This window comes from Chelon labrosus (genome assembly GCF_963514085.1).
Source record: "Chelon labrosus genome assembly, chromosome: 2".
Lineage (NCBI taxonomy): Eukaryota > Metazoa > Chordata > Actinopteri > Mugiliformes > Mugilidae > Chelon > Chelon labrosus.
Genome location: NC_140338.1, coordinates 14,280,465 through 14,347,547, shown reverse-complemented (window position 1 = coordinate 14,347,547; position 67,083 = coordinate 14,280,465). Strand labels below are relative to the sequence as shown.

The 67,083-nt window shown below is 41.4% G+C and overlaps 2 protein-coding genes across 4 annotated transcripts in view; both read left to right on the top strand.

Moving 5' to 3' along the window:
- The first annotated feature begins 9,000 nt into the window (after window positions 1-9,000).
- Window positions 9,001-56,501, top strand: sorbs2a (sorbin and SH3 domain containing 2a). 3 transcript variants are annotated; one of them, XM_084568949.1, is made up of 27 exons: window positions 9,001-9,411; window positions 14,639-14,842; window positions 25,679-25,734; window positions 26,759-26,848; window positions 28,613-28,639; window positions 28,788-28,912; window positions 29,184-29,837; window positions 30,404-30,829; window positions 32,645-32,771; window positions 33,219-33,394; window positions 35,526-35,592; window positions 36,229-36,279; window positions 36,419-36,632; window positions 37,306-37,420; window positions 39,605-39,676; window positions 41,359-41,415; window positions 42,139-42,188; window positions 42,975-43,150; window positions 43,487-45,319; window positions 46,520-46,599; window positions 46,892-46,938; window positions 47,293-47,407; window positions 47,528-47,656; window positions 47,906-48,100; window positions 51,756-51,793; window positions 52,073-52,179; window positions 54,933-56,501. In XM_084568949.1, the coding sequence occupies exons 3-27, from the start codon at window positions 25,725-25,727 to the stop codon at window positions 54,992-54,994; spliced, it is 5,043 nt and encodes a 1,680-aa protein (XP_084425075.1). In that variant the 5' UTR covers window positions 9,001-9,411; window positions 14,639-14,842; window positions 25,679-25,724; the 3' UTR covers window positions 54,995-56,501. The 3 variants fall into 3 exon arrangements, with proteins under 3 accessions (XP_084425075.1, XP_084425077.1, XP_084425076.1); XM_084568951.1 differs by lacking the exons at window positions 29,184-29,837; window positions 39,605-39,676; window positions 41,359-41,415; window positions 43,487-45,319; XM_084568950.1 differs by lacking the exons at window positions 29,184-29,837; window positions 39,605-39,676; window positions 41,359-41,415; window positions 43,487-45,319 and having other exon boundaries at window positions 46,841-46,938.
- Window positions 56,502-58,244: 1,743 nt separating this feature from the next.
- LOC311505526 (PDZ and LIM domain protein 3-like) overlaps window positions 58,245-67,083 on the top strand; it is a 14,394-nt gene continuing 5,555 nt past the window's right edge. The window contains exons 1-5 of the mRNA XM_084569140.1: window positions 58,245-58,389; window positions 58,642-58,776; window positions 66,083-66,234; window positions 66,522-66,606; window positions 66,679-66,866. Coding sequence (XP_084425266.1) covers window positions 58,684-58,776; window positions 66,083-66,234; window positions 66,522-66,606; window positions 66,679-66,866 — 518 coding nt within the window. The 5' untranslated portion in view covers window positions 58,245-58,389; window positions 58,642-58,683. The remainder of the gene's footprint in view (window positions 58,390-58,641; window positions 58,777-66,082; window positions 66,235-66,521; window positions 66,607-66,678; window positions 66,867-67,083) is intronic.

Genomic DNA, 67,083 nt, shown 5'->3' with positions numbered 1-67,083 from the left:
AGTTCTGTCTGCTGCTCATCCATTTTAGGCTACGAGATGTAAACAGTGGCTCCTCTTCAGAGACAAACAGCTTTGCCCTCCTGTCCCTGTAGCTACTGTTTGGACGCCCTTCCACAGAGTGGCTGAATTTAGCCACTTTATCATTTAACTTTTTAACCCCCACTTGGAAACTGCGTGTTCGTGTCTGTACGGTTGTGTTCTGGTGCTGTCGTGTGTCCGGTCTGTATTAATCTCCTCCCGTTGGCTCCTAATGAATGTTCCCGCTTTCCCCCATTCTGGCTATGCAGATTTGATAGGATTAATAGAGCCATTACTTAATTACAGGACCCGGAAAGAAGCTGAAAATCTGTGAAGAGGATTTGCAGCGTTACTCATAAATCAAGGACAGAATTCTGAAGCAGATTTTTTTTTTCATGAACTCTTTACACCAACAGACTCATTAGCACATAGATGAAGGAAAGAGCTGACGAGGCTGTCGATTCGGCCGACCCCAGGTAGTTTCTCCAGTGCTGACATGGAGCATCACAATACATATTCTATGAGGACTTAGATAGACCTTATTGTTTACAAGGGAAATTGCTTGGTTACAGTAGCTCAGTTGCACATAAAAAACACTCTTGAGAACCACTAATAAAAAGAAAAATAGGTTAATATAATATAAATAAGTTTCAAATAATAAAAATATGTGCAAAATTCACATGTGCACAAATGTACAAGAAATACAGACATAAGTAAATATATATTATGTGCACGGGAAGGAAAAATAAGGTGCAATAATGTGGATGAACGAGCATTAACATGGAGTTATCTGTTACAGAAAGGTGAGTTGTTGTACAGCTGTACTGAGTAGGGTATGAATCACGTCCTGTAGCGTTCACTGTGGGAGTGGAGCTGGACACTGGTGTGTAGAATTGCAAAAACAAAAATGTGTGCTTGTGTGTCTTACAAATAACAGCTGTTAAACCGCTCGTAAAAAAAAAAAAATCAGCATTTGTAGCCGTACCTGCAGAGAAATACAGTCAAGTTGTTTTTTTTGAATGTGCTTTGCATTTTGGTTTCACCTTCCTGGTACTGAGTTTGTCACTGTGACGTCAGTGTAATTAATTTGACAGAATAGAGCCGCCAGATCATTTGCAAAACAGTGGAGTGTGCATTTCCTGTATCATGTCAAAAGGTCTGTTGTGACGAATGCAAACTAGCCTACTGGCCAGTGTCCGTTCTTTGCATAATAATACTACAGGACTTAAATCTATGTAAATCACCTTAAGATAGCGACAAATATTTATATTCTTTATCTAATTCCTCCCACTGTCCAAAGACATGCTCATTAGGTTATTCTAAATTGGCCGTAGGTGTGAATGTGAGTGTGAATGGTTGTCTGTCTCTCTGTGTTAGCCCTGTGATAGACTGGCGACCTGCCCAGGGTGTACCCCGCCTCTCGCCCGATGACAGCTGGGATAGGCTCCAGCAGACCCCGCGACCCTTAACAGGAATAAGCGGTTACAGAAGAGGAATGAATGAAAGAATGAATCTTAAAAATAATAGATACCATCTATATATTGCATAGTTAGATCCTCTGACAAAAATATCTTTAACTTTTGCGCCATCTGTATTTAAATGATAAAGCTCTCGTATGGATTAGCCACCTATCAGAGCTGGCTCTTCATCTTATTTGTCCCTAAATGTTCAGTTTGACGGTACAACTGGAAGTGGATTAGAGAATAATGTAAGGGTAAATTAATGATTGAAGGGACAGATGGGTGAAGTAGAGGTTTAAATGATTGCCCTCTTCTGAATGGCTGCTCAAACAAGCCCTTGCAAGTCTGAGCATGAAAATTTAAGTCAAAGTTGGAAAGGGCAAAAAGCCTTATATGCCTCAATGGTTTCCAGACAACTACCCAGACGGCCTGAAGCAGCAACTTCAGGGACTGTAAAACATCGGCATGTATCTGCCATAAGCAGTTCCTCAAATGACTAGTATCAAAAGAGAGTCAATGCCCGTATACACCAATGATAAATTCTCCATCTTTACAGCAGAAATAAACAGGTTTACAACCTGGTACAAGAACTGGTTAGGTTTCTGTATTTCTTCATTTGTTACAAGTCACTAGCTGCCCCCTGCCCCACAGCTACAGGTACCTCTTTGCCAATCTCGTATTAACTGTGAGTTGGATGGAGTCATGCGATGCCCAAGAGGTTGAGGGCCAGAGTGACCACACTGAGCTGCAAAATATCTCTTCAGGAATTCTGTGGGTGACATCACAGATCTAATATTTATGTGCAGGCAGTTGTTTCAAAACCAAAAAATGGTGACTGGATTCCCACGTTTATTCCTAAACTTGACTTAACAGTACAAATTTAGATCAGGCACCTGAGCATCTCAAGTAGGAGGCCTCAATACTTTGATGGACAGAGAATCACCACATCAGATTATCTGTACATCTGTATATGGTTCACTTAGGAAGGAACAAATACAAAATTTTCCAACTTTAGTTGCATTGTCTCTTCTGTGTTACAGTTTCTAAAATATTTTTGCATGTATATGCTTAAAAAAAAGAAAGAATCGTTTTTAACAGTTCATAGTAATGTTTTCTGCACACGCCATCTGAGACACCAGTACTTTGCGGTAGAGGTGTTGAAGTTTTTTCCCCAAATTATCTCACCTATTATTTGGTAGATTTCTCACCTTACCCTTCTATCCTCAGCTTTTGGTGTAAATCCATGGAAACGACCCTGTAGAAAAGGAAGACGTGTGATATGTGTTGTTAAAAAGGCCGAGAGGTACAAAGCGCGATTATAATAAGACGAATACACCAGACGAACGAGAGACCCCCGAGCACTTGGAACGCCTCTCCGAGCTGAGAATGTGTTTGTATTCTCATCTGCTTATGTGAGCAATGGGAATACAGTGACTAGCAGCGTACTGTGCTTTAGCACCTCTTAACCTCAGTCACATCACTTATCATTGTTCCCTTTGTGCAATTTCATCTCACATTCTCATAGATCCACTTTTTTCCTTTTTTCTTTCCTTCGACCAGCTCTTACTCCACATATTTCATGATGATTGTGTTTCTTTATGAGTTTGTTGAAACTCACTCTGTCTCCTGCTCGTTTTTATTTTTTTGGAGGGTATGGGGGCATACTGGCAGACATCACATCAGCAAGCAGCTATGCCACATTTCAGCAGCAACAACACCACTTATCAATCCACTCAGCAGTGGCAAAGGAGAGGCCTGATTGAGCCACGGTGAAGGTTATTGGGGTGTATGGATTGCAGAGTAATATTAGAAATGATGTGACCATCCGCAATCGTGTTTAGGAGGCACACATGGGCAACATGAAGGGTTGGCTGTGTCGCATAAGGAGCACAAGCTACTCCGCCTTCCTTTCATGCCCCGATAAGGAAAAGAGGAGAGCGGGGGGTCTGATTGTAAGAGTCAGATTAGGTATTCCCAAAGACAGGGCTAGCTAATACTTCATCATTTTGATCGCAATCCTAAAGAGGCTTTGATTATTGGATGTGAATACATAACTGAAAGTATAGTGGAAACAATGAAAAGTATGTGTTCATTTAAAGCAACAGATCTTCACCTTCACCTTCTGGGAGTGAAAGTAATCACACAAACACTGTCTACATTTATGTATGACATATAGTGAACTGTATTGTTATTGGTATAGAGCTGCACTACACCGTAGTTCACCAGTGTACACCAACGAGGCATAACATTATGACCACTTTCCTAATATTGTGTAGGTCTCCCTTGTGGCCTTTCTGTATGGAGTTTGCATGTTCTCTTCTGTGTGTTTGCGTGGGTTCTCGCCGTGTACACCGGCTTCCTCCCACCGTCCAAACACATGCTTGTTAGGTTAATTGGTGTGAATGGTTGTCTGTCTCTCTGTGTTAGCCCTGGCATAGACTGGCAACCAGCCTCCCACCCAATGACAGCTGGGATAGGCTCCAGAGGACAAGCGATTACAGACAAGCGGTTATAGAAAATGCATGAATGAATGTTAAACCTTGCTAAAAATTTAATTTTAAACTCAACATTTAAAGTTGAGTTTAATCTTTATTTAATATGTGATATAATGTGATAATATTTGTTTGTTTTAAGGAAATACAGGGCATTTGCAGCTTTTTAGCTTCACATGTCACGTGCTTCCCGTGCTTACAGGAGGGAATGTTATAGAGAGGTATCAGCACTTAGCATAAAACCATCCTTGAAGCCTGCTGCTGTAAGAGTTTTTTCATTCTGAATATTCAATAACTGCTGACTCCTTATTTTATGGCAGAATACCCAGCTTGTTGCTGCCTTTTTTGAGCTCGAAGCACATGTCTGTGCATGGAATATGGGAGCAGTATAATCATAACAATGAACTAAAATGGCCAAAAAGCCTTGGTAGTGCTGCAGAGTCGAGTGATAATTCTCCCTGGTGCCATCATTACAAATTCAGTAATTTCATCCTTTTGTTATGATAGAAAATATTGATTAAGTTTAAAAGACTGGGCAAGCAATACAGGCAGAATAAAGATCGGACCTGGCTGGAACAGTAAGTTTGTAGATTATGGGTATTATTATTATACCTATGTCAGCAAATTTATCTGTAGGCTCTATAGCAATATTGAAAAATACATGCGACGAATATGAGAAGAAGTTACACTTGCTCCCTTTTCTCTGCCTCCAGTCTCACTCCTCAAAACATCTTCAGCTCTACTGGATTATTACTGGCAACAGAAAACTAATAAAAGCAGGAAGTGGCTGTCTTGAACATGCATTCGGCCATCGGCTTCAAATGACAGAATAAGTGTCATCCGTGGGGGGGTGGGGGATTAACTCTTCTTTATAAAACCAACAGAAGAGTTTATGCCAGACCTTTTCTGTAGAATTGGATTTGTGTATATTTGTTAACATCTGCAATGTGCCTTGTCAAGCAGTAAAGATTTTGAGGTAACCCTGTTTAGACATAAGGACAAATGAAGATATAGAAGAAGCTATATGTTATAATTTAGGCTCTGACTCTTTTCTTGCTTCTCAGTTCCTCCGTGTCACTTGTTATTCTCCGTTGTCCTTCAACATCTCTCACCCGGCATTTTTCTCTGTTCTGTTGTGTCAGCGCTTCCTCAACATCTGTCATAACAATGCATTACCGGCTTTTCATACAAACCTATGGGTGACGCTGGCATTTTCGCTGGATGTTTACCCTTTCTGATTGATGTTGTACAGTAGCAGGGCAGAGGCCCCGGTGTTGGGTTCAAGGTAAATTGGAACTTAGCGTTTTTAGGCTGTAAATTGACCCTGGACCAACTAAAACAAACCTAAAAAAACGATAAATGTCTGACTTCCTACAGTTAATACGTTAATAAATTAGAAACAAAGGGCAATTAAACCACAAAAACACAAACTTACAACAATAGCAAGGGGGTAAAAGCTGACATATATAGATAAACTATCTTGAGGGACACGGCTAAACGGAGAGATGACGTAGGATTCAGCATCAGCACTCTCTCACCTTAGACATTTCACCTGCTCGGCTCTTAGACATCAAAGCCAGTCTGGAATTAAAGTGGAAGCAGCATGATGTCACTGCCGGACAATGTCCTCGTGTACCCGTATGCCATCGTCTCGTTCGGCACCACAGTGCTAAGTTAACATTGACCAGATGAGCGGACCTCAGTATCAGCTGTTCCAAATGTGGACCTCTTTGGAAAGCAACAGTGGAAAGATGTGACGGAGTGCCACTGCTCAGATAAAAGAGTTATTTTCTCACAGGATCCATGTGCCAGCCTGCTGTCCTTTATTGTGGGCTATTCTAAGAGAGGCTGTGAGGGTGCTTTGGGGGTATATGTCAGGGCTCGGGGGGTGATATGGTTGAATTGAGGTAGCCGCAACCGCTGGAACTACTCTTACGCAAGAGCATTTGGATGAGGGACAGGTATCGATCTTGGCGCTTTGTGTGAATCAGCTTCGGTATATCTTGTATCCAAGGCCAGCTTTTGGATTGCACTCACAATAACACCTGATTCTGCTAAATGAATTATACACAGAGGTGGCTACCTCCATTTTTAGGGACTTGGTAAAGATTTCTGTAACTATATGTAGTCACAGATTCCAGGAGTCCTTGCTAGCCTGGTCATTTTCCTGTCCCGCCTGTGCACACCGTATGTACATTGCTAAGCTCTGCACTGAGTATGTCCACACCTGTATCACTTATGAATCTCTGCATACCAGACGTAATGTATGTCATCATCTTCCCTGGCCTTGTCAGAATGCAAGGCTGATAGTGCGTCCGGATAACACGGCACCTATAAAAAGGCCCTCTTGACAACAGCAAGGCTCGGTAAGGACTGCCTATACTGCGCATAAGAGCTGATGATAAAAGAGCGAGCCCATGCATGCACACATGCACACTCACAGATGTGGCCTTGCTGACACCTCACAAAGGTCAGCTATCAATAACGGTCTAAATTTGAACACCTTTAATGTTGACAGAAGAAAGGGCTCTCTGTGCGTGTGTGAACAAAAGAAAAACACTGCAGCTTTGGCACCACTGAGTAGATATTTGCTGGTAATGTAACTTTATCATATATGATTATTATTATTATTAGAGAATGACAAGTTAGTCGCAGTATGACACTGGAGCATTAGACTGTGGCTGTTTAGTGCTGTTGTTGCCATTGTTATTGTTGCCAATAAAAGGTATTTATTTGTCAGATATTTACCCAAGAAACTAGAGCCATTTATTAGGTGAAAAGGCAATATTTTGGGTCAGTGTGCAGTTTTGCATCAGCCCATCCAACCATATCTAGCCACCTTGTAAAGGTTTTAAGAATTTATGAGAAATAGGCTGCTCACTTTCATATCAGAAGTCATGACACACGATAAGTGTGCAGATCTGTCTCTGATGATTGGATAGATAGATAGATAGATAGATAGATAGATAGATGTGTTCTGGCATGGCACAGGATAGCATTGACAACAAGGTACTAGAATGAGTCTGTAAATAATTGAATAGTTTAGTGTCTGTCTTTGAAAAGGGGAGACACACACAGACAGAGGGGGAGAAATCCACAGTTGAGCCATCAATAAAACAAAACAAAACAAAAAAAAAACAAGACACGGTTACAAATACAATGATGTTACAGGGCACTTCTTAAAGAGGCAAACCCCTTGCTCACTTTCTGGCATCTGCCCAGCAAAGGTGACAAGCTTTCACAGCAAAAATGTCAGTTTTAATTTAAAATATAGCGTGTAAAAATCACCTCATGTCAGTGTTGATATAAGTCCACACCACTAACACTTCCAGATCATTGCAGGATTTCGTTGGCACCTGAATTGTGTCACCTCTGTCAAAAGCTGAAGAAAAAAAATAAAAACAGCACGTGCGGTGTTAACATGGAAACGCTTCTGCTGTGAAGATGCACCACTGGTAAACTACAGAAACTCCTTTGTCCGAAACACCTGGCCACATTGTTGTTGTCGGATACTAGAGTTTGTAATTTGAAACAAACACCAAAATAACTCGCATTTTCAAGTAATACGGCTTGCAAACAAAAATGACAAAGCCTTGTTTAACCTACATCCCAAAACTCGCCACTTAAAGGGGAAGTACTGTTTTTTACAACCTAGACATTATTTCTGGCATAAAATATGGTCGTTTACTCACCCATATAACTTTTGTGTAATTCGTATATCAGCGTATCCATGTAGTGGGAGTGACTGGGGCACCGAAATGCAGCCTCTAAATAACGCATTATCTGCCACAAAACTCGTTCATTTCACCAATATTTCTACATATACATCTACATCTAGGTGTAGAGGATCTACATGTCTTCTTCTGACCTGGATGATGTTGTCTCTGAGCACCGCACGCACCCGGGGCGGTTGGCTTGTTTACCTGTAATTTGCTACTGCTATGGTTCGTCCACAACCTCAGAGTCGGAAAAATATTCAGCCATGTTGCAAAAAAACTAGCAGTAGCAAATTACAGGTAAACAAGTCGACCGTCGTGGGTGCACGCGGCCTCAGAGACGATATCATCCAGGTCAGAAGACATCATCCGGGGTCTGTAGGTCAACTCCGGACTCAACAGGGAAGAGAACTATGTACGATAACAAAATATTGATGAAATGAACGAGTTTAGCGGCAGATTATGTGATACTTAGAAGCTGTGTTTCGGTGCCCCACTCACTCCCACTACATGGATAATACGCTGATCTAATTATCTCCCGAAGGATTATGAATTACACAAAAGTTATATGGGTGAGTAAACGACCGTATTTTATGCCAGAAATAAGGTCCAGTTTGTAAAAAAAACAGTAGTAGTTTCCTTTTAAGCTGCATTCAGGGTTAGCTTACACCTCACTAGCAGGATATAATGTGGGTAATAAAAATGCATAAAGTTTCGCTTAGCTCAAATGAATGACGGTTTGCTTGCGGTTTCTCTTCCAGTTTGTTGTTAGGATGTGTAACCCCATCCCCCAAACATCCACTTCTAGGAGAAAGCCAAGCTATAACTTAATTGTCTTTATTAATAGCTTAGCATTTCCCCCTGAAATAGTTTGTTGACAGCATGATATACTGCCAGGGAAACACACAGATATAAAGTTTGGCACAGCTGTGGCTTATTCCTAGCATGAGTCTGTGAATCACTCCCTAACTTAGGCTTTGGGCCTCGGCCTGACTGTATTATTGTCATGTTTCAACCATTAGCCTTCAGAAACGTCCAGCTCCTCATATGTGAGGTCAGTCTATTTTACATTTCTGCCGCAGATACAAGGTAAAGAGCCACTTTGCTGCCGGTGAACCCCAGGCCTGCTGCCCTCTCTCCCAGCACTGATTGAACCGCGGGCGTTGCCATGGCTACACGCGACCCAATCAGAAGCTCGCGGCGGACTGTTGCTGAATGAAAATAACAGAGGCCATTTTGCGCACGAAGCCGCGGCATCATTCAGTGATAATAAAAAGCGGAAACCGGAGGCAGGTTCAGTCCATTTCTGGACGGTAGCCGCTGCCTCGGAGTCGGCAGAGTCGGGACCGACCGGCGCGCGTGTAGTTCGAGAAGGAGCATGCGGTAACTAACTGCGCCGCCTTCTTCTCCTTGGAGGTCTGTGTAGCGAGGGAAAAGGGGGACGGGACGGCTTGACCGCATTGCTAACCGAAGCCCAGTGACCCCCCGAGGGAGGGAGCTGCCTTAGTTGGTCGACCGACACCGGCCACATCCACAGCCGCGTCGAAAAACAGGTGTACGGTTTCATCACAGGGACACCCTGCTAGCTTCCCCAGCCGCTGTAGCTCAGCTTGTGTTTGTGTGTCACTCCTGGGGCTAGTTCCACTGAGGACTTTGATATGGAAGAGGTTCACTACCTGACTGTATGTTTCGGAATTTGTCGAGGGGGACAGCAGTCTATTTAGGGTAAGTACACACAGTAGCAGCAGCAGTTGTGTTGTTAAATATTGGGAGTAATATATCTCCCTGCGCGCGCAGCTTATAGCCGCTGCAGCTGGTCCGAGTCGCGACTGAGTTTTATTTGTAATAACCATTATAATTATTATTATTTCTATTTTAATCTTTATACGCCTTATAGTTTATGCTCGCCTAGATCCCAACAAATAAATCGGCTCGCCCTAGATGCGGTCTGGTCGCCTCTGTTTCCAATAAAGTGCATCCCAGTGGATTGCTGCTTCCAGTGCATTAGAGGAAGATGCGGTCTGGACTGGGAGGATGTTAAACGCTGAAACCACAAGCTTTAAAGCTGTGGACGCTAAAATACTGATTAACAATAGCAGTAAAACGGCATGAACACGAGAGAAATGTGTGTAGTCAAAAAAAATAAAAACAAAAAAACACAAAAAACCTGATTGTTGCACACATGAAGTGTGGCGTCCATGTTTAACCTACATCCCAGATGCTTAGGATAATCTCTATTGTTTGCTTGCACTTATACAGTGGTGCAGTACAGTATTTAACAGTATGTGTATTAATGAGAGAGCATTTATAGAAAGCATGCCCATCATACCAACACTATCATCACAATACTTTTGCTACCACTCATGTGTATGTTGTCTTATGAACGCTGATGCCTCACAGCAACACTGTAAAGTCATTACTGATGTGCAGATTTTCCTGATTGCTGCTGCTGCTGCTGCTGCTGCTGCTGCGGGGTTTTCATTCACCTGCCATTAGAGGTCTGAGTCAGTCAGCCTCTTGTAAGCAGTAAATGCAATAATGGAAATTCATTTAGGCTCTGATTTTGGCATATTATTAATTTGCTTCCTTCTTTCTAGCCCAGTTCTGACACAAAACAGAGAAATGGATATCACCTGCGTTCACTTCGGTGCCGTCTGCTAACTGGTACAGCAAGAATGATGTAATGAGGAAAAAATTAAAAGGCCAGCAGCTACGGCTGTTATCTATAAGGACTGATTTGAATGCTGGTTGGGAGCAGGGAGAGAGAGAGAGGTGGTGTCCTCTCTGTGTAACACTATCTCTCCGGGAACCTCACACCACTCCCAGCGAGGCCTACCTGTTGTGAGTGTGTGTGCTGTGGAGGCTTTGGGGGACGGTGTTTTTGATGTAGTATTTCATGCATTTTTATGGCCGCATACTTGTGTCTGGAGGAGAGGAAGCAACACAGCAGGACGCAATATGACGAGCAACAGTTGGCTGCTATCTGTCTCCCAGGGGGGCTGCTGCACCAATAAACAGCACCTAACAGGGGCTTAAATACACACTTAACGAGCGATCGTAGCATTTTGACTTGATTGATGGTTAAATGAGACCGAAAGTATGTCTCTGTTAGCGTTAACTCGGCTGCACCTGCCAGTTTAGAGTTACAGAGAGAGACGGTGTGTCGAGCATGTATGTTTGAGCGAAAGAGTGAGAAGAGGAAAGGGGATCAAGGCAGGCCATCAGGGAATACGAGAATGTGATACATTTTCTCCTGAAAGTACAGAATGTAACAGGGGAGTTACTCTCACACTTCACCTTCTTTCACTTTGTCACTCGCGCTCCAGCATCCATTATTATTTTCCTTTTGTCTGTTTATTTCTTTGTTTTGCTGCCCTTTCTTTGCTCTTCACTTCCTCTTTTATCTCCCCTCTCTGTCTGGCCTTCTTCAGAGACGGCCGTCACAGCTCAAGTGGTGTGTGAAAAGCTTACCTAATTCTCAGTCTCACTGATAAAAACCACTGGCTGCAGGACATGCTTTCTCCCTGAGCGTTCTCATTGTTTGCTGAGCCATTCTTTTTTTATTTTTTATTTTTTATTTTTTGAAGATATTCTCCGTTTCTGGGCCAGACTTGATGACTTTATTCCTTCATAAGATTATTCTGCAAAAAAGTCTAGTAATTATTGCAAAAAAAAAGATAAAGCCTGTTTCCAATTATTTAGTTAATGGACTGATAATATATATAACTGTATCTTGCAAAAAGGGCATATATACACCTACAAACACTTCATTAGGCATAATAATGAAAATTAATTCTCAACTATAATGAAAGCATTACAAACTACATCATCCAAAATGATCATACAGTTGAATTACCATCTTTCTTACACTGTTTCAGTGTGAACTGAACATTGTAAGTGTCATGAAGGGGGTTTTAGTGCAGTACTGTTATATTAGGTTGCAGTCACTCATTTACCCAAAAGTACCTTTAGGCACCCATGTACTTAAAGAAGTGGTCAGTGAGCGTATAGTGTCTTAGTAGTGTTATTGGTAATATAAGTAAAATTCAACACAAGAGGAAGCATCTCTTATTCCACTCACTAAGACTTGCTGAGTGGCGTACTAGTGCATATACATTTGGTGTACAGTTGCACCAAGTCCCCATATGTTGTTGATTATCTGTCCTTGCCAATGAGGATTTCCACGTCAATACCTTCTCTTTATTAACATTTAGTGTAGTTCATGTCAGGGATCTAAGAACAAACACAAATTTATACCTTTATAATGCTCCAAAGTAGTTGAGCTTTGTTTCTTTAAACTGATTGTATTTCCCGCTAAGACTGGAGACATTTTTGTCAGCACATACCTCCACAGTTAGGTCGAAATTCTCAAGTGCGCTTCAAATGATGATATTGTTAGTCAATTGTGTGCCGTCAGGTGCTTGCAAATTGCAAAATGGAGAAACTGGAATTTTATCTTGGCCTTGACAGTTTCTGTTCATAAAAACCAAAACATGCGCAGCCACACACTTTTTTTTGCTGCCACAGGATCAGCTTGTCTTACATCAAAATAATCAAATCTGAAATTACAGCTGTATGCTTTGTCCCGTAGGAGTTACCAGTCAAAATGGTAGTATTTCCGTCTCTATTCTTAGTTTACTGTAACTCAAATTAAGAGACAGCAACCTGTTTGAGTTGCTGCCTCATACTGTATTCCACTACATTCAGTCTTCTCCCAAAGCAACAAAACGCTGGCACCGTCTCTGTTGAAGAATGCTCTGTGTTTGTGGATATACCTTTCCTTTTTTTGATATTCTCCACAGTTAAAGTGTTTTCCAGTAACTGACACTCTCTAAATGCGCTGCTCGTCTGCTTTTTATATCCTGCCACTTGCTTAACTGGGAACGGCGGGGCCTTGCAGAAGCTGATAATGAATTAGGTGTTGAAACCGTACGGGTGAGACCATGTCGACGCGGCTACTGTAGCCCAGAGTGGCTCGTAGGTCAAAGTGTCGGTGTGTTTGAGCGTGAGTTTGAGTCAGTTGGTATTAAAATAGTTGGCCCTGGTACTTTGATGAGATCGTTCCTAAGCTGCTGCCGTGTTTTGTTGGTTTTAATTGGTTATTCGAGTCAGAATGGAATTTAAATGGTTAATGGATGTGATCCGAAATGTTAAATCTCATCCATTTTGGGATGTTTGTTCAGATGTTCAAGTGTAACAGGATGAAAGCTGTAGTTGATAACGTCTGTAATGGGACAGGACTTTATTGGTCCCCTGATACTGATTTTGGCCACAAGGTTACATCATTAGCACCTGTCAGTTGTCAGCTTTTCACCATACCTCGGTGATCCTTGGCACGTGACCAGACGTTGCTGGGGACCAGCTGCCGTTTGATGATCTATGCTGACAAGCTGATCACTGCAGTGGGAACCTCTAGGTTCTGAAGCGGAGGTGTTTGGGGGACATAGCGGAAGGAGTCTTACTTACCGTGGAACCATTTGTGCCAGTGTAAAAAGGGATTTTGACATCACCACATCATCACTGGCACGATGACAGCGGACCTAGATAGTGTTGATCCAGGACAACGCTGAGCCCATCCACGGTTGATTTAAAGGTTGGCAACAGGTTGGCACTTGGCTGAGCTAGTGCACTGTCGTACCTTTGTGGCTCTATATTAAACAACTTGTTGCTATCTTAATTAAACTCACTATTTTTGAGACTTATGGCCTGATTTATGATGTAGACTGCACCAGTGATTGCTTTTAGTAATGTGCATGTTGTCCAAAAAAAGACAGAGAACTGAAGTTGAATAAACTAGAAAATAAACTGAATGAACTAGAAATTAATCTGAGCCAAACATCAGTAGCAATCAGAGTGGATCACTTAACGGAGCTGCATTACCATGAGTTAATGAATTTCCTTTGTAGTTACTGCCGAACTCTTCCTGAACCCTGCAAAACAGTAATTTGTTGGTGCTGATTTCCGTGCCTGTTCTGTTTGTTTTTAAAATATGGGTTAGAACCGAGGAGGTGGATGTTGTCCAAATAGCATATTGCACGGTAGCTGCCTGCCTGGTTTTAGGTATCCAGGCTCTAAATATGAGAGGCTAATAGCAGTAGTTACATCATCATTCTGGGAATAGCAGGGAGTCTGGGGTCTAGAGGTGCTTGTGACTGACCTCTCTCCTGTGTATATTCAGCCTGTGTGTGGTCATTTCCAAATATACATTTCCATATGGATTACGCATCGGGAAGATTATTAACGACACAAGCGAGTGGACACATAATTTGTGTTTATTTTTGCGGCCTGATGTGACGCTGACAACGCATGGTTTATTGACATGGATATAAAAAGAAGTCTTGCGTGCAAGTGTGTTCATTTGCACATCTCTGAGCGAGCCTTCTTGACAGGCAGTCGGACCATCAGCAGCAAAGAGGGGAAAAAAGTCTCATGTGAGAACAGTTTGACACTCCTGTCAGTTTCTGCTCGGAGAAGGCCAATTTACATGGCGGCACGTTGATGACACTGGCCACTATGTGACTTTGAAGCGTGGGAGGAGAGATAGGCCTCTGAAGGCAACTTGTCATGTCCACTGCTATCCTAAATATTCAAAGGTGTACCAACCTGATGTAACCGTTGGATCAGACTGTGCTGGTATTTGCACAGTGCGTGAATGTGCGCCTACGTATAGTATGATTTTGCAGGAATGTATGCGCACATATTGTGGTATGCACACACGCATGCAAACATGTGTGCGCGTGGTAAAATAGAGATAGTCGGCCCTGTCACTTGGCCCCCACCCATCTACACTGGGGGGTAACTTTCCAGTCTCATAGACGAGCATGCCTGCGTCTGAAAATAGCCGTATCTGATCACTGCTTCACCCAAACAGGGAACTCTCTTTCCCTGTCACTCCCTCTCTTTGGCTCCCTCTCTAACTTTCTCCCCGTTCTGTTGTCTCTGTGCTTCCCAGGCATTAGACGGACTGAGAGCGGGGGAATAAAGGTTGAACAGTGGGAGAGACCTATCTTGAGCAGAGGGAGGAAGAAGAAGAAGAAGAAGAAGAAGAGGAAGGAAAAAGTCAGACAAGAAGAGAAGGAGGAACAGGAAATTGGGCCCTCGGCTCACCTACACCTTGCTCTGCTTAGCAAGTTTCCAGTCTTTTGGTTTTATGACGGTAAGAGTTACCTTTTCTTTGCTAGGTGCACCTGCATGCTCTTGTTCGGGGGTCAGGGGGGTCACATTTAAGATTCAGTATCACAAAAGGCACTCAGACTGCGGTGTTGAATTACACTACTGCTCATGTGCATTCCTTCACCAAAACACAAGCGAATATATTTATTAAATTCTGTTTTTTAAGACTATAGATTAACCAGTAGTAATTTTAAATTCTTCTTACCCCACGCTAGACGCTCCAGTTAACATTTCAGTATATTTTCTAAAGGGATTTCTTTTGAAGCATTTCTTTAAAATCACTCTTGAAAACAAATAGTCCTGTGTTGTCTACTCAGTTGTCGTGTGTCTATATTTACATGTTATGGACACAATGCTGTAAAGAGAATGCAAATTAAAAGAGATCCGAATAGATTTTACAAACCAAACACCAGAAGGGAATTGTGTTTATCTGTTCTGCCAACAGCCACAATTATAGACCATGTGTACAATTTTTGTCTTTTGTGACAGAGGACAGGGGAAATGGTGTCAAATAAAAACAGCGGTTTCTACCGCGGCCACCTCAGAAATAGCACCAGAAAATAACTTAGATTGCAGTTTTGAGGGTTGAAGAGAGCTATGTATGACCTTAACAGAGTTATGTATATATTTATTTCATTTTTTTTTTCCCAAATGTGAAGAACCCCAGAATTTCCCTGTCCCGTTTCCCTTAACCTCTTACCTTCTTATAATTTTGCCCCAGAATCTTATTTTCCTCTTCTGTCCCTTTTACGTACTTCCATCTCTTGTTACATCCCTTTTCATGGTTTCTTATTTCCTATTCAACAAAAGCCATGCACCAATCCCTCCATTAGGCCAGTCTCAGAGGTGTTTTGGAATGTCACCTTGACCCCTTGGGTACACAGTAAGGGGTGGTTCCCAGCCTCGGTTTCGTAGCATGGGCCGTTTGGTTCACCTTCTTCTGGATCTCACGGACTGAGAGACATATTCTATGCAGTCAGTTCTATGCAGTTGTCATTTTTTCTAATTATTTATGCCTGTAAATGATTCAGTCCAATCCCTTTAAAAGTTTATTTATTTGTTTGCACAACTTAACAGTGATCTCGTTATTGCTAAGAAATAAGAGAGATGTGTTAATGGCTTGGCTTTGTCTTTGTCACCTGTACAGATCTGAACATACATTTATTTATTTTTATATCCAATAATAACAGAATGTTTTCCTGTCTGCTCTACATATCGGAGAACTGGGTTAACTGGGTGTTAATGTGAAACGTTGTTCCACTTTTCAGCAGCTAAAACCCAAATTCCTCACTCAGTTTTGACCTTCTCTTCCTCATTCTGTACTGATACTAGGTATTTGTTTAAAAGCTGATACACGACAGGACAAAGACATTCAGAAGTTGCCTTTGCAGAGTAACAGCTAACACGTTGCTCTTGAATTTCAGCGTCATGTGAGCCTGTATGAAATAATATCATTAAAGAGGAGTCTTTTTTCTCCATTTTGTGTAAAAACTGTTATGGATGCCTTTTTGTTTAAACAGATATTTCAGAATATGTTGACTCTTACTTCCTGCCTCGAGCAGAAATGCCTGTTAGCACTAATATCCACATAGCTGCCCCGGACCAGTGATGTCCCTCATGAAATGGAGGCTGTTGTGTTATTGTAGGTGCCAAATCAATAGAAAGCCCTGACACAAAACAAAAAGTCATATTGAAATGATTGACTTGTTGGTCCTCATTGTCAAACTGATGGAAAATGGACAAATCGTCCCTTACATTTTTCCTGTGTTGAATTTTAGGAATAAAAATAGTTGAAATGATAATATTTCTTTATGCCTGACACCCAGAGGACAGGAGGATTCCTCAGATAGATCTATCCACTGTTCTGGACCACCTTAAAGGTTACAGAGCCCTGTCTAATGGCAGTAAATATAGCACTCCTGCTAATCAAGCTCTTCTTATCTTCGTGCTCGACACTTAACACTGGTACCTGGGGAATCCAGACTATGTATAGGGGGAATGTAATCTTAGCCACAGCTGATAGCCACTCCGCTTTAGTGTACCTCTTGTCTCAAATGATAAACTATTTTTTACACTGTTGTATAATTTTCTCCATTTTTAAAAATGTTAAATACAAGAACTTTATTATTATTATTGTGAAGGCATACTCATCACTAACATTATTGATAAAAACATTTGTTCACAATGAATTTAGCAAGGAGTTTTCAGGATTAATTTAAAGTAATAACGGCTTTATCATCCTCTCTTGTCCTCCTAAAAAACTCTTAATTGTTTAGATAAACATGCTGCATGCAGTCATATATGCAGGTATCATGTACTAGTACTGATTTGGTTCAGTCTTGTTGAGTTAATCACCTTTCATCTCTGAGGAACACTCTTATGTGTATATTTGGGATTTGGAAATCAGCCAGTGTTTCCACATTCTTTGCTGTCTTTTATGAATATGGCTTGTCTCTGCTATGATCTTAGATCCTTCCTGCATTAGATGGACGTTGTGACATTAACCCTCCATAAATTCCTCCATAAAGGGGTGATTTGCTCACAAAGCTCATTATCCCTCAAGCATTTTAGGAAGACCTTATTTATTGCTTTTACGTAGCCCACGCTTACTATGTTGTGAACGCAGAATGCAGCGGTTAAGCTCGTCTTCGGCTGACAGCATTATAGTTAAACTTCAAGTGTTTGAGATTCCGAGTTGACCACAGTTGTTCTCCCTTCACTCAGTTATTTGAAAAAAACTGGAGCCATAACCGGAGCCTGGCCGCAACGCTACATCAACAGATCTAGTGAGGACAAGCTCAGGCTTCATCTTTGAAATTGCTTTGACATTCAGCTCCATGTAGCATTTCCCTTCCATTTGCTGGTCCTATTATCTTGTAATTGTGCCTGTGAGTATATTAGCCTGTGGTTTGTCTTAGTTTTTTGTGGTATTGTAATCACTAGCCTTTTTACAGAGCTCTATATGCTGTGCACTAATCTTCAAGAAGGAGATACGAAGCAGTGGCAGCTCTAAAGGTGGTGTTTACTGGTGATGGTGTCTCCCTAGATGGCTTTTGCCTGACGGTTTACATAATGCTAATATCTATTAGTCTGTGTTTTCAGTGGTTTGTCAATGCGTCTCTTTTTCTGTCACTCCATGTTTTTCATTTGCCTTTTTATGCGATTCTCGTCCATGCTTTCATTTTCTATATTTTCATCTCTCTCTCCCTCGCTGCGAATATGAAAGCAGATTCAGTGAGTGAATAGTAAGTTCTATTTAGTAATGGTAAGATAACAAACCCTCGAGTTGTCACATCCTATTCATTATTCTCCTGCCGTATCCCAGACTCGCAGTACCGGGGTTTGCGTTACATAATTGCATTAGTGCTCTCTCAGGCCAATGCCTCTGATCGTTAGCGGGGTTGTGATGCAATCTGCCCGAACACACGGCCCTCTGTTGTTTGCAGTATGGGCAGTGAGTGGGCATGCAGGGTCAGTGTGTTGACCTCCGCTATCCATTCATACAGCCAGAGGGGGGTCTGCTAATGAGTGGCAAGGTTGAACAAACAAGGCTGATAACAGAGACTTTGTTGGAAGTGGCTGTTGTTCAGCTAGTGGGAGTAATGGGCGGGCGGAACAGTTACATGGCACTGATAAAACATTCCTTGTAAAATGACCTGCATCTAACAACAAGTAGCTTTGTACTGGTGAGAGGTTTAAAACTTTGTTTTGCAAGTCTGATGTGACTGAAGCTGTAAGTTCTGCACCAAATGAGGAAAACTAATATTTCTGTGTTTTTAGTGATTAATTAAAGCAATTATTTTAATGGTTCGGCTGAATGTTTTACATTTTTTCGGTCGGACAGGTCGGAGTTTGAGGCCTAAACTATTCAGTGGTTCCAGTTATGTAATTTCTACATTCAAATTCAGGTCAGACGTTTCTACAACTAAACAATAGCAACTCAAACGTTAGAAGGCTATCTTTTACTTTATAAACTTTATTAAAACATGTCCAAAATATATTTATCATACATATTCTTATTGTGCATTTAATGTAATAAGAACCATATTAACAGGGAACTTTCTGATGTTACATTAAAGGTCTTCAACATTGAAGCTAAGATTAATCCTTATTTTGATACATTAATGTGCAACAGTTCTTGAATCACACTGACATGGATTCTAACTTTTTTTGGAAAGTTATTTAGTTCCTGATTTTTCCAGCGGATGATTTGGTTTGATAAAGGTTTAAAACAAAATGCAAAAAAAATGGACTTGGAAGTACAAACTCATTGCAAATAATTCCATGCTTCTATGCTGTAGTTTTTTTTTCGTTGGCTATAATATAACTCTGAATTATATACTGTTGAAATGTTCGTCTATTCAGCTGATTTCTCACATGAATACCTCTTTCCTGTAAAGTATAGAGTCCATTGAAAGGACAATGCCTCATTCCTCATAGCTAGACTTTTTTAATTCCCTAGTCGCTATGTTTTATTTTTTTTCTCACCACATCCCTGTACTCCCCACATTTTTACCACAAATATGTACCGCTAAAAAAACTTGGCTCCATATCAGTAATCAAGGAATGAAGCAATTCTGAAGTCTGCCTTTTTTGGAGATGTCACTATCCCTTTCAGGCTAGCCATGTTTTGGCTGAGATTTATGTTTGATCTCCAGAGACGTTCTGCTTGCTTGTAAAAGACGGATTTGTTCTCTCTGATTCCTGCAGTTAGATTTTACAGATTCCTCTGCTTTGCGCTTTAGTTTCATCCCCATCAAATTTCCGAGGCCTGGCTTGTAACTAATGTTCACTGTGGAGCATGACATTAGGTAGTGTTTCATATTGATTCACACTCAATTTTGCTACTTGTGTCTTTTAATACTTCTGCCAAAATCATCATTTTATCATCATCATTATTATTATTATTATTATAACGGCCAAAGAGCTTTTCTATATAGGATGAGCTGAGTAGAGCATGTCCGTCTGGCGACTTTTAGGTCTTTTAGGCCTTTAAATAGATTTGCTAAGGAGCTTAATCTGTTGACATCCTGTGAGTTATGTCTCAGTCAGAGTGACCACTCAAGGGTCAAGACCCTTGAGACTATAGTCAGTTTATCTCCTATGACTGGTCACTTTCTCCTGCTCATTTTACACATGCACGTACACCACTGAAGACTTTTAAAAAATGATATTTCGATATATATATTTACAAGTAAATGTAAAACACATATTAAATGTAGATTGGATTATTCGTAATAAGGTTATTTTTAATAGGTGTACCTGATACGGCTATAATATGTCTTTGGATCTGGCCCTTATTTTGTAACTGGGACGTACTATGTATGGAGGGATATTTGCAAATGTAGAAGTGCCTTCCTACACATGATTTAGAAATCCTTGCTCACTCTGAGAAACATTTAAGATCATTTTAAATATCAAACATCCAGATAATGCAGTTATATATGCGTATGCATACTACTAGATTTAAATTTGATATTGTATATATTTTGATTATGGTTTTCATAGACTTCCCTTCCAAATAAACCGGCCACATAAAATCAGAGTTGCAGTGTTTCACCCGTTATAAAATTACATGTAACTCGAACTAAGGGATCAATGTAAAATACGCACAGTAAATGGCTTATTTTCAGTGGTTACTCTCAGCGTCTGCTGAAATATATCGGTCATGGGAAAAGGTTTGGACATGGGATGTAAACTCAAAAAGATGGTGACTAATTTGTTTCTAAACACTTGTTTTGTCTATGCCAACACAGTCTGCCGGCGACTAATGGCATTCTGGCTAGCACTCTGTTATGGTTTCCTTACACTTGAAAGTCAGATGCTGGGTTGTGTTTTTCTTCGTAGTGTTTCTTTTTTTTCACAACATCCTTACTAAATGAACCCTGTTTGTTAATATAGAAAAAGATAGCAGTTCATTCCATCCTCAGTCTCTGGTGGTCCAGCTTTGTTGTGCTGTCTCTACACTAATTTTATGAGACAATTAAAACAGCACGCAGACACAAACTGCACATGGAAATTCCCATTTGCTTACTGCGAGTTATCTATGGTCTTCAGAAGTTCATTTCTGTCAACAAGAGGTTTGTCAAAGCCAGCAGCTTTAAAACTGTTCCGGTTTTCAAAAGGACCACGTCATCAAGGGAAGACGAATTCAGGGAATAGTTTCTGATAAGGAATTTAAATCAGTGCTGGTGTTTAATACAGACAAGCAGAACAAGCCTCCTACGATAGCCAGTACAGTGTATTACAAAAACTAAAATCTTATTGATTAGTTATTTTTCTCAGTGTTGACTCTGGAAAATGAGGCGGCTAAATTTGCTGCTTTTTACTTGTTGTTTGGAGCTGGGTCGGGAGCTGGTGTCAGATTCTCTCAGAGGCACACATTGCTCATGTTCCACTGCTACAGGTTTTTTGTGCAGCTATGTTAAGTTTAAATTATTTTTTTGCACATTTTACACAGCGCAGTGTCTGTTCCATGTTGGACATTGAAAATCCAAACCATTTTCGTATCATTCTCATACGTGACTTTGGCGCTGTTTCTTCGTTTCGTTCTGTGTTTCTGCGCTAATTGCTTGCGAACCGGCAAAACTTTTTAAGGAAATGTCGCTATGTCACTACAGAGAACTGGCTGGGTGATAGAGGGAGGAAAAAATGTTTTTGGGGTTCAGGCATTTTTCATATCATACAAAAATATATTTAGTCCATCCCTACTACAGTGTCTTTATGTATTCATTGTTCAAACGCTATAAGTCCACTAATACAAACCAAGTGTCTCCTATTGGGTCATTCAAAAGTCTAATGAAACATGATGTGCTTTCTGTTAGACACTTCTGTGGCTCATAGCCTGTATTTGGAGTCCCACAGCTATTATACTCAGTAATTATATACACACCAGTCTCCAGAGTGGCCTACCAATGCCTAAATTACAGTTGGTGGATAAACCACAGCAAAGTAACAAAATAAAATGACTCGAAAGAAACTTTACATACCAAAGTCTTTGGTCAACGAAACTTGATCAAGAATCAAAAACAACTTGTTGGGAAAAGGCGTCTGTAAACATTCATCACATGCAGGGGTGTGCATGTTAAAAGGGTTGCGCTACTACTCATCTATCACCGGCTTCAGAGAGCGTTTGCATTTAAAAGCTTAAAAAGGTCTATCCGGACAAGTAGGCTGAGCTATTCAGAGGTGTGGAGCCTGGAGCTTTTTCTCCCAGTGCCCAGCCATAACATTACACCATGGCCACAGCTGCTGTGTCGCCGCTGATCTGTCCTCAAGAAACATGATGCTGTTTATAATCTGACCATCGTTTGGCTGCCGACAGCATGCGACGCCAGACCCATGATTTACCCCTGTGCGTGTGTGTGCGTGCGTGTGTGTTTCTCCGATACAGATTTATGAGTAGTGTATGAGGGTGAGGATTAGGTCTTGAGGGACAGAACGTATCCTCCGATGGCTGGCTTCATGCATTCCCACCAAGAGCAGTATTTCTTCCTCACCCACGTTATATTTGTTTGGGGACCCTCCTATGGCAGCAAAAAAAGAAGTGCAATGTAAACACTGTTTCCCATAGAAAATATTTTATGCCAACTTTATGGGAAACAGTATAAATGAATGAGGACATATTAATTAGTATAGCCATGAATATCTATTGAAAATCCTTGCAGGTTGAATTCGCATGTATATGTATTTTATCTAAGAGATAATGACATAGATGACCAGAGGCAGTCATTGAGACTTTAGTGCTGTCCCTATCATAACTTTGACAAAATAACTTTCACATTTCTGCAACATGATATCCGGCTAAATTAAGCTTAGACCCTCAGTTAAATTTACCTAAGTTGTTTATTTGAACAGATACAAATAAAACAGGTTTGTGTTTTATTATGAAATACTACATGAAATAAATTAATGCAGGCGGCACTGAATATTATTGTTTTCATAAGTCTATAATTTAAATCTTTTTTCCTCCTAAGAGAAAAGCTGTCAGTTATTTTTAGATAGATTTATGATTGTAAACTTACATACACAGTAATAAATTACATTAGTAGCAAGTGGGACATATTGCAGATCTAAAAAATTAACTCGGGTATGTCTAGTGGACAGTCTACTCTACTGTATGTAAGGGCCACGTTGTTTCTAAATGACCTCAACACAGTCTGGAGTTCTTGCGCTGTAACTTATCTGCTGACATATTGTCAGATACATGTATCTGCAGTAAACTAATGGTCAGTTTATTGGTATCGGTCTAGTTTTAAAGCTGCTGAGAAACCTTGCACTGTAGCTTTAATCGGAGCGAAGTGTTGCTGTTTGTGTGGACACGGAGAACTGCCTTACGTATATTTTTTTAAGACTTTTAAGACTTAATTACTTTCAGTTCTAAAGAATTTCAGAAATGTCTGTTCTCCTGTCCACATGCTTACCATCTTCTCATCTGAATCAAGCCTGTAAAGTTGTCAGCGTGGTCCAACATGTGTTCGTGTTATGCCGTCCATCTATTTCCACTCATCACTAGAGCCAGCTACTAAGGCAGTTTACACATTCATGTCAGAATATAGTCGCATGCCTTTTCAAAAATAAGCACCAGTAAATTACACCCACAATTATCAGGACTTTACTTGTCAATATGCGATGGGACCCAAAGCCCTCACACTGGTGCCACAGATGTTTGGTAACATTTGTTATCAGTTTGTTAAAAACAGTTAAACAAGGATTAAGTTTAGACCCAAACAGCTAACCCGGATTTATACTTTCATCATTACACAACCTTTTATGTTTAGAGAAGACTGAAGACGATCTCTGGTATGTAAACAATGTTTATATACATGTTCTAAATATAGAAACAGATTTTAAAAAAACAACATTGAGATTGATTTAGTTGTACAACCTCTACCTGGATGTTCTGTGTGCCCAGTTATACAAAAAAAAAACAACTCTCGGGCCTGGATTATTATGATTATAAAATCACTGATAAGGACATTTTTTATTACAGTCCCTGAACCTGTGCAACAAACATGATCCCCGCTGCAGTTACTGTAATTTGTGTCTTGCAGTGGCTGTTATAAGAACTAAATTCGATGATGACACACTTGCACATAGAGTGTTTCACTGCTCCGTGCTTTGCCTTTGGCTTTTGATGTGTGCCCCATACATGTCAATCATGAATCCTGCTGCAACAGTTCCAAGAAAAGGGCTCCTTATCATCCGGCAGGCATTATGTATGGGTCCAGTCAAGTAAACATGGCCTTCTGGTCATACATACATATATCACATTCAGCTAGAAGAAGTTAAGTTCCAAAATTTGGATTTCATGAGCTTCAACATCTTCTTAAACATGTGAGTCAAAATGTTGAGTAGTGGTTTGAGTTTGTACTTTTATGTCAAGGGCTGTATGCTAACTGAAGTGAAAGATAATAGAATAGTTAAATACATAAAATAAATAATGTAGTCCCGTTCAAAACATGCCTGATCACAAGGGGACCGTGGTCCAGCTTTCTCTAGAACCACCCATCCAGACAACCAGAAAAAGATTGAATGAGCTACAGCCAACAATTATCAGGACACAGTAATTCATCAAACGGTGGACATACGGTAATTGAAATATGTGTGAAATATGAAATAAGGATGAAGACGAACTGTTGCGATAATCAAACAGAAAACCACTTTTAGATCAGTTTAGATCAGCTGTGTTTAGAACTAGAGAGCATTGTAAAGAGTTAACACACTGCATCCCATTTCTTTATTCCTCTATTGTGTTTTTTTCTATTTGTTAATAGCTGCCATTCTGAGTCAGTGTAATGAAATTTCATTCTAATGTGCACTGCTGGTGAATAGCTTGTATGACAAAAAAAAAAAATCAAAGCCATTGGGACAATAGCTCACCACAGGTCTATTCCACCTGATCCTGATAATTATACTGAATACCTTTCACTTCACTTCACACTAATAAGTTAATGAATCAGAGGTCTGAACCAGGCTAATCTTGTTTTGCTCAAAAATTCTGAAGTGCAGGGAGTGCTTTTGATCGTCTGTCAGATGTTTTCCTCTTGCCATGGCCAGGAAGTCATTACACCTCAGTCCATAAATCTTCAAATGGATGGACAAATAAATTATGGTACAGGAGTCCTCATGCACTGAATTCGACCCTAGAGATCTAATGTTAAAATAATGCAGATTAAGCATTCAAATTATTGCACTTTTCATGGCATTATTATTTCTTTTACTATCATCTATAGATTTTCTTTTTTATTGATATTTGTGAGTGTAGGCTGATGATATGTCTTGTTTATACCGTCTCATCTTGCACACAGCCATCTGTAACTGATAGAGTGAAACCTAACAAACCCAAATTAGCCAGCACAGTAATCACTAATCACCATCATGTGCTTGTGGTTATTGCGGTGTGGTTTCTGCACAAAGCATGCACCACCACACTGTTTTACAGTGTGGTGTGACTGGACAGAAGAAAGATCCCCAGTGTTTTTGCTGGAGTTTTGTGAGTTTTTCTGCTAGAGCGGTTCTCATTCTGGACAAAGTAATGACTTAAAGAGCATCCCTCAGCTTTTGGAAAATGTGTCTCATCTTTCTTTTTCTCCTGCGGAAAATGTTGTACATGGATGTGTTGTGTTTGTGAGATCTTCTGGTTTAACATATAAATCTGGCAAGAAATTATCGCGTGATTATTTTGTTTAGAAGTGCATTATTATAACGTCACTCTCTGACTCTGTCATCACTCTTCTGAAAAGATTGTAGCTTTTGCAGTTCTCTAAAGCTGCAAAACTGTGATTCTTATTTAAACTTCTCTGTTTTTGTTTTGCAGGAAAGTGTATCCCCCTGCAGTAGATCTGTAAGAAGTGCTCTTCAGTATGAATACAGGTATTCAAACACACATGCAAACTACATATGACATTTTCCTTTTGTTCGTTTATGAAAACTGTTGTTGATGTTTAGCTATTCAATATAAGAGGTCTATATGTTTCCACATTTTAGCGTACATAGCTGTTTTACAAGCTACTTTTCCTCGACTAAAGGCCTGTAACTCTAATCCTGACCCTGTTCCACCACTTTGATGTCTGTCCATTGTGGACCTGGGGCATTGTGACTAAAAGCGTCACGTATAGTAAAACCTATTCCTTTTAACTACAGTTATGTATTTGCCTGTCAGTACATTTACAAAGTTATTTTGTAGACTTGGCAGCCACTATGACAGCTGAACCAGTGATGAGTAATCCATCAATGAGTTATTTCCACCTCCACTGTTCTGTGTGTCTGCCAGTGGTAGCTTGAGTGGTTTTGGCCGTTTGCCTTTATTTACAATGGAAAAGACAGCATAAAAATAGCTATTATAAAATAGTACAGAAGTGCTAAAAAATGCAGCTTTTCTCAGGTCTTATGAGCTTTTCTTAGCAGGTTTGTTGTTGAGAACAATGGGACAAATGTGGGAGGAAGCATTTGAAAGAAAATCGAAATGTGTCTGCATTATACTAACCTTTAACTCAACTATTAACACTAATCATTTCAGTTATCACATAAGTCGCATGTGGTCATGTTTGATTGAATTTTTGTAACCTGATTGCAAAGACCTCAATTTAAGTAACAGATGTCAGACTTAATTTCATGCCATAAATATGCCAAATCTTCAGATGAATTTTTTATTTTTTATTTTGCCATTTTGCTCTACATATTTTTTTTACAAATCCTGTGCTTGTTTTCTTTGCGGCGGCTCATGATAAGCTGCAGTAAAAATTACTTATCATGCATGTGCTTGGCCTCTACTCGTTTGCATTATTTTCCTGGCTGGACGCAGTTGCGTGTGTGTTCAAGTGTTATGCCATCGTGAAAATGCATGTGCATGTGTGCTTGTGCTTCTATGATCACCTGCCTGGCTGTGATTTCTCAGATAGCGGAGGATGTGCTCGCAAAAGTGTGGCCTTGTCACTCATACTCTCTCCCATGAAGAGGGTCCAGAGCTCACCAAATCTAGCCACAGGTACTAACACTCGCAGACACGCACATTAACACATGCTGCAATGAGAACAGTTTACCAAAGAAAGTACAGGCTACTCCTGGTATTGACTGGGTTAAAGTATTGGACAAAGCATGAGGTAAGTCTTTAAAAAAGCGGCTTGCTATTGAAAATCCTGTTTGGGCTTCATCGACCTGATATGGCTTGAGCATATTTGAAATACTTTCAAAAAAGCTGTGGCTGCCTTCGTATGCTTAAGCAATGTTTAGACTGTGGACGCTATTTTTTCCAATCATTCACTGCAGAATTTTTCATTTGTTTAGTCTCTTCTTTCTGAGCTTGTTTTGCTTCCTAAAAGTAGCGATGTACCTTCTGGTTGTTGAAGAATATTCCTTTCCTTTTTGAGAACTACTGCAATGTCCTGATTTCCCAGTACTCCATGCCAGCTTGCTCTCTGTATACATATTTTAGCCTTCCTCTTGGAAAAGTTTTTGTATTACTTTATTTTATTTTTTTTTACCATGTCAACATTGACAAGTTAGACATTACTTAGACATTACACAGCTACCGTAAGCTGTTGGAGACATGTGGAAATATTCTGCTTAATTCTCATTCTGATTTATTGGTCTAATATATGCAGTCGAAGTCACAGTAGATGTACTCAACAAGATTTTTGAATTGAAAATAAGTTTTTCTATTCTTGATGTGCTCTTACTTGCAGATCACGTCAACTCTTGAGACATTGTTATGTTACCTGGCATGCACTGCGTGTGTACAGTCTGTCAGAATAGTTTCAGTTAACTGGAGACTACGAGGACTTTTCCATATGCTTCAGCTTGTATTTCTTGCAGTGGTTCATGGCTGATGTATGCTTAAGATCACCCATTGTGTTGTAGAAGCCATCCTCTTTTCAGTTTCAGTTTGTTGACAGTCTGCATGCAATTTGCATCCAGATTTAATTTTCATATCCACATTTCATATCCACATTACCTCCTAATAATTGTTATATTGCAAATATCTTTGCCCAAGGATACAGTGTTTAGAGTACTCGTAAATCGCAAAATATTTGCACAGCAGTAGATATTAAGTACTGTATTAATATTAAATTAGGGCACATCTTTCAATCCTTAATAATTATTTGGTCTGTGCTCTGTCATTTACATTTGAGCCTTTACCTATATTTGTCCACCTGTTTACTCCATCAAAGATAATGTTTTGTTGCCCTCTTGTATGTGTATTTAACTGCGGCTCGTCCAGCAGACCCACTAGCATTAAAATGACTCTCCACTTGCATCTTGAGTGACCATGTGTGATCAGATCTCAGTTCTTTGCTCTATATGCAGTTAACAAATGGGCTACATCATTTAGGGTGCAGAAGAATGTTGTGCAAACAGCTGCTGTCTCTGCCACAATGTTTAGCACCATGTCAACATTTATGGTGCTGTTGGTTTTTCTCTGAATGACTGATTTAAAACATGCTTGTGCAGGAGGACGTCAGTTGAGTAGGCATCCTGTCGATGTGGCCAGAATATGGCAGCCCATGCCACCTCCAAAATCAAATGCTTCCTCAATGCATCTTGGGTGTGTTCATACCTGTGATTAACACTCAGGGAATATGTTAACCCCTTATCTCACCAAACAGGGACTTTGTCTCACCAAACATTCTCACAAGCATTTTGTTTGAGGACACATGTAATCTTTTGTAGTGGTACTGAAATTTGTTCAGGGATGAATGAGCACACATTCAGTCACGGTACTCATTATTGTTTTGTCTTCTCTGATCCTCAGGGAGTGATTCTCACTCATCAGACTTGGGTAAGTCTCTGTTCAATTTGGCGACTTTTGATGGAGAATCTTAATATTCCACATGACTAAAGTAGCAGCGAAACATCCCATAGAAGAGTATACAACTTCATCAAAATACGCTGCAGCTCCTAATGAAAATGACCACATGTGTCTCCAGATTCTTGGCGGTCACGTAGTGCAACAGACGGCCTTAAAAATGGAGATGCCAGCAGCTCATCTCTTGCTGCCAAAGGCTTCCGCAGTGTCAGACCCAACCTGCAGGACAAAAAGTCACCCACACAGGTAAATATCAGACAGAAAGAGGCTGACACTTAGAATTTATATTGCTATTTTAACTTTAATTAAAAGAAGCATCTTGTTGTTTTGGCTTGTAAAAGCTTCTGTGGGACAAGATTGTTATTAATGGCACCACAAACATAATTAGGGTGAAGGATGTGGTGTTTTTTTGAACGAAACTTCATGATATCAAGCTGTGTGCTGATGATTTTTCTTGTTTTTGTTGTTGTTGTTGTTTGAACTGACATTGGCTGTCGCTTTCTACATGGCTAATCAGGATATTAATACCGTGCCATTGCCACCCCCCAGGAGAGAAAGTTTTCAGTTCTCACCCGCTGGCACTAATCCACCAGATTACAGCTCCCTCATTTCCCTGGCTAATGATTTGAGCCCTGGAACGCTAACATTCACTAAAAATGAGAAGGCAGTTTTGAAAGAGTCCTACACTATTAGAAGCACGTCTTCTTACTCCTTCTCTGAGACCAGTGCAAAACCAGTCCAACAGGTAAATCAGTCCACTGCCTCCAATGATATAAGCAATCTAAGTGCATCTGCCAGTGCTAATATGCAGGCGCGTAAGGTGTCGTCCCTTAAACTAACCCCTGTCACAATCCCTGACCCCCCTGCTCACCTCCACACTTATGCTGACCCCCAACCTAAGACCCAGGCCAAAGGTTCACATTCACCCACTTCTCCTCCTCCACAAAGGCCTCCAATCCCTTCTCACCTCCCAACACAGACAGCTTCGCTTTCTGTCCGTTTGGGTACAGAGAATCAGGAAAATTCAGCGTCCCTGACATCAAATCCCAGAGAGGAGCTCAAGGTCCCAGATCAAGACCCAAATCAAACCACGACTCCAGATTCATCCCAGGTGGAGATGGCAAAGCCTCCTCCTGCAATTCCACCAAGACCGTCGCCTGCACAACTGTTGGTACATAACTGACCACATACCGTAACAACAGAGAAAAATACATCATATGGTTACACACCAGCTGCATCACATAATTTGGCGTCCATAACAGAAGAAGTAGCAGAAGTAAAGTAGCCAGGATGTTCCAAATTCAGAGAGCAAAAGTGATAAAACGTTTTCCAGGTGCGATGAGTCTGACAGTCTGAAACTGGCCTAGGTGATTGACGTGTGTTGCCTTTTAGTTTGTTTGTCTAAAACCAAACCAACTGTGATCATACACGTGTATGAATTTATATTGTACGTGTGATAACCAAGTGTTTTAATGTATTGTAAACCTCAGTTTGTCTGTATAATTTGCTGCCTTTGACAGGGTTTGCACTAACAGAGCCTCTTCAATTCACAGAAATAATCGTGTTTCAGAAGATGATGCTGCAGCCTCATGACCTCTCCTGCAGCATTTCACCTTCTGTTGCGCTCACATGTTACTTCCACACATCCCTTTTGACAACATGGCTAATAAGTGATATCACTAAGCACTCTCCTCCTTTCCTCCTTTTCATATCAACTCCCTCTTACTCCAACACCAGGGGCCTCCGTCCCCTGACCCCTTGGCACGGCACCCCCCCTATCGCAGCCACAGCTCCGAATCACTCGACTACCTGTCAGGCCTAATGCCCAAGGCCCTGTCGCCCACCCCGTATGTTCCTAGTGGAGCTGGCAACACAGCGGGTGCAGTCAGTGGAACGAGCCTAACCGCGGTCAGCAGTGTGAGCCTCGGTGGCTATGTGTCACCCTCAGCTTCCCCTGTGACGGTGTCGGCTCTCAGCCACTACTCATCATCCACGGCGGGTCTGCTGGACGAGCTGCAGATCTGTGGCCTGGACTCCCCTGGCGCTTCACCCACACCGTCGCCCACCCTCAGCCATGTCTCCACCTACACATCCACTGCTGGCCCTGATGATGTGCTAACAACCTCTATGGCCTCCACTGCCGCAGCAGCCACTGTCACTAACGTAATTATCCAAATAAGTCACCTCTGTAACACACATCATTTCCAAGAACAAATGGTTCCCGCCCTCCCCCCCACTCATTTGGATGGCTGAACCAAACGGTTCACAAAGTGTGTGATTACTACCAATTTTTACCTTTCACTAACCATCAACTACCTGTCAGATACCAACATTAAATCCACTTTGTTCCCTTATTATGTTAATTTGTCTTTACTCATTAGGACTCTGTCTTTGTGTTCTCGTCTGCGTTTCTCTTTGTTTTGTCCTTTTTCTTGCAGTTCTGTGCAATTACACTGTCTCTTAAGGCCAGTTCATATCAAAAATTCATGATGTTTCATTATTATTTTTCCAGGCAAGTTGCAACTGGATGAAATAGACCATTGGAAGTCATTAGATACAAGTTATTAGCATCTTAAATGAATAAATTCTGGCAGGAGGGGGTGCATGTTTTTTTTTTTGTTTTTTTTATTTAACAATGTGACCTTTCTATGTCAGTCCTATTGTTACCAATCAGCTCTTTTTATTACTCTGGAAATAGTAATGAATCTTGACGAATAATGTTCTACACTCTCTCTTTGTTATGGCGTACATTTGCATGTGTCTGTTATGTTCCCAGTTATACAAGACTGAGATTGAAAGGGGATTGTCAATTTGTTAGGGCTGCATTATTCCATCTGACATTTGCCAAGCAATTAACTTTGCATCTGTCGCGCCTCTGCAGGTTGCGTCGTATCGCCACTATTAACTCCAAGCCTCGTGACTTGCATCTTCACGCAGATTGAGTGAGAATACGCCTGTGAAGGTTCTCAGTCATCCAGGTCATGGTATATCCAAAAATGTTAAAGGAAGGCAGCTGGACTTGTAGAGTTTCTTGAAGACGTTTCTCCACTGATCCCGTAGCTTCTTAGTTTTTTCTTTTTAAAAGACTTGTGGAGAATTTTGGTTTAATTAAGTGAGAAATACCCAAAGGGCTTGGTACTAGAATTCATACCAGATACCAGACGTCTGAAACCCCAACAGAATTTGATCTATGACATATCAGTAAGTCACAGACTATAATACTATGGCCATTAGTTTAGAGTTTGGTAGCTGTGACATTGCAATCATAGTTACAGCAGCAACATTAATCCACTCCATGTAACAGAATTTTTTTTAAAGACAAGTTAGTCTGTATGTGTAGTCACATAGAACGTGTGTTGCTTAAATATTAAGCCTCATGTTTGCTTTGACATTTTTTCCTAGTTTGGTCTCTCCATGAATCTTTGGTGTGAACATGCAAGCCTTAAAGAATAAAATCATTGTATTTTAATTTTGTCAAATGAAATCACTTCTCCCCCGTGCCATGTGGAATGGGAGAGCGTTTTTCAGAAGAGCCTCCCATTGTAAATAAATCATGACCACTGTCTTGTTTATGTCGACTAATTTAAAAAAAAAAAAAAGGATGTTTGTGAATGTGAAAGAGCTGTCTGTGTTTTAATCTTTTCTGTCTGTTTGGAGGTGAAGTGATTCAGTGCCCCCTTTCCCCCTAAGACTAACTGGGCTTATGTTGTACAGTCAAGTCAGATTCAGCACTGAGACCCAATACATGTTTACATGTCCATCCATTTCCATGTCAGACGTGGCTTTAAATGCTTACAGCAATACAAAGAATAATGTTGGATTCATCAAATGTTGTTGCAATTTTTTTTTTTTTATGTTCAAATTTGTGACCTGATGTTTTAGATGTACAAGATTGTTCACTACTCTTTTACTGTTTGCTGTTATTTGTGATCAGTAGTGTCTCACCGCCCCTGTCTCTGGCTTTTGGGTCACTCCTAGGGCCAGGTCCTCTCTCACGCCATGAATGGAAGCACTAGCCATCCACAAAGGCCCATGTCTCCCCCGTCCTATCCTCCACCCCCTGCCTCGCTCCACACTGGGCTCCAGAGACAGAGCAGGAGTTCAGGTGAGTCACACTTCTTTTGTTTGAGCCAAGGATGCCTGGACTTTAGCTGCTTCACCGTAGCAGCTCTATGGTGATTGTCACTGCCCAGTAAAAGCATTCAGATGTGTGATTAGGACAAGATAAAACATCAGACATTGTATGTTTCAACTGGAACATGATCTAAATGTTAGAACAACAAATTATTATCAGGTCATGTATCACATTGATATATTGTACTCTGATGTTGATGTGTCATTGCGAATTAATGTCACAGCGTTGGTATTACATTTATTTTGTCAAACCTTATTTCATCATTCTGCTCGTACCAGTTGCAGACTTAAGGGATATTTAGAGTATAGATGTGTTTAAAGCTAGCATGTTACAGTAAGTAAAGTGTGAAGACAAATCTTTTATATCACACTTACTTCTGACTAAACTGCTATCCTGTCTTTTTCTTCCTGTATCTAGAGGGCAGTGAGTCAATCACTAGAGAGTCTGTGGTGTCGGGCCACACCAGCATCAGCAGCACTGTGCCCATCGCCCGCTTCTCAGAAGAAGAAAAGAAAGTGTCCGTCATTAAAGCCCCCCATTATGAAGGCATCGGCCCCGTGGACGAGTCGGGCATCCCTATAGCCATCCGCACGGTGAGGCCAATCACACATATGATAGCTAAATGCATTGCTTTGCAACAGACTTCTACAGTTTGTTGCTAACGTGTGTAGGAATGTCTTTTGACCTTTTTCTGTTGGGTCGGTATGTGATCAGGTTCACAAGAGAGGGATTATTTTGAGCTGTCAGCAGCTTTTGACCTCTTATTAGAGGCTGTTTCTCTCTGTCATCTCTTCTGCTCTTCTTATGTGTGCTAGTTATGAAGATGAACTCAGACAAGGTCTTTGCTTCAGTGCTGCAAGGTCCCCCCTGACACTTGTCAAAAGTGTATGTGTGTCTGTGTTATCTCCGTTAAAGCTTTCCATGTATTAACACTTCACTGTGTTATCTGTTTCTTAAAGGCAGACATGCTAAAGTAGAGACTGAGCGAAAGGATTACAGAGGAATAAAAGCACAGAAAAAACAGAAAGAACAGAAAGAAGAAAAACAGATGCTCCTTGTTGTGAGCAGACAAACATTTTTGTGGCCACTCTATTTGGTATCCTTGGAGAGTGAAGCAGTAATTGGCCTGTCTTTTGGCTGTGCCAATGCTACATGCACAGTCACACACACTCCTGCACTGTGGAGCCAAACTGCCTCTTCTCTGACCAGAGATCCGGGCACAGTGTTTAGTGCTACTGAATAAAAAGACAATTAAGTCTCTCTGCCATTTGATAGCTCCTTTTTTGAAGTGGTTGTTAGATCTATACTGTTTACACAAAGACACACATACCAGGGTTTCCAGGCACCGCAGCAGGAGTCCCCACTTTGGTTTTGTAGCAGCACGGCTTCTACCCTTCTGTAGCGCAAAAGCAAAGTGCTGACACGGATTTCTGAAAGCATCACACTGATCACACACCCATTCATTCATACAAACAGAAAATGAAATAGTAGCTTATAAAGTTAAGTTTATAGACCTATGATTTTTTTAAACGTTGAGGCATCTTGTGTTTTTTTCACTTGTTGTTTTTAGTAAGTTGTTAAAATGGAATAGACTGATAAAATAACACAAGAAATGCATACTACGGCTGCTGTTGTATACAGAAATGCGTTCCGTTGGCCAACCTTACTGTAATTACCAACCAATGTCAAAAATACTGCACACTAGTAAACTAAGTATACTACAATTATCAAAGCAATGCACTTTGATGATTGTAGTATACTTTCATTTTAATAATAATAATAATAAAATGCTCTGATTGACTGCAATCTGTGCATGTCTTTGTCCATTTGTTGCAGTGTAATTGAAGAAAATGCCACTTCAAACGTTTATAGTCCTACCAGTTTCCCAGTGAAACAGAATACTTATACAAGTTCTGTACGGGAGATGGATTGAAATGAAATGCTTCTGATTTGAATAGGGAGGACAAAGGTTGGTGTGATCTGGAAATTATGGAGCAATATGCACTGTTGGCTGCCAACCTAAACTATCTCAAATTGTAATATCTCCACCGCATCTATCTATCTACCTATCTATATATCGTTCTATCTATCTGTTAAAACTCCACTCACCCATCAGAGTAGCTTCTTCAGTTCTGAAGAAAAAAACTCTACAAGTCCAGTTGCCTTTTTTAAACGCTTTTTGGATATAACTTGACCTGGATGACTGAGAACCTACATAGACATATCTACCTACCCACTTACCTAACTACAGTTGCTCTTCTAGATGACTATCTAGATTTTTCTTGCAGTCAAGATTAATCTGTAAAATATTTTAATATTTTGCAGAAAACTGAAGGATTTTAGGTTGTTGACTCATATTTAGAATATAATCAGATAATCAACTAAAACATACATTTATTTTACCAAGCTATATGTGTGAAGTTGATGCAGTCCAATTTAATAATAAATAGATTAAATATTGTGCTAAGACCTATTAAGATCAAGTTTAGTAGTGTGACAAAAAAACATTACTGACAAGAGTATTTAAAAATAAATAAATAACCAAACACAGTAAAGTGTCTCTCAAAATATAATATATTCAAGTCTCAGTGTAAAAGGATGAAACCTCTTTGAGCCTCGGCTCAATAATATCCTATAAAACTGTGGGAATCCTTTAGACTATCTAACCAGCTTATGTTACATTTCACGGCACATAAACCTTTATGGTTATTTCTCTCTCTACAGACGGTGGATAGACCCAAGGATTGGTACAAAACTATGTTCAAACAGATTCACAAGGTTCACAAAGCAGGTAAGGCTACACTGAAGCACACTGAAAGACTGAAATGTCCCATTAAATGCCGTAGCTTGATTATCGGACATGTGGATTTGTGGAATTTTGAATCCTTGTGTGCATGCCTGTCCTAGTTGAACATAAAAGACCCAAACAACCTCCAGAGCCAGAACTCATTAGAGGCGAGCAAGCGAGTATGGAGGGGAGGGGAGGAGTAATGGAGAGAAACCTCTAATAGACACTGAGCTGTCCTGGGAAATCTGCTCTCTAATTTTGCGGGACTGACAGAATCACACAACAACTACAAAGCTTGTTTGTTCTAAACTGCTGATGCTTCTTCTACAACAGCACACACATGCAAACTATTTGATGATCGTGTGTGCCTTAAAAAAAAAAACCCCAAAAAAAACATTTAAAGGCTTGAGATGGTCTTGATGCATTGCAGAGACTTCCCATGGTATTTTTTACGAACCGATACCTGATCCCGGTATCTGTATTGGTGCACCCCTACTTGGGTAGTTTAGATTCAATATATTCTATTCAAACTTATTTTGTAATTGTTTTTTAGCTTTGAGTTTTTCTCTGTTAGACAGTATGAGCACGAGTACGTCTGCACATGTGTCTCAGTCAGTCTTTGTACCTTTTTTTCTGCAGATGATGACTATTCTGACTCATACAATGCAACATACGCTTTCATAAACAATGGTGAGCCTTGCTCGTTGTGTAAAAGAAATTACCTTTCATTCAACAAGTCATCTCTTTCCAACCTGTATGTCCCCTCCTTTCTGGCTTACCGGCCTCATTACTTCTCCCACCACTGTCTCCTCCATCCTGTCCTTAACAGATGAATACAGCCCGTCATCCAACACCACTATGGCCCACCCGGCTCCTCGGACACACACGTACAGGCCCCTGTCCAAGAGTCCTTCAGACAACGGAGGGCTTCTGGGCCCCCGGGAGCCTTCGCCATCCCCTGTACCACCACCACCTCCACCCATGCCATCCCTCCTCCAACTGAGGGCCAGAGACAGCGACCGGGAGAAAGATTCGCCAGACACGTAAGAGCAACTTCTTCATCTGTTACAGCTCAGAATTAATGAGATACTTCCTTCTAATCAATACAAGCAATACAGAATTAAACAGTTTGTTTGGATTTATTTTCTGTTTACCTTGAATGATTAAATGAAAAATAAACGTGCTACTTCATTAGTTACACTAGTAAAAAGAAATGTATTCCAGTATCGCAGTCCTGCACTAAATCTTTGCTTCATGAAGGTTATGGTATTCAGCATTTGTTTAAAATAACTGAGAGAGCTGCTGATTCAACTGTGTTTTCATTTTTGAGGCTGTGGTTTGTAGTGCTATTGGACTGTATTGTTTTGTACCGACACATGTTTCTGTTATTTTGACAACCCCATTTTTATAAGTGGGCTAGAATAAATAGCGGAAATAGTTTGTGTTTAATTCAATCCAGTTTAACCGCACCACAATCTACATCCTCCAAAATGATCGTACAGTTGAATTACCGCCGTTCTGAGTCTCTTTCAACATAAACAGTTCAGCTGTCATTAAGGGGGATTAGGTCCAGGACTTTTATATTCGAGTGCATTACTTTCCATTCATTTTTATCTAATCTAATCTCATCATCTCATCTAATGAACCGGCAAGTGAGTGTATATTTAACTAGAAAAGCTGTTTTCTGAGAAACAATGTATGTTTTTATTGCACCAGGAATGAATGGGGTCCTCCTGACAGGAAAGTGGACACACGGAAGTACCGTGCAGAGCCCAAGAGTATTTTTGAATATGAGCCTGGAAAGTCCTCTATTTTGGAGCATGAAAGACCAGTGAGTATTTTTAAAATATGACCTTTTTTCTAGTGCTTTTATAGCTGGCTTCACTCTGTAATCTTATCACAATATATATTATAGACAGTAATGGTTGTTACTGTTCAGTAAAAGATGAAGTCTTTTGCTACCCTGTTTCAATTTGGAGCTGATTAGACCAATAATTTCCACAAAAACATAAAATATATTCAATAACACTACAGAAACTCTATCAAATGTACCTTTCCTATTTGCTAGTATGGCAGACTTCGCTTTGACTATTATTGACTTTACATCTCCTTCTGTCGGAGACGGTGTGGGCGTTACAGTGCTTTCAGTTCTGCATCCTCTTGAGACTGTACTGGCTTTTAAATCTTGTCTGGGGTGAACGACAACACAGACAGCAGAGAAAATTACTGTGAAGGGTAGCTGGGCAAAAAAAACATTAACATGAGGGGTATCTTAGATACAGAGAGAATAATGAAGAATGTGTTACAACTGAGGAGCCTTTGCAAAAGAATAAGAAGGAAAGCGTTTGTGTGGGTTTCACTGATGTTTAATGTGATGACTGCAGAGAGTGCTCCCAGGGCAATAATGCATGAGTCAGATTCCTGTCAGACCAAGGCAATAAAATGAGAAAGGTGTAGAGAGTACCCACGCTGGCTGATCTGCTGTTTGTTCAGTTCCCTTTTCTCTTCAGTCTCCAAGGTAAGAAATGACGCTCTAAAACATCTTGTTCCGTGTTGAAGTGTCCATTTGGGCAATTATAAGAGAACAAAATGGGGTTTGTAGCACTCTTGTTCTATAGGGTATTTTGATCTTTAATTTTTTTTTAGTCTTTTTCAGTGTGACTGTAACATGTTCGACTGGCAGTCTCTGCCCTCTGCCTCATTTTCTTACAGGGGTGACTCATCTGTTGGAAAAGCTTTCTCTTTTTAGCAAGATGGACTTAACACTACAACACCTACTGAACATCACCTGGAAGTGTTTCATTTGGGGATAGGGTTAGAAAGAGCAGGCGATGGCAACACAGAAGAATAGTCAATGATTAACTTGCTGCACAGTGGTTTCCAGTGTGTTAGATAACTGCTTCATGCAACATCCCAGTTTATTGCAAGATGGTTCAATATGAAAACACTCTTCTATGTAATACAAACAAAGGGCTGGGTGTTGTGTCATCAACAGAAATAACACTTTGTTCCCTGAGGGCAATCTCTCCGGTCTTTACATGGAGAAAATTATTGCAGGATACACGGACGCTTCAATATTTAACATGTGATAAGACAATGCTGTGTGGCAGCTGACAACTCTCAGTGTAAAAGATACACACATCAGTGCTAAATTCAAAATGGAAGCATTTGTAAATCCACCTTTTTAAAGAAGCAATTTATAACATGGTTTAAAAACCATTTTGTAATGTAGTACATTACTACTGTGTCTAATAAATAATCCTGACATATTGAAGTCACTTTAAAAAGTTTCCAGAAGGCCCGCCGCTAGCTAGTTAGCATGCTAACTTGGTGGCTATCTCAGCAGAACAGTAGGTATAAGTTATAGACAAAATGTCATTAGATATTTTTTCACGTTCTGTTGATAATTTTAAAAAATTTTAACTTTTTTTTTTAATTTTCGTCAATCATGCAAATTGCTCCTGTTTAATATGCTACAGTTAAATATAGACAGTTAATTATATTTATAAAGAATAAAAATAAATACATAAAGACATAAATAGGATTTAAAATAAATTTTAATTAAACACATACAGTCACATATTTCTGACAGAAATATGGACTTCTGTGTCATTTAAATGGTTAATTGTGCTGTCCTCTCAATGTTTTGCCTGTTGTTATTTATAAAAGCACATAGCAGCACAAACGCATAGTCGCTATGTTTACTTCATAGCTATCAGGAATTGCAAATATTTGACACTTGAAGTATGGTAATTGTGTGGCACATGACGATACTATACTGACACTGGGGTACTGTAAAACCAAAGCTAAAATAGGTTCTACGTCACCACTTTTGTTCCCACGAGCCAGTCTAAATCTTCATCCTGGTTCATCCTTTGCCCATCTCTCTGTGCCACCTTTGCCCATTCCTAACCATGAGGTCCATGTTTCTCTTTGTGTGTGACTCCTTTCCACATTTCCCTTTCCTCTATCTTTTCTTCTACTTCTTCTCTCTGTCACTGTCATGCTTTTCCAGACCTATGATGACATAGATTTAGAGAACGAGCCTTGGTATAAGTTCTTTTCCGAGCTGGAGTTTGGGCGGCCGGTAAGTCAGGGCCTAGCTACTCCCTCAACCACAACTTTGCCATAGACATACACCCACTTTCTCCACCCCACCCATGGCTTTTTTAAATGTCTCCACCATTAGACTGGGTGGGGCTAGTTGTTTGGGCATGTGGTACTTGTTTGGTGCTGTGACCCCCCCCTCCCCACACACACCCGTGTGACCGGCTGTGGTACGTCTCTGTGTTGCTGGGGGTACTTCTTTTTTTTTTTGGGCTGGTGACTAGTAGGCACTAAAATGTTCACACACAAACCTGGACACTGGTTATTTCTGCATCCAAAAATAAGCAGGAAAATTGGTTAAAAGGCAGCGTGTTCCACATTTTTTAGATAGATAGGCTGGTAAAACTGCACAGAATTTAAACATCAGCCTTTTGTAATAGATTAGTTTCATGTTCAGACATCTACATTATCTTTATCTTCTCTAAATAACAATCATTATCAGAACCAACCAGTCTGTGCAGTGTCCTGGACATCTTCTGTACATGCTAACATGTATCAGTGAATCTGCCATTCATTTAGCCTGTTTATTCATTTGATCATTTATTCTTGCCTGCTAGTGTTTCTGTTTTTCCTGCTTCTTATACAAGAATGCTCTGCGTGCCTATAAGCTAAATGTTTTAGTGCCCTCTGCTGGATGTAGGTGGTAATAATGTCCTAGTGGTTTATGGCAGGGATTGCCTCTAGCCACACATACGGGATCAAATTACCCCAGCCTGACTGATTTACAAAGTGTGATGAGGACGTGCCTCCGTCCATGCCAGTGCATGACATCAGGTGTTGACATGCCGGGCTTATTTGAAATATTCAGGTGCAAATTTCACATATAGAGCTCGTCATGACTTTTTGTCTTCCCATAGCCATGTTCAGCATTGTATTGAGATTTCTACCTGCAATATTTTAAATATCTCACATCACTCGATAAGCCCTTTTGCGTGTACATGGTTTTCCTTTCATGCAGCCAACTGATCCAGCCGGGATAGAATCTCACTTTATATTCAGTGTTTGACTGTTTATTGAGGTGACAACTCATAATGTTTTAAATTGACTTGGGAAAAAAAACCCTGCACCATCACAACATTTGATTGTGCAATTTATCACACTCTCAGATAAACACAACACTGCAGCTTGTGCTTCACTTGGCTTTCTGCTTACAGCTTGTTCTTACACTCTGCATGTGAGTGTGTGGTAATATGTGTGCATTTGTGTGTGTGTGTGTGTGTGTGTAAGTTCGTGTGGTATAAAAGCTGATGTTGTAGATGATATATATATATATATATTGTAGCACTGACAACCTGTAGTTGTTATTCTGAGATTAGTGTTTAAATAAGTAATCAACAGGATGTGGTTATGAGCAAATGTGTTTCATTTGTAGGTGTGTTTGTCGGTAAGTGTGTGTGTTAATGTGTATTGAGTGAATACACATGTGTTCACTGTACATGCAAAGCACATGTGCAGTAGTTGTTAACTGGTCCATCTCTGGTATCTCAGATTCTCTAACGGGTTTCACTCTCTCCACATGTTTCTCGGTTTTTGGTTTCTCCCCCCCATGACGTCACCACTGCTTCTCCTCCTTCACCTCATCTTCACCTTCCTCCTATTCCTCCTATTCCTCCTCCGCTTTCTCCTCCCCCTCCTGCTCACTGCTGCTGCTTGGGGCTCAAGCCTCCTAAAAAACGGCTGGATTATAATCCAGACATCTCGGCTCGCCAGCGCATTGAGGTAATCTCACCGTCATGAGTGTTCCAGTAGTGTTGTTAATTTCACAATTGCTAACCAATCACAGGATTTAAAGTCTAGATTGTTAAGGAATATATTTATTTGCTTAAAACGAATGTATTGTAGCACCAATGCTGTGTTGTCTGGTGTTAACATGCCAACAATTTACTGAAAGATGAGCGTGAATTTGCAATTTGAAGTCTGTTTATCTTATAGCTGTTCATCTGTTTGAGATTGTATGAAAATCTTCTGGTTTTACCGTAAAGATCACATTTAAAATGATTGTTTACATATATTATACAACATTATTGTGTTATTTCAGTTGATGTTTAGCAGTGCCTCACCTTTTCCGTTAATTCCGTAATATAGTACTGAGCATTCTTTACCACTAAGATCCGTTCCAGCCGGTCCATGCCAGGTTTTGCGGGCCAACATTTGCCCCCTTAGCTGATCTCACACCATCATTCGATACATCACCTTTGCCATCATCCTCCAGAACAGTCCCAGAGAGACCTGAAATCGATCTTCAGTGTGTGTGCACCAGTACGCTTCTTCTTGGTCAGGTGTGCCATGTGGAACCAGCATCTGTCGTACCTTACACTGGGGGAGTGTTTTGAGTGTGGCACAGCAACGTCCGCATGCAGGCTGTGCATTGTAAGCTGCTCTGCCTCAAGTCTTTGTTCTTGCGGGTCTCACTTTTCTCTTTTGTTGTCTGTCCTGTTTCAGACGTCCCTCCAGCTCGCTCCTCCTGACAAGGCTCCAGAGAGACCTGCAAGGTAACTGCTGTTTCTTTTATTTTCCTCTGCATCACCCCCATCCCCCTCCCCCATCCTCTCAACTGCGGCCGTCCTTGTTGTGATTCAGCAGGGTATCAAAACTCTGCTCTTTCTTGCCTTGTCTCACGAGCCGATATCCTGCGTCTCCTCTTAATGATGATTTAAAAGGATTAGTGTTAGCCTTTATTTGCTTTTGTCGCTGATGGCAGGACACTTTGCATCTCCTCCTCACTAACTGAGCCAGAATAAATTAACCCAGCAAACCTATTGATTCTGCCATTCACCTCCTGTCCTTCCCTCAACCCCCCTCTTCCTGCCCTCATCCCACTCCCTTTCACCAGTGGCCTGCTTATTCAGTCGCATTTTCTTCTGTGAACAGAAAGGACAGAATAGTATGTGATGAATAGGCCATGTAATTCATGGAAGTGACATTAACTGGGCTTGCTCTGAATTGAAAGCCCATTCGGGTTTTTAAGTCATTTTGAATCGGAAAAGTAACACTAACTCTGCAGTCTCATCTTCACCAACACAAGAATAATCCATAATTTTGTTCACTTGCTCTATTTACTAGAACAAATAGGTTTTTGGTTAGCAAAATTTGTATTATTCGTTTATCCCTGTTAAGCATAGTTTAGAAAGAAGGGCGATTCTTTTCTTGCTTGTATTTTACATTCATCTGTAATGGGGTTGTAAGGATTATGTTGATAAGATTGCAATTTGACTTCTGCATTCACCAGTGTATAGTGCTCTGAAAGTAGTTGTCATTGTTGTCTTGATGTGTTGTAGTGCTGCCAGCGACTACAGAAAGAGACGGAAGTCTGAGCCATCAAGTACCCAAGTTAATTCTCAGTCTCAGAACAGAGCAGCAACTTCCCCTAAACCAGTGGATGCCTATAAACCCAGCAGCAGCCTGAAGAAACCCGTCATCCGTTCCTCACCATCCTCACCGTCTAGAGCCAAAGGTACACATATATATACGTTGAAGTATCTGCTTTTTACGTGATATTTTTTTGTATCTCCTTGTCATTTCCCTTCTTTTACCCGGACATACATTTGTACTTTACTTATCACATCTCCAGAAAATCAGCAAAGAATGTGATGTCTGTCAGGTGTGATTGTGACGTCATTGATTGCTGGAAGTGTGAAGAAAAAACATCAACTCTTTTTTTCCACCCCTTTTCTCTCTTCATTATTCTCCCTCTCCCCAGCTCTTCCACCCTTTTGCTGGGTATTATTGCTTAACCTGCTTTCCTCCTTCTTCTCTTTCACCACGCTGCTCTGTATTGGACATCTGAAAGGTGGGGACGCATGCAACATGAATTCAAACAGTTTGACCTCCCCAGGTCCTTATCAGCCGTCTGTCCCTTCTGACCCTGTCCATTGCCATGAGGATGACAGCCAAGAAGGCAGCTCCTCCTCCAAGCAATCCGTCTGCTGTAAGAACAGTTGGCAGGCAAAACACCAGGATACTGAGACATGGAGCAGTGTGGAGGAGGTGCCACCCTCCACTGGCAAGCTCAAGTCACGTAGCTGTGATGACTTACTTAATGATGGGCATTCTGGCTCAGGGGGGCACAACGCTACTCGCTCAGAAAGTGCTGGGTCACTGGTGTGCGATGGAAATCCCTCTACAGCATCAAACTCAAGCCGTTCTTTGCCTCGGCTCCACCGGCGACGAGCACACGATTCACCAGGCTTTCTTCAGCTCTATCGCAAGATGCACCAGATTGATCGAGCTCACCTCATCCCATCCGAAGTCATTCGCTCAGTCCGTGCTCGCATCCTGGAACTAGAGCGCCAACCTCATTTGCATCGCCATCGCCTCTCTCCTTGGACACCCTCTTGGGGTGTGGAAGTGCCACACGATATGGTGCTAAACCGCATTTCTGAATATGAGCGTCTTATTCAGAAGTCCAAATCCATGCCCAACTTGGGAGACAGTGAGGTGCCTTCCGGCACCACCACACCAGGCGGCTCGTCATCTCGAGCTAGCAGTGGCGGTGGTGGTGGCACACCCAGTTTTCCAAAACGTCGGTTTTCTATAGAATCTTTACTAGAAGAAGACAACAACGGCAACAGTGGAACAGCACCTCACAGCATGGACCACTTGCACCGACCTCGTAGCCCTCCTGAAGGGCAGCCTCGTGTTGGGCCAGAGCCTGGCCGTGGCCGGAGATTTCCTGCACCTTCTGTTCCCCAAGCCCCTCAAGCCAACCCTGACTACTCTGACAGTGAACATGACGCCGTTGCATCTGACCTCAGTGATTTCATCCAGGTGGAGGGCTCCTCATTTTGCAGCGAGAGTGACTTTGACCACTGCTCACTTACCTCCTCTGAGAGCCTGTACGGCTCTTCTAACCTCCATCACCACCACCTCCGTCATCACCACCACCATCATCACCATCATCCTGCTCACCAAAGTCTAGGCCAGAGCCAGGGCTACCAACACCGCCACCTCATCAGCACCTGCAAAGGCCGCTGCCCGGCCTCATATACCCGTTTCACAACCATGCTTCGCCATGAGAGAGAGCGAGCACAGCAGGAGCACCAGAGATCTTCACAGCAGAGCCGCAGCAACCGTTCCCAGATCCAGAGCTCACAGTCCCAGCAAGCGATGTCCAAACTGGCCTTCCTGGTCAGCCCAGTGCCTTTCCGCAGGAAAAAGGGCTCACCACCTACCTCTAGAAGAAGCAATGGTGGCGAAGGTCGAGGGAGCAGGCCCAAGTCTAAACAGGCCATTTATGAAGCACTCGATGCAGCCTTGCGAGACATATATGAGCACATTCAAGCAGAGAGAGGCCACAGAAGCACTAGGGCACCTGACGATAGCATTCTGAGGAGAATCCTGGCCGAACTGCTGCCAAATGTGCCTGAACGAAGCTCCTCGTTGCGAGGCAGGAGGGATTGTTGGCATGGGGGTCACTCGTCTGCATCTTTGTACCCAGATGGGAGCCCAACTGGTTACGGCTCATACAGAGGGGAGCCCTCCACACCACAGTTACAGTCACCGCGGCTACAGTCACCACAGCTACAGTCACCGATCAGTGCCTGTTACGGACGACACTTGGAGACCTCAAACAATAATGAATATGGAGAGGACCAGGGCAATGGAAATGGTCTCTGTTATTCAGGTGGAGATAATGCACATGTCACATCTTCAATACACTCATGTGCACTTTGTATTGTAATACAAACACCATAGTTTTCTATACACATACATACATGCATACATACATAAATTTGACAACAGACATCCACATTCACTTTCTTGAATGTCTCCATTCAGTATTGCCTGCACTTTTTGCCCAGTTGTCGTCATTGGTCCATAGTCACTTCCATTAATGTGTTTTTCTGTTTGTTTAAATTACATTTACTGTAAATTCTCAAGTAAAGCCTGGCCTTTTGCTTTTTCTGTTACGCTAATGTCAGTGAAACTAAATACTTTATATACATGTTTCACATTTGAATGACCTTTGCCTTGGTTTTACTGGTGAAATTAAATCAGAAACAGAGAGTTTCGAATTATATAAATTTGAGATTGATTGATTTGAAACAAAAGATTGTTTCAAATGAAGGCCCGGTTTTCTTTGCAATGTACGATATTACATATGTGAGGATTTACAGTAAATTACTCTGGTTGCAACCCTGTCTCCTAGAAATTACTATTCTCTACACCCATTTTTTTTCCAGTTACAGTAACTGTCTTGATTGATATTTTTTGAATTAATGAAGTATCCATTCTCTGATGGCATCAGAGTTTGGGAGATCTCAGCTCTTGTTTTCGACAACAAAAGAAAGTAAACAGCGATAACATTAGTGAAAGAACAGTCTGATCACAATAAGACTTCCTTCATATTTATTTGCTGTTTTTTTATAAATATGATTTCTAAGACAGAGTTGCTGTTTGGAGTAAAGAAATGCAAATATTTCTCCTTTTAATTTAATTATTTTTATTGTTTTGGCTGTATTATTTGTTTGTTTTGTGGGTATTATTACACAATTATTTTCTTTCCCTTAAGCCATTTGCTTGTATGTTTGTAAATGTTTTTATCACATTTTTCTAGCTGCACTCCTTCCTCCTAGTTTCATTTTGTGTTTCAGTTATTTTGTAGACTTGCATGTGTCAATTTGTGCTTTATTGTGGGAAACATCCAATCTCCCTTTTTCCCCTATGAAATGGAAATAAAACAAACCTGTTTTTGACCTAAGCTTCCACTCCCTCATTTACCTGTTGGAATGGCATCATCACCGTATCATTCAGTATCTTCCCAAATTGTTGTTGCTTTGGTAACTCTGTGGTAAACTTTTCCATGTGTCTTTGCTCGTCACAGACCAGGATGTCTCCAGGAGTTATTCCACCATGGATGGACGCCACACACCCCAGAGCAGAAGACCTACTCCTGACAGAGAGGTACAACGTTGAAACTGGTTGCCACTGTTCTCAGCACCAAACTGCATTTCAGAAAACATTGGTGTAAAGTGGTTGCATAGTCAGTGTGTGGTTTTGTATCACCAATCAGGTCATCATTTTTTTTCTTTAGATAAATCATACCACGCTATACTAGGCATACTCTAAATGCTACTGTGCCACTTTAAGTTTGCAATGCAATGCTTATGTAGCTGGTAATGCTTGCCGGCTTTCTTTCTTCTAGGTCGCCCATAAACAGATGACACAACTTATTCTCTTCTCTCTCCTCCATCAGAAACAGCCTGCGAGAGCCATTTATGATTTTAAGGCACAAACGGCTAAGTGAGTACAGTCAATTTACCGCGCACGCATCAGGAAGCCGAACCTAAACTGCACATCAGCACAGCAACCCGCTTTTAAATGTTGCATCTTTTAAATGATTTCATCCAGGTTCTGTTGCTTTCTAAGAAAAACAAATTTTCACATCTTACCATCTCACCTGGATGTCTTTAACTGATGTCTGTTTTGCAGTCGAGTTAAATGTGTGCATGAATAAAGCTGCTTTGCGCCGTGCCTGGTTTTTACTTTGTTGTGCTTGGCGGCTGGCATTGATGTCTGGTGTCTTGCTCAGCTCTTGTCTTCCTACATTGGCTCAGATATGCATGCAGACACGTCACTGATACAGCTGTGTTGCAGGGAGCTGACGTTTAAAAAGGGTGATGCAGTGAACATCATCAGGCAGATAGATAACAACTGGTATGAAGGAGAGCACCGTGGACGGGTGGGGATATTCCCTATGTCTTATGTAGAGGTAAGTGTGTTGCTTAATGTCTATACCGTGTGTGTGTGCACCACACCTTTGCCTTGACTGTATGTAAACATGCATCCGCTCTTGCATAATACACACACCCATTTACTCCCAACAACGCAGAAGATGCCATCCTCAGAGAAGCAGCAGCCAAGCCGCCCTCCTCCTCCAGCACACGTCCGAGAGATCGGAGAGGCAGTGGCACGCTACAACTTCAATGCTGACACTAATGTGGAGCTGTCACTGAGAAAGGTTGTTGTTTACTTGCATATCTAAATCTGTGCGCAACATTTTATTTGTGGTTCATCATGAGGGGATTCTGTTTTATTAGTGCAGTCTATGTTCTAACGATTAAGCTATTGGTATAGATAAGATGACAGTTTTGTGGGTACCATGATCCCATGTTTTAAGAAGTGTGTGAGGTCATACTGTGGGGTTTTTGCTCATTACAACAGTGCCGGTGCAGTTTAACATGATGTGTTTCTTTGGTGTGTTGTGTAGGGTGAGAGAGTTATTGTGATAAGGCAGGTGGATCAGAACTGGTATGAGGGGAAGATCCCAGACACGACCAAGCAGGGCATCTTTCCCGTGTCCTATGTTGACATTGTCAAGCGCTCCCCGTCCAAGAGCTCCACTCACCACATAGATCCACACGGTCACCCTGGCAACAGGACACCGAGCTCCACGCCCATCAAGGTAAGAGACTCTAGCACTCACTCCTACACACAGTTACAGTTGTGTAATCCAAAGTGTGTTTTTAAGAGGCAATCTCAATATGCCAACACCTGTCGTCTCAGGTGGTAGCAGCCGATTTGCTGTTCAATACGACAGGTCACAAAATTGTGGGGACAGGAAAACAAGCTAGTGCCATTTTATCAAGCAAGTCTGACAATAAGTGGCTTTTTCCATCAGTCTGTGAGCTGACTTTATTCTGCACATGGCAAACAGCAGGGCACAGTGAGAGGAGCTTGAGGTGCAGCTCTTCGTCTAATAGCTCTTCGTGGTTGCTTCTTTTTGTTCCATTATTTCCTGTGATATTTTAAACTGGTCTGCTGTCACAAAACAACAATTGTCTTGTTTTGTAGATGCATATATTGCTGAGTTATAGTAGTACGAGTACGAGTACGACTTCACTGACAAACACTTTGCATTTCCTGCTTCATCATAAAGGTCAACTCAAATGTGAATATTTGGTTTTCATAAGCTGCAATCTCTGAATGCCATGACTGTTATCTAATATGATTTAGCTTTATGTATTCATATCCAGCTCAGTGTCTATAGAGATTATATTAGAAGTAAATGAATGCAGCATTTTTTCTGGGAATGTTCCCACAGACACCCAGCTTATAATTGAACGGCTTAATGTTCTGTCAAACACGCAGGATTGTACGTCTCTGTGTTATAAATCACACTCTTTCCCTTTTTATTCACTCTATTTTCATGGAGCCTTTCTATCACCCACCTCCATCTTCCACCACTCGTGACCTCTCCTCCTCCCCTCACCCCCCTCTGAGAAGGCCCGACCTGCAAGCTATCACTGCTGAGTGGCTGTCTCTGACAATGGACTCATCACCTTCCACTCCAGTCCGATCCCTTACCTCCACTCCTGTACCGCCCACACCGCCCCCCCTCCCCGCTGACTTTGCACCTTTCCCTAGGGCTCCAGAGGGCGGCACACTCTCGCCTGTGCCATCACAGAAAGGCTTCACCCTTCCACCACAGCCATTTTCCAGAACCCCCGCTTTTAAAGAGGGGATCCCAAGTTTAGGTCACACCACACCTGTTCGGCCTTTTTCCCGACCCACACCTCTTCCTCCTCCTACTCCTCCTCCACTTCCTCCACCTCCTCCACCTTGTCCTGTTCCCTTTCATTCCTCATTCACCTCTCCACTGCCTGACTCTTCACTTCAATATAACAGTGGCAGAGGGTTGCATATCGCTGAGGCACCGCAGGCGTTGCGTATAATTAAACCAGAGGTTTTGTCCTGCACAGTGTCAGAGCCAATAAAGTCACCCACACATCTTCCTCAACAGCACAGGCCCTCTGTGCAGGCAGACAAGAGAGGCAAAACCCCTGATATTGAGCTGCAGGTTAAAGACCCTTATGATGAACTGCTGTCCTTGATTCTGGATGGTTCCAGCTGCACAGACGAGGGTGACGTTTTGAGATTGTCTCCAGTAGATTCCCCACCGCCCACGCTGACCAAAGATTCTCAGAGCAGCTGCTTCCAGCTAAAAGCCAAAGAATCCCGTCAGCCAGCGTGGAAAACCCCGGCAGTCACTCCAACGAGCGACCCGACAGGCAGAGTTTGGTTAGACGTGCAATTTCACAAGCCTGTAACAATGGAGCCGCTTTTTGTTTTGTGGGGAGACCAGTCGAAAACTCTGAACGAGGAACCTGTTCACTCTGAAAGGTCACCGTCACCAACAGGAAGGGGATACACTGAGCTGTTCATAGAGGAAGAGGATGAAGCTAGAGAGGACAAAGAGGAGGACATTAGGGTTTTAAATGAGAGACTGAGTCCACAGGTAGAGAGCATGGTGTGAGCTGCATCCGTTGAGTTTGAAAGTGCTACAGGGCCTTGGGAAGAGACATTGAGGAAAATCTTTTTTTTTTTTTTTCACTAAAGTCCATCCAAAAACTTGGACATTTAAACATGAATTTAAACAAGACATACGCAGCTTATCAAGGCTTCTATTTATATCCTTGGTGACAGATGATGTGCAGTGAGTGTGTCCTACTTGTTTATAATCATCCACAGCAGTCAGTGTCCCTGTAATTAAACAGTAAAGTGGTGTAATTGATCACTGATCAGTTTGCTTCATTTAGAACAATTATGGACAAACACAAATGTAAAATATTAAATATCAACTATTGAAACACCAGTAATCTAGGCTGAGGATATTACCTAACAGTGAGACGATAGCCTGTATTCTTTTATTACACATATTTGCTGATATGCAGAATTTTCCACTTTTTTATTGTACAAAAAGTAATATGTACTTGCATATTCATTTATTGAATGTTTATTTTTTCCTCCATGTCCCTTCTTAGGTTTAGTAAAACACTACCACATCATCATTAAAGGATTTCAAAGTTACCATAATGTGATTCAGCTTGAGTATTCATGTGTGTCTTTGCCCCTATAGGCTGAAGTCTCTCCTCCCACTCTGACACAGTTCCCTCACACCAGTCTTTCCTCAGCCTCCGTGCCACCGCCTCTGACCTCCGTACACATCCCTCCCTCTGCTTCTTCTCCGTCTTCTCTCTCACGTTCACCACCTCACGTCTCCCCTCGGCCCCCGTCCCTTCCTCAGCTCTCAACGTCGCCGCTGCCCCCTGTCTCTCCCTCGCCGTCTGTCTCACCGCCCCCCCTCCACTTCTCTCACCCGTCTCCTGACGTTCCCACACAGCGCTCTGCGTCTTACCCCATTTCCCGTGCGTTCATGTCCTGCTCCAGCTCAGAGTCGCCTTCTCCCCTTCCCACCCCGTCTCCCGCTAAAACTGCCTCGCCCCCCCTCTCCACTCCACGCTCTCCCCCCACTACCCCCTCTTTGCCCCATCCAGGATGTAGATCTCCAAAGGTGAAGGTAAAGCTGGAATGTGGAGATGATGGAGTTGCTATTGATCGCAACAACTCAATTAATAATTAACAGTTGTGCTGTTGATGTTAATGGAGCTGAGACTACACAATTAATCAGTGAATGCCTTTCTACATTTAATCCTGTTGTAAATTGAGTGTCTTTAGATATTGCTGTTGATTCGAATTCTAATAAATGAATCGATAATGAATTAGCTGATACTTGCATACTTTTATAGCTTTGGGTTTAAAATAAGCCTTGTATATTAACATGAAACGTAATACATCATATTTATAGACAGCAGAGAACGTGTTTGGATATAAATAGTGTGAGAGTGTGAGCTGCATCTGTTGGTTGAGAATATTCATTGGCACTGGCGTGTTGGTGGGATGATGCTTCGAGGCATGTCAGTAGATTTTTCTGCTTGTGCGTGCAGCTCATAGAGCAGGCCGCCGCGTTGGTCACTGTTGAAGCTTACAGGTGTGTTGCTTCTGGTCTTTCTGCCTGTTGAGCAGGATCCTGTTGTTGGTGGTAAACCTCCCCGTAGCCCCATCTTGTCCCGGAGGTCTTATCTGTCACCCGTTAGAGGTCGAAGGGTAGGGGGCATGTCTTCATTCAACCATGCTCTTACTACACTCTAGTCTCTGTGCAGGAAGGACATAGCTCTTTCTGTCATTCACAACATGCATGCTGTCTTTTCATCTCAAGCCTAAACAAAAGACTCACTAAGTCGCATTTTGATATTTGTCTGTTTTTTTGTCTGTCACAGCGATTAGTACAGGATGCACTCCACGGTGGAGGAGACCCGTAAGTGATATTTCTTTTCAATAATATCATAACAGTATATAATATCTCTCAACTGCTGTTATTGTGTTGTCTCTCCGTGTTAATGAGCATAAACGTTGAAGAAGATATAAAATATGTTGGCACCATCTATAATATGCAGCTACATTTACCCACTTTGCTTTATATGCATAAAGAAAATGATAATTCTAGCTTATCTCTGATATGCAGTAGTTACGTGATTTTTAGTATTATTGGTGCAGATTATCACGGAGAGTTCATATCAGTTCATTTCCAACACAGGTACCAGGCCCTGTACAACTACACACCTCGCAACGAGGACGAGCTGGAGCTGAGGGAAGGGGACGTTGTTGATGTGATGGAGAAGTGTGATGATGGCTGGTTTGTTGGTAAGATGAGAAAATGCAACATCTTGCAAAGTACCTAAACAAAATTCATCAGGACAGCATTAAAAGATTCTGATTCAGCTCAATTGGTTAAATATGTCAAAAATTACAAAACACAGTCAGTGGTGGACTAAAATACTATTCAAGTGTTGCACTTTTAAAGTACTTTCCTGATTCCTTCCATTTTATGCTACTTTATGTTGATCATTCTTATTTGGTTGTTCACTGATATAGTCAGAAAGGAGTATTGTGGTCTGTGTCACATGTATTTCAGCTTCTTACACCCACTTAAAGGGGAACTACTGTTTTTTTACAACCTGGACTTTATTTCTGGCATAAAATACGATTGTTTACTCACCCATATAACTTTTGTGTAATTTGTTGTCCTTCAGGAGATATTTAGATCTGCGTATATCCATATAGTGGGAGTGACTGGGGCACCGAAACACAGCCTCTAAATAACGGACCCCGGATGATGTCTTCTGACCTGGATGATGTTGTCTCTGAGCGGCGCGTGCACCGCGATAGTTGTCATCCAGGTCAGAAGACATCATCCAGGTCAGTCTACAGACCCCGGATGATGATAACAGGTAACTCCGGACTCACCAGGGAATATTACTAGCGTACGATAACAAAATATTAGTAAAATGACCAAGTTTCGTGGCAGATAATGCGTTATTTAGAGGCTGCATTTCGGTGCCCCAGTCACTCCCACTACATGGATATATGCAGATCTAAATATCTCCCAAAGGAATACGAATTACACAAAGTGTATGGGTGAGTAAACGACCGTATTTTATGCCAGAAATAAGGTCCAGGTTGTAAAAAACAGTAGCTCCCCTTTAATAGTTTGCAGATAATAGTTCATAAAATAGGATACATTGTTTCAGATTTGAAATGTAAAATATGCTCAAACCGGACATTGCTGCTCACAAATGTACCTCGCCGATATAAATGAGTAATAATTTGCGTAGTATTTTTACTGAACACTCCAGCCACCACGTCAATGTAATCCTAAATTTGCAAATAAATGAATAGGTCCTTAATTCAGATCAAGAGAGACTCCTTTAATGGATCCCTGCATTCTAGGACAGAACAAAATATCATAGATGTTTTGTATTAATATTCTCATTCTGCCAACATACACAGTAACATATTATTTTATTAGTACATAAGTGAAACGACAACATATGCTATTTAAATTCAGGTTAGTTTGATGCTGGAATGTACACTATATTACCAAAAGTATTCGCTCACCTGCCTTTACTCATTCTATGAACTGAAGTGCCATCCCATTCCTAACTCATAGAATTCAATATGATGTCGGTCCACCTTTTGCAGCTATTACAGCTTCAACTCTTCTGGGAAGACTGTCCACAAGGTTGAGGAGAGTGTTTATAGGAATTTTTGACCATTCTTCCAAAAGCGCATTGGTGAGGTCACACACTGATGTTGGTCGAGAAGGCCTGGCTCTCAGTCTCCGCTCTAATTCATCCCAAAGGTGTTCTATCGGGTTCAGGTCAGGACTCTGTGCAGGCCAGTCAAGTTCATCCACACCAGACTCTGTCATCCACGTCTTTATGGACCTTGCTTTGTGCACTGGTGCACAGTCATGTTGGAAGAGGAAGGGGCCCGCTCCAAACTGTTCCCACAAGGTTGGGAGCATGGAATTGTCCAAAATGTTTTGGTATCCTGAAGCATTCAATGTTCCTTTCACTGGAACTAAGGGGCCAAGCCCAGCTCCTGAAAAACAACCCCATACCATAATTCCTCCTCCACCAAATTTCACAGTTGGCACAATGCAATCTGAAATGTACCGTTCTCCTGGCAACCTCCAAACCCAGACTCGTCCATCAGATTGCCAGATGGAAAAGCGTGATTCATCACTCCAGAGAACGCGTCTCCACTGCTCTAGAGGCCAGTGGCGGCGTGCTTTACACCATTGCATCCGACGCCTTGCATTGCACTTGGTGATGTGTGGCTTGGCTGCAGCTGCTCGGCCATGGAAACCCATTCCATGAAGCTCTCTGCGTACTGTACTTGGGCTAATCTGAAGGTCACATGAAGTTTGTAGCTCTGTAGCAATTGACTGTGCAGAAAGTCGGCGACCTCTTTGCACTATGCGCTTCAGCATCCGCTGACCCCTCTCCGTCACTTTACGTGGCCTACCACTTCGTGGCTGAGTTGCTGTTTTTCCCAAACGCTTCCATTTTGTTATAATAGAGCTGACAGTTGACTGTGGAATATTTAGGAGCGAGGAAATTTCACGACTGGATTTGTTGCACAAGTGGCATCCTATGACAGTTCCACGCTGGAATTCACTGAGCTCCTGAGAGCGGCCCATTCTTTCACAAATGTCTTGTTTCACAGTCTGCATGCCTGAGTGCTTGAATTTATACACCTGGGGCCAGGCCAAGTGATTAGAACACCTGATTCTGATCATTTGAATGGGTGAGCGAATACTTTTGGTAATATAGTGTATCTGGGTTTATGAGATGGTTGGAATGACACTGTAGAAACACACCGACACCACTAGATGTCAGTGTGTTCCCACCACATATGAAAAAAGCTGTCTGAAGAACTCAACATAATGTTTCAGGGTGTTTATTAACCTTTACCTTTACCATTAAAGAAAACTGGGAACACTTGAAAACATGTTTAGATTTTCTTTTGTCGAGTGTATAGAAACTCCACCCAAGTTTCAGTGAGTGTTTCCATCTCTGACCGTTTCCTCTTATTACCTTTTCATTGTGAAGGGACCTCTCGAAGGAGCAAGTTGTTTGGAACCTTCCCAGGAAACTACGTGAAGCAGCTATAATGATGATTCCAGACGGCGCCCTGTCACCCGTCCTTGTCAGCGAGACCTCCACCGCCCTTCAGCACAGCAGCCGCAGGACAACGACAGAGACCCGCCGCACATTCATGCGTTTGTTTGCGTGCATGTGTGGCCCGTCAGCTTCACACAGACAGAATACCTAGCTGTAACTAGCCATCTTTAACGGAAGACTTCTATAAAATAATATTGTTTTATTATTTTTTTTTTATTCTTATCTTTTTACCCTTATTTTTCTATCATGGGGAACCCAGAACTCCAGTCAGTGACCTTTAACTTCTGACAGTGATGGAAGGAAATCGAAGAACTCCAGCGATGCTTTTCTTTCTGTTTCAACTGTTTAAGGGCAGTAAGATCACCACATGTTTTTATTATTTATTTTTTTTTTTCCTGCAAAATCATACAACTCTTACAATGAATTTCAGTGTTCAGTTACAGACATCCCCAAAGACGTCCAGAGCAGAGAGTGTTGTATGAACAGTATTGTGTCAGCAGGCCTGTTGTGTGAGTTATGCAGCCAAGCAGATGTTGCGTCACCATGTCAGGTAAAAGGATGTTACTCCCTACAGTTGCATGTATCAATGTTATGTGTTACCCAGGATTTTCATTAGCTGATAAGAAATTATCAATATTATTAGTCACAATCACAAGTTCTTTCAAATATTACACCTGGGTACATGGAGAGAAATATCACTTCGCTTTCTAGTCTAAGATTAGAAGATATTTTCAACTCGTTGGTTTTGATGTTTGGTCCTTCTCACGTTAGCATCGATGCACTTTAACAGAAACCTGTACACAAATTTGTGTTTGTTATTATTTTGAATCTCACTTCAGATTTGTACACACTAAAAGGTTACGCTGACTGCGGGGCTTCAGGGGACGTGGTCATGTGTGGAAAGTGTACGCGTACTGACCCTTTAGGTATTATATTTATTAGAGGACGTATGCCGATCCATCTGTGTTACAAGGTGATTTTTAGAAACGATGGGACGCCACATTGCTTTTTAAAAACCTATTTTAACAGCACGTAACTTACATTTTGAAGGATTGTTATTTTATTGTCAAGTATGTCCAGATGAAAGAGACAAAATAACGCGACAGCTGATGGGATATAATGAATTGACAGGTGTTGTTTAATGTTGAATTTATTTAAGTCAGATACAGGTTAAGATAGGAGTGGGTAGTGTATCACTGTTAGCGTATTATTTGGAATAATTGATAATTTCCATCTGAGCTTGTCATTCTCAGTCAACATGTTTTTGTTTTTTGTTTTTTTCCATTTTGTGTTGGACACTGACAACAGAACAATTGTTAAAGCACCTTAAAATATGTTATCATTCACGTCACTCCCTGTCATTCACTATCTCAGCTGGTGTGAGAACACTTTGTGTGTGTACGTGTGTCTGTGGTGTTTTTGTAAGCCTTTTGTATGAGAGCTGTAAAATGGCCATCCACTTGCTTTATAAAGTCGGCATTTTCTCACCCACCATCACATTTGGTTTCCTCTCTTTCTTCACATTTTTCATCAGTGGTGCTAATTTACCTCTTTTGTGTTCGTTGTAGCCGGGGCGTGTGTAGGACACTCATTTGTCGTTCTAAGAGTCGGACTGAAGTCGCTGTAGGTAGTCTGGGTGGAGTTGGTGATCGCTGCCTTACATCCAACTCGCTAATTTAATAGCCATGTACATGTAAACCTCTTCTGTGATGCAAAAAATAATAATCATTTATGCATATGTAGTCTAGGAAACAGGAAAGTGTGCACAGAACATAACCACAAACTCTTCAGTGTTTGAACATACAGTTGTTGTGAGCCTTTGATACAAGTGTAAGAACAGATTTAGACGCAAAAAGACATGAATTTGACTCCTGATATGTTTATACATGTAATGAAAATGTAAATCTTATATGTTAGTCATGTTAACATCGGACTCAGTGCACACTCTTGGACCTAAGTATTTCTACAATATCTTAGCATTTGTTGGACTATTTTACTGGCTGTATTGCTAATAAAATCCAACTGGTAGATTGAAGCATTTCTAATATTTTTTTTCTTTTCAGTTAAAAAGAAAAGGCAGCTTGTCGATGACTGAGAAGGGAATCTATTTTAAGAAGTTAAAAGGTAGAGTTTCTGACCATGCTACTTGCAGAGGTGACAATTCCACGTTTCAACGGGTGGTGGCGGTAATGTGCAGTAGGAGGAAGTGGTGTGCCCATGAGAAGAAGACTGACAGGGGGAAAAAAAAGATCATGAGGACAGCTCATTGGCTCATAATTTCTCAGTATTTCTGAATTTTTCTACAATGTGGCTTTCCGCTCCAAAACCCATCTCCTCCTACTGACAACATAAATCTGTAACACACATTTGTTAAATGGATGGGGATTAAAAGTGCAAATTTTCAACCAATAAAGGATGTGAGGCTGCTTTTCAGCCCTAGTTGTTTATCAGGATTATAAATCAGAATCAGGGTTTGGATTTTTTAATTGTTCTTGCCTGTAAAAAAAAATAAAATAATATAAATAAATAGTAAAATAGGGGTCAACATTCATGGGATTCATAGAAAGTGATTTTTCCACGTCTCTTTTACGAGGTTAAATGTCATCCAATGCTTTTGTTGCAGGTGCAAGTTGGTGAGTGTTACAGAGACAAAGGTGATGACTGTATGAACATACACAGTTAATTCAAGCAGATTATTGCAGTCTGTTATATAAAGCAATGTTGTCTTATGAGGGCTTCTCTTATTCAACAGTGATTTTCCTTGTCATGGCAACAACAGAAACAAATTATGAATCTGAAATGCATCCTTGGATTGTAAAGGGTTTGTATAGATGGTGGATTTTGTTATTAAAAACCTCCTCGGCTCAGATTGAAATCCTGTCGGAGTTGACCCACGACCTTGTTTAATAGAAGAGGTGATGACATAGATTAACACAGTTTGTTGACACAGTGCAAAAAAGCAGATTTTTGTGCAGGCATGTGAAGAGGCTCTAAAACCCTTTAAAGGTTTTCGTAGGCGTGAGGAAGTCTTGATAAACGGCGCTTTACAAAAAATACAAGACGACGACCTGGTTTCTTGTAGACAGACAGAAAAAAACACAAATGATTGACTGTGAAATGTTTGACTCTGGATGAAACTGAATTGTTACTGAGATTAGGAGTGAGAGTCCTGGGTCCCGTCCAGATCAATAGTGGCTGGAATGCGCCTGCGAGAACTTCTGGGCCTCGGAGACGAGCTTCGCCTCCAGACCAAATAAGGACAGGAGCAGCAAGACCCGTCAACCAGAGCAAGAGGAGGCCAACCAGACCCGAGCTGCCTGGGGATGAGAAACACTTGAGTGCGAGCTGGTTTACATCTTCACTCTCTCTGCAACTGTCCTTATAGGTAAGTAATGACTGCCATGCTTTAGCTGTTTGAGATTTCAGAGACAAGATGCTGCGTCTACATACAAAGAGATAAAATGTGACAAGTGAATGTGGTGAGCTTGCACTGGTGGTACAGACTGAGAGTCAGTTCACAAAATCTGACCGATTACCTCACTCATGGGGAGGGGTCTGTCTATTCTCCTCCCCCCTTGAACCCCCACCTCTCCCCCACATGGTTCAAAATCTCCATCACTTTGATATTCCTTTGCAGTTTACTGTCTGTGCTGTTGGGGAGACTAAAGATTAAAGGGTCATGCCAGTTAACGTCGTGTTGCACGGGCCGCCCCCCTGGGGTTTCCGCCTGACAGGAGGAAAGGACTTCAACCAGCCCCTGACCATCTCCAGGGTGAGTAAGTGAGTGATAAGATAACTGTATTAGAAGGATAGAAGCAAAGTAGTTTCAGTTTGCTCATTCAGTTTTCTCTTAACAACCTAATTAAAGATTTGGCAGTACTTCTCCTCTCGTAAAATCTGCCAACTATTCATGTGGTAGCTGTTTTCCCCCTCACTGGTCCGGTCCAGAGGAGACGCTGTCTGCTTTGGTATCAACAATGTGTTTCCAGGAGGGTTCATTCTAGAAACAGTCTGCTGCTCGATGGAGCTTGCACCTGTGCCACAGTAAATGCAAGAGGCTTAGATACAAATAGCAACTTACATTGTACCCTGACATGTGCACATACCCATATGCACGTCTCATTGAGTGGATTTCAGACAGAAGAACGTGGACGCGTACTCTCAACCTGCAGCGCGTGTGGATGATTCCAACTCAAACCTGATGAACTTTGGACAAAGCTGCATAAACCTTGAAACGTTACAGAGCGTTCGCACTGGCAGCAGACCACGCCAAGAAGAATAGATATATCATGGATGAGCACAGTGTTATGTCTACTATAAAAGTGCAGCTGTTCAGTAGATGGTAAACGTTGGCTCAATTTACAGCATCATGCAGCTCATCATCTCAAACTGTCAGCACAAGCAGCGCTGAGAGATGAGGGGTAACATGTGTGGAGGAAAACTTAATTGTTAACTCTTACAGAATAACAACTACGAATAACTAAAAAGGAAAAAGGGAAACTTGGGGAGTTATCTTTGTCTTCATCTGTCATGAAAATGAGAATCTCTGGGAGCAGATGTGCTATTTCCTGTTAATACAAAGTGCAAGCAAACAACTGAAGCACCAAGCATTAAAAAAAATGTCCATGTGATGTTTGTTGAGCTTTTGTTGGTGAGAGGCATCTGTTAAAGTAAACAGAGTAATTATAGAGCTGGGACTAGAGGACAGTTAGCCCAGATTTGGACAAAGATAAGAAGAAGGGGGAATGAACGCACATCAGAGAAGTTTGTCTTCTGAGTTTAACACGTGGTTAATGTTGGAAACCAGAACCATCATCTTTTCCCAAAGCTAACCGAGTAGATTTGTTGACTAAAACTTATCCAGGCTGTAAAAAGCAAGAAAATACAGAGCCAACTGAATCCAAAAATAACATGTCAACATTGATTTTTGGTTTCACTTGGTGGAAAAAACTCCACAACCTCCTCTTTGTTACTTTTTATAATACCATACCTGAAAATCTTGCAGAAAGACTTTAGGAAAGTCAAGATTATCCCATACATGGGGGAAACATACATTAGAAGTGTAATAAATCTTTAGTTGAGCTTTTCCCCCCAATTTTAGACTTTATGCTAAGCTAGGCTAAGCTAAGCTAAGCTAAGCTAAGCGGCTCCTGTATTAGCTTCTTAATGAACAGGCAGACACTTCTCATATATATATATTGTCAATTTCCATGCGGGAACCTCCCAAAGGCATCAATAAAGTTGTCTATCTATCTATCTATCTATCTATCTATCTATACTCATGAAATGATAAAAAGAAATAGGTGGCATCAAGAAAAATTTCAGAACAAAGAAAAGACAAACTAAAACAAAATAAAGCCTACTGCATCTAACATTTAGAAACACCATGAAATGATAACATCACATTGACAGTGGCGTCTCCATCAGAGTTCAGACTAATTTGTGGGCTGAATCCCCTGAGTCGCACAGCGTCAGATGAGAAGAGCCCAGTAATCCCCCCTCTGCTGGTAATACGTGCATCTATATTTAGGGTAAAGACCTCGAGAATTACTGAGTAAAAAGCACGGTTAGGTCACAAAGCGCTGGCTCCACCCAATAACCTGCCACCTGTTGTGTTAATGGACACCACAGACAGTCTGTGATGGACATTCAGAGGCCTTCATGGGCTGAGGCCTTCACTTCACGGTGATGAGAGAAAACTGGGATGGACGAGGCATGGAAGAGGGAGGCAGAGAGGAATCGGGGAGGGGAAGCGATATGTGAGCAGTAATACAAGAGGAAGACGTTAAAGAGGGGTCAGAGAAAAGATGTTATTTCTGAAAAACACTTGTTTATGTGACAAATGAAAAGATTTATCCACGCAGTAAACTCGCATGCTTCACTCAAACACAGCTGAATCCAGCGTCTCCCCTACACTGCCATTTTTGGTCAGGAACATCCTCCTCCGTGTGACCCTCTGGTGTTCCCAGCTGGTCGGGGAAAGTAAACACAAGTGGTTATCATCTTTCTCCTCAGCAGACCAGCAGCCTTAAAGGGGCACTGCAGCAAATTATCAAGCGCTATCTGCATAATGCAGGAGTGTGGTCAAGTTGAAAGAATAACCCCAGTCATGTCAGCAGCTTGGATTAAACTTGAAGGCTGCGCATTAATTCACTTGTTATCAGAAACCTCCGCTACAAACTCGAGGGACAGAGTTTTTCTAGACATGATGATTCAGTTGTTAATGTCTTTCAGCTTTAACGGTGCAGTTAATGAGACTGGACGACCAACAAGTTGTAAACACAACACTAACATGTCCATCACCAGAGGAGGGTAGAGTAGCCTAAAATTGGACTCAAGTAAGAGTAGCATTGCTTCAAGATAATATTACTCAAGTAGAAGTAAAAAAAAAAAATGGTCTTCCAAATAAATTACTCAAGAGTAAAAACGTATTTGGTGAAAATACCAAGTACAAAATAACCATTTGATTTATTGTCTAGAAATTATGTAATCAGGTAGAGAAAAACAAATTTAAAACATTGCTAATTCTTGTATTTCCAAATAATGAAATAAATTAAAAAAACACACAAATGAGTAAAAATAAATAATATCCTTAGAAAAGAACTAATTTCCACATCTCGCTTTTGGCCGCTATGCTTCCTGCCACAGTTTGTTGGTGGTCATGTGACTGCATGGCTACGTCTGATTGGTGAAGCGGAGTCATATGATTATTGTTGCTGCATCTGATTGGCGAAACACAGTCACGTGATAGATGCACTTGCGGCATCAAGTGTAAAGAGTAAGTGGGGGGCTTCTTCACAGTTGAACAGGTAAAAGTTAAAAGTATGGTGCAGTAAAACTAGTCTTTTTTTTTTTTTTTTTTTTTTAAATTAAAAAGTTACTCAAGTAAATGTCACAAAGTAAATGCAACTCGTTACTACCCACCTCTGGTCATCACCTTATAGAGATGTTAAGGCTAATGCGTTAGCAGTGGTCTCCCTGCAAATACAGAGCCACATTAGCATTAGTTGTGTACTTTTTTTGACCAGAAACTTGACTCCATAAGTCAAAAAAAGAACATCATTTCCAGTCTATACTGCTTTGGACTAACATCTAAGTCCAACACAGCTAGTGTCTTCCCTAAGTTCATTGCTAATTTTGTGGAGCGGCGTTGTAAACACTGCAGTGTCACTGCTGTGAAATTAAAGTGTCAAGAGTGAATCACTGTTTAGTCCAAGGTAAGAGATAGGAAATTAAAATTAAAATTTAAACAATATGCAAAAGAGGCTAAAATTCAGCTTTAGAGGAACTGGAGAGTACAATTATTTTCTGTGGGATTGTCACTGAGACTGACCTCTTTACTTCACACTGTAATTTGATCTGTTGCTAATCTAAAAATATTGATGAGTTGTAGCTGGAGTACTCCTTCAGTGAGGAGGGTTTCACATCAGCAAACATCTTGGACATAGCCGGGTTTATTTCAGTAACACACTTCTTGGATATAGCGTATTACTTTAACTGGATCCTCCTTTGTTAATTCCGCACGTTTAATTTTTGATGAAGACAGAAGACACAGGCAAGGAAGGAGGACAGAAAGGAAATAATATTTAAAATATATATATATATATATATATATATGCCATAGCGAGTGGGAAAGGCAAAAGAACGAGCAAACAGAGGGAAGCCGGCCAGAAAGAAATAAAGCGAAGATGGAAAGATGGTTGTAATTTAAACAAAGACAAATGTTTGACACGACAGCTGAGCTGCCTGGAAACAGAAGAATCCAATAAAGAGCATAGTTGTGCTCAGAATCAGCTCATAGGCATCAGAGCAGTAAGACATACAGTCTGACAGCAGCTCTCCAACAAATGCTCCACTGTAAATTACAGCTCCCTCTTTGGCAGCATGAGACATCCCCTCAGAACTTTCATCCACCGTTATTTATAGGCAGATGACCTCATTCAGGTTTCGGTGTAATATCTCAGTGTAGCTTAGTTTGCCGTGTCCAGTAACGCAATCTGACTGAGCATAGGTCACGCCCCGGGTCGTGCAAGTGGGAATGTTCGGTTCAGTTTGAAGCCGCCTCCAGAGACATTCTCTGTGACCCTGATGGCTTTCTGACAGTTCTTATTCATCTTGGTCACTCCTTGGCAAAACAGAATACATATTCCATCTGGATGCTGTCACTTCGCGCGTGTTTACTTTATCTCCATGACAAGAGACGTAAAGTTTACGCGCATGCATACCAGCCAGGGCAGTGCATTTCTGTGATGTTAAGCCTCCTGCCGTGTCTCGGAAAGTAGCCACTATTTTGCAACGTTCTGAAGAAATTGTCGATTCCTGAATGGCTTAAATTACTTTTGTTATGAGTTTGACTAAACAGTTGGACGTCTCGGTGGAGTCTGTGTTTTGTGTTTTGCGGGCGTATTTGAGCCAGGTGAGACTACGAGAGAGAAACATCGCATAAAGCAGCAGGGGTAAGTGAAACAAGGGGCCCAGCCGCTGAGTGCTGTATTAAGAGATGAAGTGCCAGTGATGGAGAACAGACCTCTGAAAAGACCTGCACCATCTGCACATACTGGACTGCGTGAACAGGCTTCAGAGAGGGATGGAAATATAATGATGTTCATATTCAAAGTCATTGCTCTGGCATTCATTTTAATGCAAACTAGTATGTTATTAAATCATGTTAGCATAGTACTGAAACTTTTAAAACACTATAAAACAACAGGAGGCAGAACTTAACATAGAATCTTGAATTTGTTTCAGATCAACCCACTTTGATCAGTGTAACCAGCTGTCCTCTCACATGTTCCCATTTTGCCTTAAATAAACCACAGTCTGAATAGTTATAACAAAGGATTTTGAAACACCAATCACTTCTTTGATTGAATATATACAGGATTTCATGCATGTACTGTATATATGAATGCATGTACACTGATCAGGCAGGCATAACATTATGACCACTGACAGGTGAAGTAAATAACATTCAATGTTCTGCTGGGAAACTTTTGGACCTGGCATTCATGTGGATGTTTCTTAGACATGTACCACCCACCTTGACCACACCAGGTACCCTCACCCCATAGCAATGACACTCTTGATGGCAGCAGCCATCCCCAGCAGGATGCATCCTCAACTCACTCAAAAAACATTAAAAAAAAAAAAAAGTCAAAAAACATGAAAAAGGTGTTGACCTGGCCTCCAAATTCACTAGATCCCAAACTGATCAAGTATCTGCGGGATGCACTGGAACAAGCCTGATCCACAGAGGCCCCTGCCATCAACCCATAGGACCCAAAGACCCCCACTAACAACATCCTGTTGCCAATCGCCCTTTGGACACCCCCAGAAGGCCTATGTCCATTCTCTGATGAGTCACAACTGCTTCAGTAAAAAAAACAAAGGAGGATCCAGTTAAAGTAATACGCTATCCAAGAAGCATGTTATTAAAATAAACTTGGCCAGTCCAAGATGTCTGCTGATGTGAAACCCTTGGCAATGGATCAAATTAGTAAAGTAAAGAGGTCCGTCTCAGTGACAAACCTACACAATATTAGGACGGTGGTCATAATGTTAAGCCTGATTGGTGTACATGTAGATTATCTCTGCATATACTAATTTACACACCAGGTTGTATGCAGACACAGCTTTCTCTGTCTGTTATAAGTGCTAGCTGTAAATCAACTCGTAGGAAATTTAGTTGTGAAACAAAGTCAAAGTAAACACTCTTACTTCCCACTAGGGTGTTGTAATCTCTTCCGCACTTGGAAATCAGGTCCCAATCTTCTCGTGACCCCCCAAGTCATCGTAACTGTCAGTTTTGTTTGTGGTCCTGGCTCAGAATAGATTATAATTATTAAATTATTTAACCAAACAAACTGTGAAGTAATCAAATGGGGAATTAAATGTAAACTAAAGCTGTTTGTTTCCTTCTAGTTTGTTAAAAGGTACTGTAAACCAAAAGTCCTCCAATCTAAGAAGGATGGCAAATTAGCTAAAGAGCAATATTTCTTACAAATGTGTTTAAATACCTTAAGCCTTTGTAATAGATTTTCATGGTACATCCATCCATGTATTATCTATTGCCCCTTGTCCTATAGAGTCGCTGAGGGGGCTGGAGCCTATCCCAGCCATCACTGGGTAGAGGTGGAGTACACTCTGGACAAGTCTGTCACAGGGTATTTTTATGATCCATGGTGTGAATTCCCTGAAACTCTACTACAGGGATTCTGAAAGATATTCCCTCATCCCCTGACTTGATAGGTACAGTCATGGAAGTTGTTGATTTTTTCTTATCTTAGCAAGCAAACGGGTCCTTTTTGAAGCCAAAAAAAAATAATAATAATAACAAACTGTGCTTGAAAGCAGACAGTCTCCAGTCTCTGCAGAGAGCAACTGAAAATGTTGGTGTCAAAGTGTATGTGTCTACAGCATGGACAGTATAAAGATGGAACAGCTCCTCAAAAGTGAAGCCAAAGCAAGTAGAGCTCCCCCTGGTGTCTAGTTGCAGTATAGGTCATAAGCTCCACCTCCTCCATGTTAGTGGATGGGACTTGAACCAAACTAAAACACTAAAATACACAACAAATTATTATTACCAAACATCAAGGATGGTTTCTGTCATTTTATGTAGTTAATATAATCTTGTCTATGCTCTACAGTCAGAAGGAAATTTCACAAAGAAATTGCTCAAAGAGAAGAATTAAAGGCTTTGAATCCCACTGGAAAGCTGTGGGAGGATTTGAAACGTGCACGGAAAACCTTATTCACCTTGGATCTGAAGGGAATTGGCATGGAAGAGTGGTCAAAAAATTCATCAAGTCGATGTCAGAGATGAGTGGAAAACCGTGCAAAACACCTACAAGAAACTATTTCTGCTAAAAAGATAAACACCACTTTCTGAGGCCAAAGACGTGGTTACTTTTTCCACACAAAGATATTACTTCTCTTGATATTTCTTTGCTAAAGCACAATCTACCTTCTGGTGCTGTTCAAGTATATTGTCTTTTTCTGTATAGACTTTTTAACAAAGGATCAAATATTTGCTTGTCAGGATATGTAAACATTATACTTTATGTTATCTTTCTATTCAGATCACTCCCGGCAGTAAGGCGTCCGTGGCCAACTTGTGTGCAGGTGACATCATCCTGGCCATCGAGGGAGTCCCGGCCATAGACCTGATGCACTGTGAAGCCCAGAACAAGATAAAGGAATCCCACCACCAGCTCTGTCTCACCGTTGAAAGGTTTTAAACAGCTGCTGATTCAGTTAGAGGTCAAATTTAAAGCGTACTTTTGCCCTGTTCGAGTACATATCTAATCCGCTCTCAATACTACAGACAGGCCAATGTAGACATAATGTAGACATAAGAAAAAATATACGAGAGTCATATGGCATTCCATGCAAGTAGAAGTTTAAACCACCGTTTTGATGTTTTATGGGTTGGGATTATAGACTCTCATACATGCACAGGCCCAGTTCTTCAGTCATGTCGAGGTCACCTTCTGACCAGGCTCTGTCTTTGATTCCCAGGAATGATGTAACACTGTGGTCCCCACGCGTTGTGGATGAGGGTAGAGCTCACCCATATAAACTAAACCTGGAAGCTGAGAAGCAGGTTCGTGGAGACTGCATTCATAATGATTGCCGTCTTGTTTCGCACCTCATTCCTTCCTCCTTCTCCCTGCAGGAATATAAACCAATTGGCACTGGTCACAACCGAAAAGCCCAGCCTTTTGTTGCGGCGGCAAACATCGATGACAGGCGCCAGGTGGTCAGTACGGCCTACAACACTCCTATAGGCCTCTACTCCTCGGGCAATATCCAGGATGCCATGGAGGGCCAGATCCGAGGCCTGGCTCCCCACAGGCCTGAGGGGTGATCACTGTAGCTAATCATAGAAACTAACCGCTAGCAGCATGGCTCTCCATCAAGTGTGTGTGCTGGTCAGTTGCATGGACTGTAAATAAAGATGGATGACGGAACCGCTCCTCAAAAGTGAAGCCAAAGCAAGTAGAGCTCCCCCTGGTGATTGGCTGCAGTATAGGTCATAAGCTCCACCCCCTCCATGTTAGTGGATGGGACTTGGGCCAAA

Bases quoted from the DNA above. Each gene is read 5' to 3' on its own strand.
- sorbs2a (XM_084568949.1), top strand. The intron at 36,633-37,305 runs GTAAGAGCAACT...TTATTGCACCAG, and splicing joins GAGAAAGATTCGCCAGACAC to GAATGAATGGGGTCCTCCTG. The intron at 47,657-47,905 runs GTTGTTGTTTAC...TGTGTTGTGTAG, and splicing joins TGGAGCTGTCACTGAGAAAG to GGTGAGAGAGTTATTGTGAT.